General features: G+C 38.6%; 1 protein-coding gene and 1 long non-coding RNA gene across 3 annotated transcripts; one reads left to right on the top strand and one right to left on the bottom strand.

Annotated features, from left to right (window-relative positions):
* The first annotated feature begins 2,007 nt into the window (after nt 1–2,007).
* LOC105924840 (PDZ domain-containing RING finger protein 4) lies at nt 2,008–37,261 on the top strand. Its single transcript, XM_036147368.1, has 7 exons — nt 2,008–2,205; nt 7,054–7,157; nt 16,743–16,841; nt 21,917–21,979; nt 27,126–27,227; nt 27,992–28,120; nt 31,203–37,261. The coding sequence occupies exons 1-7, from the start codon at nt 2,088–2,090 to the stop codon at nt 32,679–32,681; spliced, it is 2,094 nt and encodes a 697-aa protein (XP_036003261.1). The 5' UTR covers nt 2,008–2,087; the 3' UTR covers nt 32,682–37,261.
* A 16,320-nt stretch (nt 37,262–53,581) lies between these two features.
* LOC118565054 lies at nt 53,582–61,767 on the bottom strand. Of its 2 annotated transcripts, none has more exons than XR_004932147.1 (3): nt 61,360–61,767; nt 53,708–53,818; nt 53,582–53,627 (listed from the first exon to the last, which is right to left on the bottom strand). It is a non-coding gene; the product is annotated as an uncharacterized LOC118565054 (long non-coding RNA). The 2 variants fall into 2 exon arrangements; XR_004932148.1 differs by lacking the exon at nt 61,360–61,767 and adding an exon at nt 59,847–59,967.
* Nucleotides 61,768–62,283: the final 516 nt, after the last annotated feature.

Here is a 62,283-nt window from a genome sequence, read left to right as displayed (position 1 = left end):
TACATTTCAATACATTAAGCCCATTGTGTAATTTTTCTGGGCCATTTTTAATTGCTATTGTTAACCAATCTGGACCTTCAGGCTTGAGCCACTTTCTTTTAATAAACCCTACCTGTGTGGGTTCTATACAGATGATCCCCAAACAGCTTCAGCTGTGAGAGACAGTTAGAGCCAAAGCTTCCCACTGTGAGGTGTCCATTTATAGAGACGGTGTAAAAAGTCCAGATCAAATTCTTTCAAAATAAGATTGAGTGGACCTTAGACAGATCAGATCTTTATAAATCTTTAACCTTCGATAAATGCATAAAAAGAAAATTGGTGATAAATTGTCAGTGGGTCATTGATCTATAATTTGACCAATAACAAGGATCAAGATACAAAGCAAACATGGTTGACTAAACAAGAAAAAAAAACTCAGAAAATCTGTAATCAACTTTTTCCATATGAGGTATGGTAAATATTTCAGAGCAGACTTTTTTTTCTTCAAAACAGCAATCATGTATGTAGTAAAAGTTTATGCTCAATCAAAACACCATCCATTGTTCATCCTAGCAGGGGCTATCTCCAGCGATCACTGGATGAGAGGTGTGGTTCTTCTGGCCAGGTTGGGAATCCATCACAGGACATTAAACCATTCACAAACATACAGAAGACACCTGGCTGGCATTCAAACACGGGACCTTATTGCTGAAAGCATCAGTGCTATTCCACCATACAGCTCCACATCAAAACTTCTTGTGAAATGTTATCATTTTTTTACAGCTCCCAATAAATCTAGTAAGACTGCATGTGGGCTTTTTAAATTTTGCTCAGTCAAAACATAATTCAACATCATTAATAAACATGAGGAAAAGTTAACTATCAGTGATAGCACTGAGAATTTAAGAAAAAACAGATTCCTAAACAGGCTATGGTAAAAGATAATCTACTTTAATAAAGTATGTGGAGTTGGCAGGCGTTTTGATTAACAGAAAACACCTGAAAACTGTTCCTGTTGAGCTGGGATCTAGAGCTCATATGCTGCGATGTTTTAACAAACACGCCTTTATTTCATACTGAGCCATTTCTCAATGGGTTTAAATCACTCAGATATGTGTGTGTGTTTTTTTTTTTTTTTGTGGTGTGTGACTGGTGTGAAAAAGGATTACTGGTGGAATTTCTCCACTGTAAAATACTCAGAGCTCCTCTGTCAGAGTTCCCCTCTGTTTATGTCCTTAACTGTCGGCTGCCTATGAATTTAGGTCATTTTGATATAGTGAGCGTAAGAAGATGTCTTTTTATTTCTGCTACAATTATGCGTTTCAAAGACTTTTGTTTTGAAACAGTTTCTTAGTTGTTTGTTTGTTTTTTTTTGCATTCTTCACCTCACTCGTAAGGACATTTTTCTGCTCTGAAGGCACATTTAAATCAACAAGTAATCTATAATTATGCTGCCTTTGGACTTACTTTTTTGGACATACTAAATCATAATCTCTGCTTCAGCAATTCTTCTAAAGAAAACTCTCCCGAGGTATTCCACAATCGTGGTTTCGCCTTCAGAGAAATTACTGGGCTAAATGAAGCTGTGATTTTCTTTATGTGAGCCAGCTGCAGCGCAAATGGTTTTCAAGCTGACTGAGAACCCTGTTCATTTTGTGGAGAGGAGGGTGAAGGTAGAATGAGTGAACAGAAGCCATTTGGGGTTTGTTTGTTTTTTTACGTGTGTCAGGTTGGTGAAGATTTCTCTTTGATTGTCCGTTGAGATAAAAATCAGAGAGACTAAGTATTTTATCTGAGAGCGTTCATGCACATTGCAAGGTTAAAGTTATAGTAAAGAAAACAGTTAAAGAGACGTTTCAATCCCACTTGGTAGGGTTCGAATCCAACCTCGTCGGTGGCATTTGAGTCAGAATGAAACAGCTTTTTATACTGTAGTTTAAACTGCGTGGGGTATTCTCTTCGCCATTTTCAGGTGAATGGGAAGGAGTTGTCCAAATCCAACCATGATGAGACTGTGGAGGCCTTTCGAGCTGCCAGAGACCCCGTCGTGGTGCAGGTCATCAGGCGTACCACCAGTGGCCGCCCTCACGGCCCCCCTCAGGAAATCCATGTGGTGGACGTGTGCACTCAGACCGACATCACCTTTGAACACATCATGGCGCTGGCAAAGCTCGAGCCTTCGACCCCTCCTGTGCCTGACGTCTGTCCCTTCCTGCTCTCCGATAGGTGTGTACAACCCTGACACAAAGCTGCTTATTTTAATGAACAGTGCCTTGCAAACGTATTAATAGACCTTTAAACTGTTCATTTTTTTCACCTTGATAGCACATATTTTATCAATTTGGAAATTGTACATGATAGGTCAACATAATGTGGGGTATAGTTGTGAAATGGGACCTAAGAAGACATGATTGTCCATCTAAACTGACAGACTGGTCGGGTAACATTAATCAGAGAAGCAGCTAGGAGGTCCAAGGCAGAGAAGCTTTAGAGATCCGCAGCTCAGGTGGGAGGTCTGTTGAAAAGGCTAAATTAGTCATGCTCTCAAGCAATAGGTTCGTTGGAAAATGTTGCCGGGAAAAATGCCCTTGGCAATACTAATCCATTGCAAGCCCTTTCAAGGGTTTGTTTTTTTTCTGTTCTGTAAAATAAGAAGAAGGAGCTTCAAACGGAATCAAAACTACATGTAAAATGATTTGTGTGTTGGAAAGTTGACACTGCAAATCACTCTCGAAACATAACCCTTCTTCAACCCAAGCTGTAACATGGCAATGGCAGCATGATGCTATGGTGAAGCTGGTCATCATTGACTGTTTGATAAATGGACCTAAATACAAGGCAGTCCTGAAGAAAAAGTGTTAGAGGCTGCAAAGAACTTGAGCTTGAGCTATTTTACATAGAAGAATGCTCAAAAAGTTTGTTGTCTAGATGAGAAAAAGCTGACAGAGTTGTAATGCAAAAGATTCTGCTGTAATTGCAGGGAAAAATGTTTACATAAAATTTTGAGCCAGGTTTGCTAAATATAAATTTATGGAAAGTTATTTTGTAAGTATCTGTAAAAAATAAATAAAAAAACATTTGTCCTTCATACATTTCACAGTTATGTGCCACTTTTTGTCGGCGTATAACATAAAATCCCAATACAAAACACTGAACTTTTTAGGTTTAACATGACAAAATGTGAACAAATTTAAGAGTTATGAATATTTTGCAAGATTATGGCTATGTTTCCATCTAATTGTCAGGTGAATTTTGAGCAATCTTTTAAAATGTCGCAAAAAAAAAAGAAAAGAAAAAAGAATTAGGGGTGTTTCCATCCATTGTTTTGGAGTGAATGAATCAGGCTATGCAAAGTATTATATAATCGGAAGTTGTTAGAAGTTGCAAACTAGCTAAGAGCACACATTAAAGAAAAAAAAAGCAGAGAGAGGCTTTCAGGTTTTGCGATCGAGCAAGTTGTAATTGATTCTTTGGGACCTTGAAGCTGTTACTTTAAAATGAATGGTTTTAGAGCTTTTACCCTGTTTTAAACTTTACCTGCTCTGATATTGTAGACTCGGCTGCTCCACTCCATTTCAGCTCTGGTTAAATGAAACTACTCACGTATTTCCACATCAGTGCAGTCAGTCTGATAGAAAGTGAAAAAAAAAGGGCTGTAAATACTTTTAGGACTGCTTTTCACAGTGCTTGGCCACAGACATCAGACCTCACAACTTGAGCTCTGTGGCTGTTTTTGGAGTTTTTTTCCTTTCCCAGATCAAATAAGTATGGCTAGTAACACAAACTGATTAAAATGTTCAGTGATTTCGTATTATTCTAACTTTTAATTACATTTCCTTTTTTTTTTAATTGCAGAAATTTTGGTTGACTGCCATACTGAGGAAAACAGTTTGTTGTTGCGTCCTTGTTTTGACTTTGGCTGTGACTGCCTATAATTAAGAAGGAAAGAAAATATGAAAACATGTTAGTAAGCCATGAAGGAGAAGCACCACTGTTTGCGTGACAAGCATTGCAAATACGAAGCAGTGAAACTATATGTAAAATCCAGCTCCCAATGGGATTGTTACAAATATAGATTTGTTTGATGAATACGTCTCTTAATGGCCTTCACATACAAGACATAAAAACTGAAGAATAAAATGAAAAGTGTTTAATTAGCTAATAGCTGTTCAGCAGGCTGTGCTGTCATGTGTTAACACGCACGGTAACCTCCAAAGCGTTCTCTCATCAACATGTACAAGATTTTTTTAAATAAAGCAGTTCCATTGCAACTCAGCAATATTTGGGTTAAAATGATTAATTATCCCTTTAAGCTCACATTAAATGTTTCTTATTATACAGCTTCTGTTCTGTATGATATTGCTATTCTGAGGAGAACATTAGCAGAACAAATGTTGGTTATGTTAGCGGAGATTATTTCAAAGTTTGACTCTCAGCTCTGCAGCATTCACCTTTTTGTAAATCCGTTGCTAATACTGACCGTTTTTAGAGCAACACATTTGAAAAGAAAAATGTTGGCCCTATAATCAGAAGTGCCCACTAGGAATTTACATATTGTAAAATAAATATGTTGTCTTTGCCAATTTATTTTGTTTGAGCTTTGTCTATTAGCTCCTGCATGTCAAGCATGGTCAATAGACATGTATCTGAATTTTAGACACCAATAAAATGTTTTTTTTAATACAGATTGGACCTTTATTTCAACAGAATAGGCTCACAACTCTACAATGAATGATACATCATTTTTTTGTAAAGCCAACATTTCTTCTAGTTTCTTTTCCCCACATTATCTCCTTCATCAAAATAGGCACCACCTTTCATCTTATAGATTTCTTTGTGTCCCCTTGCTGCAGCCTTTTGGGATCTTTGATAATGTGTACTAAATTCTTAAGCTGTAATGTAAATAAATATACATAACCATTGGGGAGTTTCCCCTTCAATTAATACCTCATTTAAATATTAGCAAATTCTTACAGCACAAAGCAGTTTACACATGCTGCCTGGAAAAAAAGTAAAAAACTTTTTCATACTCTGTTGCACTGCAACCACAAACTTCAATGTGTTTTAGCTGGTTTGTAGAATCCAATAAACACCTGGCTATGTCAGATTTTTGGCCTTTTTAAATGTCATACAGTCAATAATGTTTTAACTTGCCAGGGAATTTAAAAAAAAAAGTTTTTTCAGCCAATACAAAACGATTCACCAATAATGTAAACAAATGTATTAGGTAAATTTCCTTTGAAAAAGAAATTGCAACTGCTGTAATATTACATTAAGAGCACTGCATTTTTTTGGCTCATAAAACACTATCAAAATATCTCTATTATTGCAATATTCATCAAAAATACATATAACTGATGTCATTACTGTTATACTTTTCATCAAGTATACTAGGCAGCACTCTCTCTCTCCGTAGATCTTGTTATAAGTGACAATTTAGGAATTGGTCGTTGTAGAAAAATATTTTTCAGATTTTGAAATTCCTTTAATTTAATGTATTGAAAAATTATATTTTATTAATTACTTAAAAGTGCATTTGGCACTTTCATCAGTACTTAGTGGAATGTACTACAATAGCATTTTATCAGCTGTTTTGTGACCTTCCATTATTACACTATTGCTTACCATTTCTACCATTAAGTTCTTTCTTTTAGTATTTGTGAAATAAAACTTAAATAGAAAGGCATTTTAAGTATCAACAGGAGGTTTCTACACACACACAACAAAGGAATTGGTTCATTGTGCTTTCTTTATAATTTGAGTTTATTTTCGGTTAATCTCACTGGAGCAGTAAGCAGTGAAAAAGAACATTAAGCATAAAGAAATATCTGGGTTTCACCTCCAGGGAGCGTAACGATACAATAGCAGAGGAAGACTGGGAAATGGCAGTTTAATCTGCATCAAGCTTAGAGGATAATTAATTCCAAGCATAATAAAGTTTTTTTTTGTGCGTGTGTGTGTGTGTGTGTGTGTGTGTGGGGGGGGGGGGGGGGGTTATCATTTGTAATGTGGGTCTTTGTTAAGCATTCAGAAATAACAGCCCAGATGGATTCTCCATCTGTGTCAAAGATCAATAAAGTTTAGCAATATGATCAGTGCTGCACACTAGCTATAAACTTGTGTACATGACCCGATCAAAAACATTATGGATTTATGCACATATCGTAAAACCAGAATTCCCTAGAGGAGAATTCAGCCGTAATTGGAGCTGCTTAGTGGTTCAATTTGGACTCAGGTAAGGTTTACAGGGTGATTAAAGTAAATCGGCAATTAAAAAAAAGGCAACTAAAAGCAACAGCCAGAGGCTGAGTCCAAACTTAATCAATGTGTCCCATAAAGCAACATTTCCTTTCTCCTTTTCTGAGCTCAGGTGCATAATCCAATAAACAGCAGACTTTATAGTTTAGATTTATAGATAGATATAAATAGCTGGCATCATATGTTGCGGCCAGATTGTAAAATTGTAATTGTATTGTTTGCACCTTCTCCAACTGCCAAATAAGAACAATACTTAGCAGGAGAAATGTCGACATTTAGAAGTATTAACTTAATAAACAGGTTGGTACATGTGATAGGACACATCACTTGTCTTATTTAACAATTTACTTCTTTTTTTGTCATTATTTATCTACAGTGATTATCCTGTGTGGCGCTGAAGCTGCCACACATTCTGTTGGACCCCACAATAGAGTTTTGTTCAGTGACTGAAGGAGGGATAATAGAATTACACCATGCAGTCTGGGGTGGGTAGGGTGGGGGTGGGGGGCTGTCTGTCAAAGGCATGAAGCAAATTACAGAGTGTGGATATGCTGTTATTAACAGGAGGCTGTACTTTTATCACATACTACATCAGCAGGAAAAGCCTTTCAAAGAGCTTTTATTCTTTCATTCTACAGCTGAGACAAAAGCGCCAAAATGTTGTCACTTTGAGGTTTTGAGTTTGAGAAATGACTTGAAAGGAAATGATAACGCGAGTTTTCAAATCTTAACCTTTCACTGTCTTTTTCTTTTTCTGTCTCCCTGTCTGTCTTACCTCTCCTTTCTTTCTTTCTTTCTCTCTTTTTCTCCTGACAGCTGTCATTCCCTTCATACAATGGACCAGGATTACTATGAAGGTACTGACTACCTCTCCCCTGTCCCAGCTGATGGAGAGAGAACAGAGGAGTTTGAAGTATGAGGTAGGAACTAAAGTCTGATGTGACTGCCAAAAAGGTTTTTACGGGCACTAAAAAAACATTTGCAAACACTCATACCGCTTGAGCTTTTTCACAATTTTTTGTGTTATGTTGGCAAAATTTTATGTTTTTTTTTTTTTGTAACAGAACAGCACAAAGTAGTACAAAATAGAGAAGTGAAAGATTTTCTTTTTTTTCTTTTTGCCAACATTATTCTGAAAAGTCACTTTTTGTTGCAATTGCAGCCAAAGGTCTTTTAGGGTATGTTTCCAACAGCTTTGAGCTGAGACCGAAGTTTTAGAGAACGCACACTACACTTATTTTTTTTTTAAAGTTGAAAACCATGAATGGATTTCGTTCGGCTTGCAAATTATGTCCCACTTTTTGTTGGTCTGTCGAATAAAATTCCAATAAGCACACTGAAGTCTATTCCATTAAGAGAAAAAGAAAGTTTAGAAGTTCAAAGATGTCAATGCTTTTGGGTTATACTGTAGATAAGGAACCACTCAAGCAAAATAAAACTCAAGGTTTTCATCTCTATCATTCTAGCATTGCTTATTAGCAGCAAGAGAAGTAAAGAATTAAACAATCAGAATGAGCTTTATTTGCCAGGTATGTGTACACATATGCAGTATTTGACTATGGATTTTACATTTTTCACAATATTATGGAACACGCTTATACCATAATACAATAACACAGTAATGCAGCATTAAAAATCAAACAGTCTGCAGTATAGAGGACACATATGAACACACTATAAACAGGCAGACAAATTGACACAATAAGCGCAGAGCAAAGGATGCAGGAGTAAATAATATTTACACTGTTATTATTATTATGTACATGTCAGAGGACGAAGTGATGCACAGGTGCACATATACAAACATGCATGTCCACAGTGTGATGGGTGCAGAGGATGGGAATGCTAGAATAAATTATGTTTATGTACATTAGGTAGGTAGATTTGGTATACCGTATACAGAATATGAATATATGAACTGTAAAAATGAACTGCACCAAAATAAGGACTAATGAATAAATAACTGGTAAATGGTAAATAAAGGCGAGTTGCCTGGTTATTGCGTGGAAGTTTTTTTGTTTGTTTGTCAGCTGTTCATAATAGTGATGTCTTGTGGGAAGGAACTGTTCCTGGGTCTGTTGGTTTTGTCGTGCAGTGCTCGGTAGCGCTCACCAGAGGGGAGGAGCCAGAACATGTTGTGACCGGGTTGAGATGGATCTGCAGTGATGTTTCTTGCCCGTTTCCTGACTTTGGAGATGTGCGGAGTCCTGAATGGAGGGCAGGTTCGCACGACGATCTCTTCTGCGGTCCCGACTGTCCGTTGCAGTCTGGTCCTGTCCCTTTTGGTGTCAGATCCAAACCAAACAGTGATGGATGAGCAGAGACTGCAAGATGGCTGTGTGGAAGTAGACGAGCTGCTCCTAAAGAAGGTTGGGCTTAACTGAGCTGACGCGAAAAATGACATCCTTGGCTGGGCCTTCTTATCGATGAATACATTTTGACTTACACACATTTAACACCTAAAAATAGCCTAATGAATTTGCCTGTGAGTTTGAATCAATCTCTGACAGTCATAACTAGGTGCTGCATGTAGCTTTAAAAAAAGGACAAACAGTTACTTTGTGAAGTCTAGATTTGCATGTGTTTATTGAACAGATCCTCGGTTTTACATGACTTACGGTCTCTGACACTACATAGTTATATCCATATGCAATGATTCATCTATGACAGGAAGAGATCAAAGCGCCGTCTTCGCTTACCACTGTGATACAATATTCTTTATTTCTGGGCCGCTGGTGTGCAAGCAGACATGGCGCCTTGCCTCCAACTGCTCTGATGTATGATGATTGCTCAGCTCTCCCTCCATCCAAGCGTTTGTTTGAATTCGTTCAGAATGCTTCAAACCATCGAGCTTGAGCTGTCTCTTCAAATCCTAAACAGATTTGTGCATCCGCTCGGATCGCTGAGACCCCAATGTCAAATCCAAAATATATAACATATGGAAGCATGTGTTTATGCCTCATTGATATTAAGAATCCTTTTCCAATGTGTATGCTTAGCAGACTTCACAGTTTCATGCATGATCAGGGGGGTGGCATTAGCACCCCTAATGCAGCCCCACTTACTGTATGACAGCTAAGAATGCTTGGAGGGGGATGGAGGCGAAGCTGAAAAGCCTCTTTCTCAATGGAGTGGATTTCTGCTGAAGGAGAGATGCGAGAAGATTTAACTTTGCCGGGTGGAAGTGCTGTCGGTGAGAGCACTATGCCATCATGTAAGGGAGAAAATATCTAAATCTAATTCGCTTCCCCAATGGAGATGGATGTGAATAATGCTGAGACATTCTTGAGCTTTCTTCATATGGCAGTGTTACATATAATGTTAAAATATTTGTGCGTTCTCTTGGGATTTAAGCAACACCAGTATAAAACTAAGGAATGTGTGCATATGATCCACGTATTGTGCCTGTCTTTGGACTGTAGGTGTCGTGTATGCAAATATGTGTCGATTTCCACGGACGTGCTGTTTACACACTTTTACAGCTTCCGCGCTCAATACTTTTCTTTTAAAAGTCAATCAAGTGGCTGCAAATCATGTGAAGTGTGTTGCACTCAGTAATGAGCCCATTTAGAAAAGATCCCTGCATTAAGGCACTGTAAAAGGCAGCCTTAATGCGAGCAAGTCAAATGAAATATGAGGGAGACATGAAATGAGAGCCAAGACGGCTGGTTGAGTGAAGGGATTATCGCATGCTAGAAAGCTGAAGTGCTGTTTTAAAACCCGTCCAGAGTGGATTATACAGTTTGGGGAAATTAGGCATGGCTGCAGATGCTTGAATTCTTGTTGTATCAGAAAATAGATATAAACAGCGTCTTTCTTGTGAGGGTGGGGCATAACTCTGGAGAAGGAGATTACCAACCTAGGAAGTTGAGAAATAGAGGAATGGATTTGCAGCTCTTTGAGTGAAAAGTAATGACACTAATATATGGTGGATGAGAAATGGAGGATGTTTAAAAATACAGATTTTTTTTAAAAATTCTTGATGATAACTATTTGTATTTTCTAAAAATAAGTATTTTGTTCACTCTTTGGCTCTGACTGCAAGAGAATTCATCAAGGCTACCACACTGATCGACGTCTCACAGTCTCAACGAAGCTATTGGTCTTTGGTGTTATGAGGCCAATGGATAGTGCATAAGGACAAGGTGAAAATCTCCCCGTCATGTACATATATAAAAATCACCTCCTCAAAGTCCAATGCCTTGGTTCTTAACTGGAAGAAGTTGCACAGCATCTACCAGTGCCCGTATTCACAAAGATTCCTCTCCTATCTTAGCCTAACAATTCCTACCTTTTAGCTTAAGAGCGAGTCAAATAACTGCTGAAAGCGACTCTGAGTAAGGAGACGGCAGAAATGTTTTATCTTAGTGGGGAGATCTGGCTGACCCCGTTGCTAGGTGTGACACTGTCTTTTAGCAGCTGTGATTGGTTCATAGTAAAAGAAAAAAAGCACTCCCATTGATCAATTGAGAGAAATAAGTGTTTCACCATGATAAAAACTCGCAAGATTTATCGACTGTCACACAGCATCAAAATGTTTTGAATCACCTTACTGAGATCCTCATCTTGATTTGCTTATTTTTTTATTCGCTAATCAATTTACTACCTTTGTGGATTTGATATTAATGTGCACTCACCTGTCAGCAGTTTATTGAGATTGCCTGATTGTATAAAGCGGTTGTATTTGGCAAAATGACCAACATGAAATGGATAAAAAAAAGATTTGAAAAAATCTAACAGCAGCACATCTGTCCGGTCATCTCTGGGAGGAGGAGTGTTGAAAGGTAAATGGTCCCTGGATCACGGCACAAATACACAGACTTTGAATGGCGTTGCCGCAGATCAGTGCACCTTTTTCCTCTGTGCGTCTCGGTGCTTTACCCACCATTCTGGAAAGTTAAGCTCTCTGTGCAGCTACGTATCAAAAGCGAAGAGATGGTATCAGACAAGCGAACTTCTCGATGACCATTTAGGCTACTGACATTCTCATGCAATGCAGACAATACTCCCCCCCCCCTCTTTTATATATTGTTTGTAAATTTCTCCCCTTTTTGTTCATGATTATCTAACATTATCCTCAATAAAATGACATAGAGCCATCTTTATCCAATCTAACATTTTAGGAGCTAGCTTAAATCTTAGGACTCTGTAAATACGGGCACTGGTCTTCTCGTTTGTTCTGCTGGTATCTTTAGGTAATAGCCTTCAGCGAGCACTGAAATGCTTCATAGCCAAGTGTGAAGCAAGTGGGAAGCCAGTCCGCTCCTCCAATTCTGAGGCCAGTCAAAGGTGGGCTGCTTCCTCTGATTTCTTTTGTATTAAGGACCTTATGAATAGAGAGCAATGTCAAATATTTAAATAAAATTCAAGCCAAGGCATAGAGCCACTGTTCAGTCATTTCAGAATTCCTCTCAAACATCATGTGTTTGAAGTCTTGGTTTGTGGGATTATAGAAGAAAAAGAGGTTCAAATTGACAAGATTTTGAGTGTAATAAGTTTAATTTAATTATCCTGTTGTATCTCCCAACAGGAGTGTATAAGTCTTTGCTCTTCCGTCAGGTTCTTGGAGTTCATCAACCGTTACCTAGTCACAATTTCACAGCCTAACATCCTTCATTTCCAGGAAAGTTCCTTGATGTGTGTGCCGCCACTGAACCATGTTAGTAACCGTCCCCTTGATTAGTTTTGGTGAGTTCAGAGGGAGTGAAGCACTCTGAGCTTGGATACAGCCTTCCCTCTCTTTCTGCCAGCGGTAGCCATCAACGCATTTGGCAACTGCTTTTTCAATTACCAGTAATCAAAGTCGCGATTATCATGACAGCATCAGATGTGCTTTGATGGTGGGCAGCAATCTTCCTCTTAATCACCGCCATCACAGCCATTAATTTACTGTCAGCCCTCGTCCCTTGCCTCACCGCAATCTCCTGTCTGAGAAGCCCAGAGCTCAGCGAGGAGATGGAGGAAGGGAAAAAAAAAAATCAAGAAAGCAAGAGGCGAGACAGAGATCGGAGGAGGTGTTTTTGATGGTTCAGGATGCAGACACCTTTTTACAGAAGCATCTCAGCGAGTGGGTGTTATTTTTTTTTTCTTAAAGCGAAAAAGCTCAAAAGCGTCTGATGGAGAAGAAAGAGTCACATTGTTAAATACACACACACACGGTGCTTAATTCAGCGTGCAGCAGTGTGTTTCCCCTGATCATTTTGCCACAGGGCTCCTGCACTACATCCAGTCATTAATTAGTCAAGTAACTTTGGGCTTGTTTCGCAGACGCACCTGCTCACACCTCTTCTTTACCTTGCAACCAACAGCTCGTTTGTGCGGGTTTATTTTTAGAGACATCTCCAAGACATTACGACTGATTTCAGTATCTCATATCCCACAACTTCACACATCGTGTTAGCATGCAAGACGTGCACCGCGAGTATACCACAATTACATACACGACTGCCTTAATGCCTCTGGAGCTGCTTTAATAATTTCCCTATCAACCCCGGCATTTGAAAACATCTTTGATGAAGTTAATGACTCATTTTTTAGACTTAATTTGTGAAGCCAGAATGCATCATGCATACTGTAGTTGTCCTTACGTATGTCCTCATTCATCAGCTGGGGTTTAAAGTTGTCACCATGTCTATCAAATGTCCCCTTAATGTAGAGGCTGTTCAGAAATTATCAAATGACAAACGACAGCCAGATGTCAAATGTCCCCTTAAGCATTTTGTTCCGTTTCCAAACATGCATGCTCTTTGGCGTGTGCTTAAACTCAGGGTTTGTGTTTATGCGCGGCTTTGGCTTTGATGTTAAGTATCTGCAGAGGAGCGCACAGCTGCTGGAACTTAAGCCCAAAAAAAAAAGCCTAAATGATTTATTTGAGCGTTTGTGTGAAAATAAACAGGTCCGTCTCCACAAATTAGACACATTGAAACGTTTATTTGTTTCAATCATTTGCTTGAAAAAAAAGTGTATCTCCCATTTATTATACCTGCTTTTATTTCAGATAATTGTTGACGATTATAACTAATAAAATCCCAATATCCAGTTTCGCTAAAATTATTTGGGGGTTTTAAGAATTAGTAATCTAATTTTTACAAAAAGGAAACTACACATTTATGGCTTACACATGTGAAGACACTGACTTGACAGTTGTCCAACAGACAGCCCCAGACACTCTCCAAGGAGATTAAGCCACAAAAGGCCATTGCTAGAGAAGCTAGGTATTTACAGAATGCTGTATCCAAATGTATCAATGGAAAGTTTGGTGGAAAGAAAAAGTGCAGCAGAGAAAAAAAAGCAACCTTAAAAGGATTGTGAAGAAAAATGGTTGTTTAGAGTTTTGGTAGGGATTTACAAGGCATAAGGCCACCACACACATACAATACACACTGTATCAAGAACATTGGCTACAACTGCTGCATTTCTTATACTAAGATACACTTGAACTATAGACAGCCTCAAAAGCATCTCATCGCGTCTAAGGAGAAAAAGGACTGGACTGGTGCTCAGGTGAAATTGATTTTGCTTATCATTTCGAAACGATGGTCTCAGAGACTAGAAGAACAGAGGACTTCTAGCCATATAAACCAAGGTGCTTAAGGTGCCGTGTGAAGTTTCCACAGTAGCAATTTGGGATGCCATGTCATCTGCTGCATCTTCACTGTGCTTCAACAAGTCCAAAGTGAGCACAGCCATCTCCCAGTAAACTTTAGAGGATTTACTGTCTCCTTCCACAGGCAATCTATAAGGAAATGATTAATTTTCCAGCAGCATTGTGCACCTTACCCAAACTACCAAAGGTTTACCATCATTTAATTGTAAAAATGGCCTGAGATGCCTGTGCATATTCTCAGTCATTCAGGTCATGGGAACTACAGTAGTCTTAAATTGAAGGCAACAAGACTTTCGTTTAGCTTTTGTGACTATCTTTTGACACCTATCCAAGAGTCTTTGTCCATGTCTGAAGGCTCGCAGTTGAGCAACCAGGAGTTTGTGAGCTGTTGTTCTAAGAACATGGGGGAACCATCCTCATAGGTGCATTCCAGGTCAGAGGCAAATCAGCAACCTGCCTGTCCCTGCTTTGGGTCTGTTATTTGCTCTGAGTTGTTTACTTGTTTACCTGAATCCTGATGAGACTGCTTGTGTAATTTGTTTGAAATGAGTTTCAGTGGTGGGTTATAGATGCTGTAAACTTATAGATGCTGAAACTGCAACCCTCCCCTTCAGTTCAGTGTTGGTTTCTCTCTGTTGACAAAGATGGCTTCCTCTTTCTAACCAACTGTCCTGTTAGTCTAAAATCTTAACATGAGTGTCATCTAATGTGTGTCCTTTGATCTGGAGGTGCAAGTGGACTGTTGAATATTACCCCAAGCTGCTGGCCCTCCTGTGCGGCGTCATACGTTTAGACAGCTGTTGTTTGGTTTCTCTAATGTAGAAGTCATAGTAATCTTCGATGGACTGGGCAGCATACATTACGCCACTCATCGTTGAGTGTTCTGTCCTCGAGAGAAACCAGTCTTTGTCACAACACTCACAGAGAGAAACTGGAAGGCTTAAATGAGCTTCCAAACTCCAGGTTGCTCAACTGCGAGCATCCAGAATTGAATGGGCGTCAAAGTCTCTTTGCAAAAACTGAGCGAAAGTCCAGTAGCCTTCGATTTAAGCCCGTTGTAAACTGGCCTGACCTAAACCCCACGGAGAATTTATTGAGCGTTGACAAGAGGAGCATGACGAGCAGAAGGCTGCTATTACAACAACCTGGGATTGCTTAACACACTGGCAGATCCGCAGACTGATTCTCCTCCAAGCCAATGTGCAGATGTACAGCAATTCATGGAAACAGAGGCCTCACAAGGCACTATATTTGAGTGAATTTACTGTACACATTTTGCAATAGGCCATATTTCTCTATGGTTTTTTTTATTTATTTGGTCTCATTTTTTTCTCTAAGAAACTGAATTTGGGATTTCATTAAAATCATGTGTGAATGAGTGAAAATATATCACGCTTTGTCTAATGAATGTACAGTCATATTCACAAAATTGGAATACTATTGAAAAGATCATTTGTTTATTTAAGCGACTCAATGTTCTAAGTGAGACACATGATATAGATCAATTACACTGATGTTTTCAAGCCTTAATTTCTGTTAAATATCATGATTTTCTGCTTGCATTTAATGAAAATCAACATTTAAGATTAGAAGATTGCATCACTAGACCACTAGACCAATACTTTTACTACAGTATGTTTAATACCTTCTCAAAGCTTATTTTCAAAAGGTACTTTTAATCTGACAAACAAGCCTCATCAGACCGCACATTCTGATTTATTGAATACAACTATACTTTTAAACTGAGTTACTGAAATAAATTAACTCCTTTATGCTATTCTTAATGAGATTCACCTATAAAGGATAGACATGTTGGAAGGATGTGAAAGGATACAGGAGAACCTAACACAACCTAAATGTTGTGTTTCTAGGAAGCCAGGAGTCATAAACCACATAAAATACAGAAGCTAACACAGGGTTTGCCTTTTTCTATTTCTCCCCTTCATCTCATCCCCCCCCCCTCACATACCTAAAGCCATGCCATATCTAACACACGTGGCCAGCGAACCTGCACTTGTCACAGACAAAATGGATCTCTTTCTTTCTTTCTGTACGAGACCCCTGTGAGTCCTGCCAGAGTCCTTGCAGCCACCTCATTTCTCTCTGCCCCGCTCCATCCTCTTCTCCACTCAACCACTTCGCTCCTGCTGCTGAGAGACGTTGTGTTTCTGCTCTAATGAAGACCTTGGGAGGGAAAGCATTTCACACTTGATTCCCTCAAACACCCTTGATATGTTTCAGAGGTCTGGAAATGGGGTAGGGGCTAGTGCTGTTTGGTGTTTGGCTGCGTCCCCTGTTGTAGTAGAAGTGAAAGTGGAGAGTTGGACGGAGGTGGCTTAATGACAGAAGCTTTGGGAGAAAAATAAAAAGATAGAGATGAGAATCTGAAAATAATTTCCATAACTAATGCAAACTGTGGTAGACTGGCAACCTGTCCAGGGTACACCCTGCTTCATTTTTCATGTAGTAATTGTAAAACTACATGAAAAAAAATGCATCTCACCCACAAAATGCATTACATGTATTCTATCATACAACTTGTATTATGAAGAAAATAAAAGCTGAGGTATTTGGTCACTTAAGAAACCCTCTGCAGAGAAACTCGGCAAGCTTCCAATATCTTTCATGATCAAACACGTTACCACTCAAAAAGCTATCAGAGCTATTTAAAGTTCTAGACCCAGATTTAAAGTTTTTTTTTTTTTTTTTTGCATTAGAACAAATTTAAACTTTTGTGGGATCATGAAGGGAACTCTACTTGTTAATGTTTTGTTTGTCAGCATTGTTACTGTGCTTCAACATTAGTCAGCAGCCTTTTTGAATGTTTCTGTCCTAACACTCATCCCAGCAGGTGGCTTGTTGCTTCACAGTCCTGTGTTCTTACCTTTTTTCTACTTAGGAAGTGGAACTTTGTCGTCTAAGCAGTCAAGAAAAACTAGGTCTCACCCTGTGCTACAGGACAGATGAAGAAGAGGACGTGGCCATTTATGTCAGTGAGGTGAGTACACGACTTGCAGGCATTTAAAGGTTATCATTAGTGCAAATGTAAAACAGAATTTTTTATAGTAGCTGTGTTTGAATTTTTGTAGAATTGCTGAAATGATCATGCATGAATTGTACCTATCTTACATTTCTAAGTGCTGTTCGCAATGAAATACTGTACACACACATGCACACGAATATGTGCACTGCCTGAATTGATTACAAGGAAACCCAAGACACATGGATATTGGAAATGCCTGAAGCTGTACAAGGTCAACAACATGCTGAAAGCCTTCGTTGCAAACTACACAAGGCTGTGCAAAACCACCCTTGAGACCAACGTTGAGCCAATTGTGCAAGTCTGATTCAGATGGGGTTTATACCAAGGGAGTTGTTTGTCCTCACTGCTGTTCTGCATAGGCCTGAGCCACCCTCAGTGACCTAATCAAACAGATTGGCTATGGAACCCAGAAATGGGGCCGCCTCTACATGGATGGCATCATGCTGTATGCTGAGTGTGGGGGAGACATCGACTCACTGATCCACACCACCAGGATCTACAGCAGGGAAATTGAGATGTCATTTGGGCTGGAGAGATATCTGGATGGTGTCAAAGAGGGGGAAAGTAGGCTAATTCAGATGAAAGGAGATGCACTCCCAGAAGGGAAGCCACAAAGTAAGCAGTAACATTTAAAACAACTGCAATACATAAGGCAAGTTCTGGGAAGTCATCTTAAAGACAAGAACGAGGTCCAGGCAATCAATCACCTTGTCAGTGGTAAGATACCCTGCTGGGATAATACGTTTTGCAAAGGGGGAAATTCAGAGCACAGATGTTAAAGCACAAAAGCTTCTATCCCTGTATGGTGGATTGCATCCAAAATCCTGTATCATCAAGCTACACACTGAACACATGTATATAAGGAGGGAGAGTACAAGAGCACATCAGAGCCAGTATCTAAAATTAAACATCTAAGCTCCAAAACTACATCAGGAAGACTACCCCAAATGATGACAACATTCAGAGAATGTCTAAGAAAATGTCAAAAGGAGCCGGAGGAACCGGTATGGGACTGGTGTCAAAGCCCAGTCTTCTAAGGCCATGTCCAGCAACTTTTACACTTGTCTCTGTGTCAACAATCCAAAATGGCATGAATAGGTTATCAGCAAGATGTAAGTGCATGATGAGGTGTATAAGTCTTGGGTACACCCCAGAAATTGTCCAACATCTCACACCAAGATGTAACATACTGGCAGAAGAGGAACACACGGAATGCCATAACCAAGTAGCCAGTATAGTGTACAGAAACATCTCTATGGAATACAAGGTGGGAATCACAGACTAAGGTAGTGAAAAATAACCAAGCTAAGATTATATGGGACTTCCAGATACAAACCGATAAAATGGTAATGGGCAACAAACTGGACATGGTGATCATTGATAATTAATAGAGGACAATGACTAATGTCATCCCTAGCAAAGGAAACATCAGGAAAAAGGAACATGAGAAAGTTGGAAAATACAGAGGACCTGGCAGGTGATGGCAACAGTATTTCCTGTCCTCGTTTGAGCACTTGGGGCAGTGACCCCCTATACTGGATAAAGGGGCTCCCACATATGTCTGGAGAAACATTAGAGATCTGAGTCCAGAAGAGTGTAGACCTAAACAAAGTAAAAATATCATGTAGGACTTTCAAGCTTGAGGCCTCCAAGGCAAATATTCCATCAAATCATTATCATTGCAGACAGAGCATCTGCATAGCATAGTATGAGAATAATCCATATTTGCATAGCACTTAAGTAAATTCTAGGAGTGGTATCCACAGTAGCCACCGTGGCTACTGTGGATACCACTCCTGTCTGCTAGGACTGAATCAGACTGTATCAGGTTTAATATATATATATAGTATAGTATGGATAGTAATGGAATGGACAGGATGAATCTGTAATGAATTTAGACCAGTTTGAAAACAAATCATTTGAGCTGTTGGTTTTGTTGTGAAATGGCGCTACATAAATATACTGAATCTAATCCGTCCATCTATTCAGCCACCTTGCTCGGTTGTGAGGGGAATGGTGCCTGTCTCCAGGCGTGAACAGGCGAGAGGTGGCGATAGACTCTAGACAGGTCACCAATCCATCACAGGCCAATATATAGAGAGTTTCCTCTATAATAGCAATATTGAATAGATACAGAACAGAAATTTTAAACCCAAAGTAAGTTTTCTCCACCTCAAAAACATGGGGGAAAGAACTCTCCCTCTCCCTGTTGCTGTTTTTCTCACAAATACCAAAGTTATGATTGCTTGCTGTTTGGAGAAATTCAAATATTAAACCTCTTAGGGCAACAACTCTTTGCATATTCTACGAACATCCCGTTTCTTTGAAGTCTCACATTTACATATTAAACTCTGTTGTAGAAACCAACAATCATATATCCAGATCAGAGAACCCTGGTGTAATGTTGTGCTTCTCAGCCTGAATCAGATGTGACATTTAATATTCATCCACCAATTTCTGATTTACTTTAGTATTCATGTGAGCAAAGCAGGTCTCTTTATTGCTTGTGGTACTTCAAAATTGAACTCTCATCAGACACAAATTACATTACCAAACAGATGATCTAACTGCACGGTTCTGCTGTCAACAGCTGAGATGAGATGACCATCAAGCAATGAAAGGGGGAAAAAAATAAACCAAGGTTGTTTTTTTTGTTGTCATGTGGTGGGATATTCAGCTACTGTAACCTCAGAGGAGCTGAAAACAAGACGGCTCTGACACACAGGCTCTGTTTTTTTTTTTTTCAAATGCTGTTGAAGACCATGTGAGGTGTAGGCTTTGAGAGATGGGCTTAATATAAACCTTAACACGCTTAGGTTTTTGACAGCAATATATGCTTTTTCGTTTAAAAGAAGTAAGAGAGCGCTGTATTCAGAGGAGCTGACTGAATGTTTAGAGGATGTTAGAGAGAGTCTTACACAATCCGGTCTTTTATAGTAAGTAAATGAACCAGTATAAAAATGTGTTTCTTACATAACAGAGCTTTAAAACGTAGGTTTTCCATTGCTCAGTTAGCAGATAATGAAACCCAATGTTTTGTTGTATTCCTCATTTCCAAAGACGACTGCTCAAAAGTATCTTAACTACATGCCAGTTACCACAAGTTACAGTGCCTTACAAAAGTGTTCATATGCCTTGATCCTTTCCACAATGTTTACTTAACTACCAGAAAATGTAATTTACACTTTTCACAATTTTGTGACAGATGAATATTTATAAAATCGAAAAAAAGCGATTTGACTAACCTGGCTAGCCAGATTGATAATGTGTAGCACTCTCCGTTCTGCACGTTATCAAGCTGTGACTGCTCCTGTCAAATCCGTTCAGGGAAAGGAGGGACATTCAGCAAAACTCTCTAAGTTGATAGGGCGAAGCGACACCTAGTGACCACCTATCAAAGTTTGGTTTTAGCCAATCACGGTATCACAATTCTTTACAAGAAAAAAAGAAAATCTGAGAAGTGTAGCATGCTTTGCATTCAGCACCTCAAGTTTATACCTTGTGGAATATATAGTTTGATCTACGGTCACGTTCAGTATTTAATTTGTCAATAGTATCACCACCATGTTTCACAGTAGGAATGGCGTGGTCAGGATGATGTGTAGCGTTTATTTTGATGCCACACACAAAAAATTTGCTTTTTGCATTTTGAAAGCTAAAAGTTACATTTTTGTTGTATCTGACCAAAGATGCTTTTTCTATATATTTGGTGTGTCCCCTACATAGCTTGTCTTAAACTATTAAGGGAACTTTTGGTGTCTTTCTTCCAACAATTATTTTCTTTTTGGCACTCTTTCGGAAAATTATTGAAAATTGTTCTTCAAACATTTTCCTACCTGAGCTGTGTATCCCTGCAGCTCATCCATACCATGGACCGCTTGACTCTCTGATTAACGCTTTCCTTGGCTAGTCTGTTAGGTTAGGATGATGACCATGGTTTCATGGTAGCAGAGACTACGGTGAATGATTATTTTTAAAACAGAAGAAAGTGCACTAGCATACGAACGCTCCGTAGCGTTGGCTGTGGGATTCTCGGCCGCTGCACGTCACTCAACATATAAAGCTCGCCCACGCCTGTGATTGGTCAGTATCAGGAAAGAGGGCTCTATGGGAGCAGTTCCAGACTCAGTTTGCTGTATAGCAAAGCGAAAGCAAAACTTAGTCTGACTGGCCATGCTATTGTTTGACAACCTACCTCTGCCTAATACTTTTTCACTACCCTCTCCCTGACCTTTCTGCTGTATTCATTGAACTTCATGTTGCTGTTTGTTCACCAATGTTCTGTAACAGATTTCAGAGGATTTGCAGGGGTGCACTGTATTCACTGATTATTGGATTATTGGATTGAGAGGAAGTTGGATGCAGTGAATTTAATAGTGGTATCACATTAAAGTGGGCTGAAAACGAACACATGTCAGACTGTGTCTCTGTCTCAAAAGTTCTAAATTAAAACATCTGCATTTGAAAAAAAAAATCATATGAAATTATGTCCTTGCAAGGCACTTTCACCCTTTTCTGTTCCAGTCTTCCAAAGATTCCTTTCTTGAACTTCACTTAATGAGTGTTCCTCAGAGTGGGAGTGAACTATCATGAAGATGGAGTATCTTAGTACCACAGCCTCCTCAGAGTTGTGGTCTGATTGGAGAAAGTGAAACAAATTGCCTCAGATACCAGTTTATTGGGAGATGGAAGACTGGCCTTGTTGGCAAGTATTATTTAAAAAAAAGAGAGTGCATCGTGTGCTGTACTAAGATGATCTTTGCAGAAGCTCCTGGAAACAGAAAAAGTGAAATAGTTGCAGCTAACAGCTGCAATGGTGAACATTGAACTTATAGTGCATTTTGAATAGCTTTAAAACATGACTGAAATAGAATGAAAAGCTGATCCACGACCTGTGTTTAACCCTGACAGCTTCCGTAAACACAAAAAGAAACAAATGTTTAACTAGAAACGCAAAATTCCACAATTTGAACGTATCCTCTCCGGTTCTACTGAACATTAAGGGTAAAAGCATTTTGTTTGTTGTACAGGTCAGTCCGAACAGCATTGCTGCCAGAGACGGCAGGATCCGAGAAGGGGATCGTATCTTACAGGTGCAGTATTCCTCACTCTTGCCCTTACTAGCCCTCCTTTGGCTTAATAAAAATACTTTTCTGCTGTCTTGTTTCACTGAACCAGTGTCTTCCAGCAAGAGAACACATTTATTTTTAATGGCAGCACATTATAGTAGGAACTTCCCCCCACTGTGACTGTTAAGGGGGAAGAAATGCCCCCCTGGCTGTTTTAGTTACCGACTCAGCACCAACAGGGTTTTTTTAAGGGTTCTAGTTCATGACGAAGCTGCGTTTCAGCTCGTTGCCTTCTGTGTGATGGCTCAGAGGCTGTGACTGCTATTAGCCTCTAACTTCATCTTCAGTCTTGAGAGCAGAAAGCAGCATTTGTCAGGCCTTATGGTAGAAGGCGGCTTTTTGCAGCGATTAGAGAAGAATGGGGGTTGTTTTGTTGAGAAAGAGACTGGTTGAATTGGATTTTATTGTTAATGATTCATTAATGAGTTTAGTTTTACTTTTCCCACTTCTGTCATAAAAAGGAACTCAAAAATTAGAAACTCTTTTACTTGTGTGTAACATTGCTCTTTAATTATTGTTTTTCATTCCCTCTGATTTTCACATCTGGCTATGCATATATTCTTCTGCCTTAATGAATGCATCTAAGCTCTGCACTGCCCACACAACTTGCTAAACATTCAGTTTATAGCAGCACATTAAATCTATTCTGGCTTTGTGCTCTGATGCATCTTCAGGGTGACTTGCAGTTCAGTTGTATTTGATGCACTTAATGTTGTCTTCAAATTACTTCACTTTCCACCTCTGTGTGTTCAGTGGAAATAGCGTGAAGGAGGGGGGCATAACTGCTTTTTCACAATGATGCAAACTCTCTTTAAAAGAGTTTAAATAATTCCAACTACACATGACTAATCAATTGCAAAATACATGAACCATGTCCGCTGATGTAATTTAAAGATTTAAATAACAACAAGGACTGATATTGATTAGAATAATTATTGTTGAAATAAAATCAATTCCAGATACATCATTAAAATCAGGTCAGCTTTGGGGATGAAAACAGCGTTTTAAACAACAGTTGTTTCCCACATGAAGGGATAGCGATGTTTTGAGGTTTGGTTATGTGGTGTAATCAGAATGAGCTAGATAGTCTGCAAAAAAGTAAACATCTTCACAGCAGGGAGGACTACCAGCATGACAGCTATTCATCTGTCTTAGCTGACTTACAAAAAATTAAAATAGCTTAAACTGAAATATATTCATATCCAAACAAAGAACTATGTACTAACAAACAGTATTTTTTTACGTTTTTTGCCGTTTCTGCCAACTGATCTGCCATTATTTCTGCACAACTGCCCGACTACCCATAGTGTGGTATGAGATTCTCACTGTGAGTTAACATTTTGTCATGGTTTGTAGTTGTTAAAGACCCCAATTCAGCCATAACAAAACACAATGTGCTGATTAAGGATTTTAAAAATAAATAAATAAATAAATAAAACACAAGAAATGATATTTATGGCACGAAGGGAACAGATTATCAAACTGTACTGAGTGTAATGAAGGAATTCACCAAGGAGCAATGGAAACCAGGGAGGTAAATAAGTGAGGAAGAGTGGAGAGGGATAATGACACTAGGTGAGTCTAATCAGAGGAATGCTGAACAGCTGAGGGAGAGCACAGAGCAGGGGCCATAGGGAAGATGGCTAATTAACACAGAGAATACAGAGGAAGCTGAAACAAAACTCAAAAGGAACCACAAACTACAGAGAGAGCAGAACGCAATAAATAACAAAGAAGCTCAACACACAAAATTCTAGTGGATCATTACACCTTGTTTACAAATACCACGGACGTGGGGTATATACACAGAAAAATCCTTCAGTGACCATTTTTACTTTTTTTCTATTCTGTCCAGGTGGGATTCATTTGGTTCTGCTTGAATCTCTTCCTGTTAAAGGGGAGTTTTCCTCTCCACTGTCGCTACATGCATGCTCAGTATGAGAGATTGCTACAAAGGCAACGACACATTGCAAGCAACTGTCAACTGTTGCTACATGCTCATCGAGGAGGTGTAAATGCTGCAAGTCAATGACTCGATGCAATCTGCTGGGTTTCCTGTTTAACTAATCTGTATGGGTTGATTGAATTGACTTTTTCAAATGTCTTGAGATGACATATTGTGGATTGGTGCTATATAAATAAAATTGAGTTGAAAATTAAATTCATAGTTTAATTAAAATGTCCAGTTTTCATATTTTTTCATGGGACCAGTAGGTATGTACTTAAATTGACTGGTGAAATGTAGAAAATGTGACAGCCTTTCTGTCGTGTGATGTCATCCCTAAGCTACTGTCTTGTAAATGGTCTCAGAAGGCTTGACCACATAAAAGTATAAAAAAGTCTGTGCAAGTTGATGGGGAAACAAGGAGGATGAAAAAAAATTATAATGAATAACGAAATAAAGGCTGGGGTATATGCTTTTTGCCACATTATTATTAGATTAGAGAAAAAAAGAATATAACTAGCATTTTATCAGAATAATATTTTTGTTGATTTTTTTTTCCAGAAAAGTGAGCTATTATTGTTACAGGTTAATTTTCAAACATATTTCTATCATTTAGGTCATTTTTGTACTCGCTGACTCATGAAACCCATTCTGAAGTTTATATAACTATTTTTCACTTCCACACAGAGAAAGCCTACCTTTAATATGTTAAAATCCTAAGTGTTCTTTAAGTAACCAGAGTATGCTTTAAGTGTTTTGTGACTGGAGCCTAATGTCCTTTTTGCTAATCAAAATGCGGTCACCCTAGCCTAGCAAGAGTCGTACAGCTGATTTAATCCAGAATGAGGCATGTGCACATGTTTGCAAAGCAGACCAGTATCCTGGCCCCATTATCCACCACTGACAGGACCATTATTCTTGAGGCAAAAAGATATAAGCCACCTGTCATTGCCCAGCTAATTATACAGCTGGATGCCTGTACTCTGTGGAAAACTTCGGTGGACACTACGACGCTGCCGTCTCATCCATGATAACAGCTTGGATGTTGGTTAATATTTTAGAGCAAACAGCAAATGTTCACTCTCTCCTCAAGAAGATACAGTATCCCACAAAACTGAAGATACGACACTTTCATACAATATAAAGTATTCAGTGCACAGCTTGTATAACAGTGTAATTTGCTGTTCCCTCAAGATAACTCATCACCCAGCCAATTAATGTCTAAACCGCTAACAACAAAAGTGAGCACAGCCCTGAGTGAAATTCTCCAAATTTTACCCAAAGTGTCAGTATTTTGTGAGCCCTCCATTATTGTCCAGCAATGCCTTAGCTGTGCTGGTCATGGAGTTTAGTAGTAAAGGATGCCACTGGAATCCTCTTCCACTCCTCCATAACAATGTCAAAGAGCTGGTGATTGTTAGAGACCTTGCGCCTCTCCACTTTCCATCTGAGAGTGCCTCACAGATGCTCAAAAGGGTTTACGTTTGGGGTCATGCTTGGCCAGTCCTTAACCTTTACCCTCAGCTTCTTTAGCAAAGGCAGTGGTCATCTTGGGGAGGTATATTACATTAAAATACTGCCCTGTGGTACAGTTTCTGAAGGGGTGGGGATTATGGTCTAATTCAGTATGTGACAGTACATGTTGGTATTCATTTTACCCTCAATGAGCTGCAGCTTCACATAGCTAGCAGCACTCTTGTAGCCCCATACCATGACACTCCCACCACCATGCTTGACTGTAGGCACACTAGTCTTTCTACACTTTACATGGTTACTGCCACACATGCTTGTCACCACTGGAACCAAATAGGTTTATCTTGGTCTGAACAGACTTCGTGAGATGGTTCCAGTGATGCATGTGCACAGGCTTTCTTCTTGTGCATCCTCCTTAGCAGTGTAGTACTCGAGTCCGAGACTCGAACTCGAGTCCGAGTCAGTAGCTAAATTTAGAGACTCGTGACTTGACTTGGACTTGAGCACTGATGACTCGAACTTGGACTCGGACTCCTACATTGAGATCATTCTGACTCGGAAATTAAGAAAAAGACAACTTTTTTTATATCATTAGGCTATAATTTTAATATGTCAGAATATTATTTGGTGTATGATTTTAATATCTAAATTATTAGTGCAATGTGGTGGAGTGTGGATTTTTTTTGTTTAAAAACATGTAGGCTATGCTTACTTTAGTGCGGAACTTGGACTCGACTTGATCAATAGTGACTCGACTCGGACTTGACTCGGATGAGTAGTGGACTTGACTCGGACTCGACTCGGATTTTTTTTAATGACTTGGACTTGACTCAGACTTGAACACTGGAGACTCGAACCTGGACTCGGACTCGAGGCATAGTGACTTGACTACAACACTGCTCCTTAGAATAAGCATCCATCAGATACAGCAGCCATGCAGACTAGTGTGATGTAGTGTGCACTATATGGTCTGATGACTGACAAGCTGACCCCAAACTCTTTGAACCTCTGCAGAAATCCTGGCAGCGCTCTTATGTCTATTTTTAAAAGACAACTTCTGGATGTGACGAGGAGCACATGCACTCATCTTCTTTGGTTGACCATGGCGAGGCCCGTTCTGAGAGGAACCTGTCCTGATAAACTCCTGTACGTTCTTGGCCACCGTGCTGCAGCTCAGTTGCAGGGTGTTAGTGATCTTCTCTTAGCCTCGGCCATCTTTATCTAGACCAACAATTCTTTTGTCAGAACCTTAGAAGCTCTTTGCCATGAAGTGTCATGTTAAACTTCCCCGTCGCCAGTATGAGAAAGTGTGAGAGCGATAACACCAGCTTTAACACACCTGCTCCTCATTCAAAGCTGCGACCTTTTCACAAAGGGATGTGCTAACACTTGTTGCCAGTGGTTTAAACATTGATGGCTGTGTGTTGAGTTATTTTGAGGGGACATCAAATTTTCAATGTTAAACAAGTTGTATAGCCATACAAGCTCGACTCCTTTTCTACTACTCCTATATCTTCAGTGTTGAAAAGATAAACGAAATATTTTAAAAGGTATGTACTAATGTTTGTGAGATACTGCATGTCCTCTTTGACCAGTGTATTGTTAAGGTCTTGTGTGTTTCCAGGTGTTGTTTGTTGTTTGTGTTTAATATTATTGTGAGTGAAGTAATCAGAGTTTTTTTTTCAACTGCAGATTAACGGCCAGGATGTACAAGACAGAGAAGAAGCAATGGCTGCTCTCTCCAGTGATGACTTCAGGAACATCATACTGCTGGTCGCCAGACCTGAGCTGCAGGTCAGAATCAGTGTGCTTGTGATTCTGACACAAGCGACAGCTGACTTAAAGGCAAACAATTTATAAAATACAACGAGGAGGGTTTGCCATTAACATTATTTGCTCAGAGCAAGCTTCCCCATTCCCGGGTGGCCAAACTCTCCCCTCCCACCAAGCCCATGACTTCTGGTGGAAGCCACCGCTGGGACACCTCATCATGTTTTATTTTTATGTAGCACCACTGTAATTGACTTCCAATGGTAAGCCATAAAAGCTAATGGCATGCTAATGTGGAGTGAGTTCAGGCCCGGGGCCAGGGACAAGTAAGTAGAAGGACTCTGCCGCAGTGCAGATGAGCAGGAAAAGCAGCAGTAGGCTCTTTGTAATTAAGTGTCTTTTTTAATAATAAATGTGAAGTCACCAGATACGGAAAGCATTTGATTCAGATCAAACAGCCTGATGGATGATACAAAGGTTAAAGGTCAAAAGTGGTGGTTTTATGGCCATCAAACTGGATTGGCCCAAATTAAAGATCAGCAGTTTTGTTGGTAACAAAGCTCAATATGTAACACAGCTGCGGTTTCCAATTTTAAACCCGTACAGGGGCATTTTTCAGGAAATCCCATTTGTGCACCCATTTGGAAAATCCAACTATTTGTTTTGAGGCACTGCATTGTCAAGGCTCTGGGCCGTGAAAAATCACGGTTTTCCTTTTTTTTTTCCCCCTATCCCCATCATCCCCCATTTTCCTCTCTCATGTGTTTTCCTTCTGCTTTCACCCCCAGCTGGAAGAAGCCTGGCTGGATGATGAGCATAGCGAGTTCCTGGAGCAGCTGAAGATGGAAATGTTGGAGGAGCAACAGAGAGAGGAGATGGAATTAACTGCCTTACAAGAAGAGCAGGAAACACAGCAGGTCAGAGGCAACAATGGTGATGAAAACACTTTGCTCTGTTTTCCCATATCAGTTTGATAAACAAAAGGGGTTTACCCAATTTTATGTAATAAAACATCCAGTAAAGGAGACAAAAGCATGGTAGTATATAGAGATCCAGAATTTGTTGAAAATGGCAATGAACTCTGATATGACTTTCTTCGCATGGCTGGGGGAAAACTGGCTTTGTCCCCTTGAACGAAGGAAGAAAAACGTTTAAATGAATATTTATGAAGTGGGACTGCTGAACTATTTAAATTCCAAACATTAATAATCATAACCTAAAATTCTGTTTTGGTTAGATGAGAGCATTTGTTGAAAATCCATACAAGTGAAACTTCAAAGACATGGCAGAAACAAGACAATCCCTGTGGTATGAGAGCAGTAAAACAATCATTGCCACGCGCACACACACACACACGCACGCACACACACACACACACACACACACACACACACACACACACACACACACACACACACACACACACACACACACACACACAGTGTGTATCCTTTGGGACAGTGCAAAATAGGTTTGCCTTCACTGAGACCGAAGGAAGCAGGACGAGTTTTATGTTGCCTTGTGTTCCTTTGTCTTTAAATCTTTGAAAAAATCCTGCAGGTAAAAATGGGGAAGTTGATGGTAATAAGAAACTAAGGGCCAATAACCAAAGTTGTTTTTTTTTTTCTCTTTTTTTCAAACATTGGTAAAATCTCTAAGGGCAGTGGTTAGTTGGATAGAACCTATGGAGAATTGTCAGGTCATCAATGCCCACTTCTTATATTCTTGAATCAGTAATTGTGCTTCATTTTGCATGACACCATTGTAAATTAAAGAAGAAGATTCATTTTATCTAACCACAGTTTTCTTGACCCCACAAATGCCCCTTATGTCCTCATTCTGTATGTGCTATCCAGCCTTTCTTATAACTAATTTAGGTGTTTAAAGGACTATTAGTTAATACATTATTTTTGTCTCAACTGATAAATAATAATAGATTATGCTCAGCTATAGAGTTATATGGCTGATTAATTATTTGCATTATTCCTTTAGTTATTTCATAAGAATTCCCTGGATTCATAAGCAGGAAAGGTTAAAATAATTATTGTACTTATTATTTTTACCAGCCTGCTTCTGCCCAGTTGTTGTTTTACAATTACATGATTAATTTAGAATAACTACTAAACACTGAATACAACTATTATTTTTTTATTTTAGTATAATAATAATCACGAAAACATGGATATCTACAGCACACAAAATGTCATTAGTGAAAAATGCATTTATTAGGAAAAAACAGATAAACAATCTGCAGGTATAAGGATAGATACCATGACTGTCTAATTCTAAGCAAATATTTATATGAAGAAGAATATGAGTAGACAGTGGAGTAGACAGGCAGTGGAGACAGTGGCATATGCAGGCAGGAAAGGAAAGGATCCCTGGGAACTTTTGGCAACCTGTATCCAAACATCTCCTGTCCTGCAGAGCTGTCAGCATAAAACCATAAAAAATGAAAATTATTAAGCGTTAACACTCCACAACGTTAGCTGCTTACGGGCGGCTAACAGCTTGGTTGAAATCCCAGAGTGCCTGGCCGACTAATTGCTACAGTAACTGGGATCCCCCCCCCCCCCCCCCCCCCTCTACAGTTACCATGGAGGAGACCAGCCTGTAAATGGAGCTCTGCTGCTCCAAAAACTCCAAAAGCAGATTCAAAATAGGCTCATCTTCTTGATGAACTGGCTGCACAGGTGTACATTCTCACTGAAAAACACCTTAAAACACTGTTTTGTGACAAATTAAGGGAGAAAAAATCAATTAACTTGTACATACACCTTCTTACTGCAACTCCACCTCTTCAACAAATCCCAGGCCTTGTTGAAAAGTCCTACCTCAGACCAGGACATTTTAACCGTGAAACTAAAGCCCCAGGAAAATGGAAAAGCACCAATAACTTTTTTCTTGAAATTCCATCAGAATTTCAAGCAAAAGCACCCCTATTAGTAATAGGCCACCACAGCATGTCTCAAGTTTGACAGACAGAACCAGTCCACGCCCGTTTTTTGGTCCCAAAAGCCAATATTTCAACTTTACTATGGCAAAAATTAACATCAAGAGTCTATGTATCAGAAAAAAATTAGATTTAAGGAATAACGGTGAACAGTGCAAAAGCCAATGTCAGTGGTTGTTCTATTCATTAGTTTATATTAGTGAAGGCTATGATCTGTTATCCTGAGAACAGTTTGGTTCAGTCGGCTACAGTTCAACAGACAGGAGCTTCTAGTAGTTATGAGCTACTTTCCTAAATAAACAAATGAAAAGCAACAGTAACATATAAACATTAACAGGTCAGAATTTATATATTCTACCTAATAGTCTTGTAAAACACCACCAAAACCTCAAGATATTTTAATGCAAGCTTTAGCAGGCCTACCCTCACATTGATTTTAGGATGGCCTGCCTGCAGGTCTCTCTTTCAGCCTGCTGTATTTTTGTTAGTCATTGTCGCTCAACAATACAATACATACATCTTTGTCACTGGAAGTGAAATGATTGCATGTTTCAGTATTTGTCTTATTTCTCAGTGTGACCCTTTTCTCACAATGATAAACTTTTTTTTTCACTTTTACCATTCAAAAACAAGAAGTCTCAATGGATATAATCCCAACTACATTTTCCTAGCAACAAAGTCAGTCATTTTTGTTGTTAATGTGCATGAACTATAATGCAGTTTTTCAGGCCATGCATACAAAAAGTCACGTTTGTTAATAACTCCCGGTCATCCACATGCAGCTAAAGGTGCAGGTACCATATTCACAGCCAACATTGTAAAAACAACAGGTACCAGGAGTTTACAGACTCCACTACTGATCGTTTAAAAATGTTGTGATTGGCATATCAGTATCCCAACTAATACCCGAGAATGAATTTACTAAAGAAATTTTATTGTTTTTGAAATCTGCAAAATCTAAATGCAAATTATTATAAATATTAATTTGCAATTTTGAAAGTATCATGCCCTCATTGCTTTCTGTTATTTTGTATTTCTAATTTCAGAGATCAGAAGATGACAAGCCTTCTTGTTCAACGTTTTCTTACTCAAAGGACAGTCTGCAAAGTCGCAAAGAGAGAAAGGAAAACTCAGACCATAATGTCTTAGCCCAAATCCAGAGACGCCTGTCCCGGTGCCTACGAGACAGCCAGGACTCGCATTGTTCAACTGGTCTTAAACATCTGGAGGACAAAGACGATGAGGACAACGATGAGACAGAGGGAGATCGTTTCCAGCAACTCTTGCAGCTAAAGTGTCAGATACGCAACAGCGGCGAATATGACCTGTTCTACAGCCGCTGTAGCACTATCGAGTGCACCATGGCAGAGCAGAGTGACATGCAACATGAGCTGCGTATGCTCAATGAGGAGCTGCGCAGCATCGAACTTGAATGTCAGAACATCATGCAGGCCCATAAGCTACGTAGAAGTCAGCAGTCTCCCTTAATGGGACGTTCTGCAGCCTCCATCCTAAATCAAAGCCCCAGCCGTGGAGAGTCCGTTAAGGGTAAGCTGGGTGACATTAACGAGAGGATGGAAAAGTCGGACAAGGATAGCTCCAGTGCCTACAACACTGCAGAGAGTTCTCGGAGCACTCCTTTAGCAATGGACCGCTCCCCAGAGCACTCTCTCCAGAGAATGGTTAGTCTCACCAACCAGAGGAACCTCTGTGGGGGGCTTGCTAGTGGTCACTCCCCTAGCTCAAGCCCGAGTCCGATCCCAACCTGTAGAACGCCCATTCTGGGCAAGAGCAGCAGCCCTGACCACAGTAACCCTTCAGAGTCAGATCAAACACCTCAGGCTGAGGAGGAGAACAAAAGGAAGTTAAAACAATGCACTCCTCGGATTCCTTACTTCTCTCCTTCTCATAGCTCCCAGCAGAGGCAGGCCAACATTCCAGCCCATGCCCGCCACTACCAGAGCTACATGCAGCTGATCCAGCAGCGTTCAGCTGTGGAGTATGCCCAGAGTCAGCTCAGTCTGCTCAGTGTCTGCAAAGAGCCTCAGAGACCCATTAACGAGCCCAAGATGGAGTGGAAGGTCAAAATCCGCAGCGACGGCACCCGCTACATTACCAAGAGGCCCGTGAGAGACAAGATCCTGAGGGAGCGGGCCTTAAAGATTAAAGAAGAGCGCAGTGGGGGAATGACCACAGATGACGACGCAATGAGTGAGATGAAGATGGGAAGGTACTGGAGCAAAGAAGAAAGGAAGCAACACCTGGTCAGGGCAAAAGAACAGAGAAGAAGACGAGAATTCATGCAACGCAGTCGGCTGGAAAGCTTGAGGGAGAACCCTCAAAGCAGCAGTGAGGGGCGCAAGGAAGTCAGTATTATAGAGCTCAGCCACAAGAAGATGCTGAAGAAACGCAATAAGAAGATTTTGGACAACTGGATGACCATCCAGGAGCTGATGACTCATGGCACTAAAGCCCCTGAGGGAGCAAAGGTGCACAACGCCTTCCTCTCAGTCACTACTGTATAGGACAAAGACAGCCTACATTCTACCCCATGTGGTAAAACATACTTGCCTCGTTAAATGTGGCTTTTGTAAGTGGACAGTCGGAGGAGTACTTTTCACTCTTTATATCCAAAAAAAAGCATTTTTAAAGAGTTTATCAGTGGCGTCATGACATTTTAGTGATGTTTTTCCAAATTGTTTTTCACATGACTTGGTAATGATTACATTTTCTAAGAAACTATGACAATTATTTTAATACTTCACTCTAAACATGTTTATCTTTTCAATTCTATTTTCATATTTATGTTAAACTCTATATTTCAATATGGCTGTTTGACAAAGCTCTCAATGATCAGTTGGTAACTTTTCTTTTGTTTATGATTTCAAGGCTTTTTTTGTAGTCAACAGATTTGATGTGCCTGTGATCTGGAGCTGAAGACGATCGGGTTCCTCTGTGTGGTTAACATGTGGCTGAAAAGATGTTTCTTGCCGAGTAAAGAACAATCCAGAAAGTCAAACATTTAACTGAGCTACATAAATCTTTACAGTTTGATTGATAAAAAGCTTTTAAATTTGATTACAAAACAGTTCCTAAGATATTAAACTTATGATCCAGAATGTATATTGATGAAGTTAGGAGTTCCTGAATTGAAGACATTCTGAAGAAATGGTCTTCTTCTGATGCTGTTTCACAAAAGATTTTACTAAATTTGAGTATATTTAAATTTTGCTTGGTCAATTCCAACAACAATTGACTCTGTCTCTATAACAAGCGAGTGATGTATATATAGCAACAATTGTATTTCATATGCACTGTTCTCTCCACAATTATCAGCACCCCTGGTAAAACAGTACTAAATATTAAATGTTTATAATAAGTGTTGGGCACAGTCCGGAATCCTTTTATTTTTAAATTTGACAGTACATCTTTAATTTACAGCTATCTTAGTTAACAGTGACCCCTCAAATAAGGAACAAGCAGGAAACCCGTTCTTGTTGTCCATAATATAAAACCAAAAACAGACAACTGTGGTGCTAACTTATTGTTTATCACATTATCGTTGACACTAAGTTTAGAAACTGTTATGGGAAGATGCCGACAGCTGATTAGTCATGTGAGCTAAACATCCGTTACATCAGAACCTATTTGGCAAATGCATTTCCATCTCCAATTATGCATATTACCTATTTTTCCGCAAAATCCAAAAACCACCTCAAGCATGCAAAAAAACCTTTTTGTAAAACAGAAGATGTTATTTCAAATTTTGCCGTCCTCATCAACCTTTTCTCATGCGATATTTCAAAATGCACATTAAAAAACAATGATGGAAACACAGATACTGGCTTCCCATGTGTTTTCTAAAATACAGCTGACTGCTCACTGAGGGATAGAATATTCTTATGAAATGCTAACACTGCTATGCAAAAGTTAAAATTTAAAGGTCATTTATGCTAAAAAAAAGCATGCATCCCTGCGCACGTCATGTGCCATGTGAGTGACGGCCATTAGTTATTGGTTAGCGGCTAGCCTTTGCTTCCTCATTTTTCCTTATTTATATTCGGTTTAATAGTACTGCAGCTAATATTTTCACTATGAGTTTGTGAAGCTAACTTTTTGGTTAGCTGTGCCCATCACTGTTTATAATAAATTTGGGCCGAGAGTCTGAAGTCCAAACAAACTAGACTTCTCCTAAAGAGACGACGCTAAAATGTTTTAGTTTAAGCAGCAAAAACCTTTGCAAACTGAACAACTTTTGGGGAGTAACTTAAAAAAAAACCTCATTTCACAGCCAAACTCTGTTCTGTTTTTTTTATTTTATTCTTGCATTTAATCTGTCAGCAGTGCAGGACCTGTACTCTCTTGAACAGGCAGCCATTACATCCAAGGGAAAAGAGTACCAAATCACTACGTAGAATAATCTAGTTACTAGGACATTCATGTCTTTAAACTATTGGAGAAAACCAAAGCAGCCTAAGAAATTATCCATCAAAAAATGTTGCACTTTTCCCATCTAAGCTTTTGGCTTTCCTTTTTTGGTTTGTATTAACTGTTAATTTTAATTATGACAATAATAATAATAATAATAATAATAATAATAATAATAATAATAATAATAATAATAATTAATAAATACATTTAGATTTTTTTCTTCTCTGTTTTCAAGATTTTGATCAATTAATGCGAATAAAATGAATCAAAACATTTAAAATGCCTTTTTACCAATCTGATAGTTATTCAGCTCATTTAGATTTTTCACAGCAACAGTTTATGTACTACCTCAAATCAGAAAACAAAGAAGTGATTGAAACTCTATTTCATAAAAGCATACAGCCCTTACCATGAGATAAAACAACATGCCCGTTACATTTCAATCAGTGGGGAATTCTTAGTCTTTCTTTCTGTTTACTTTGCCAAGCTGATGGATTCTCGGGAAATATTTCAACCCCTACAGGAAAAACTTCAGCTTTGATCAGGAAAGCACATCAAATGCCACCTGAGCAGAACAGGTGAGATTTCTAAATGGTATTAAATAATTCTTCAGACCAGATTCAGTTTCCAGTGTGGTTTCTTGTTTGTCTTTTAGAAAAGCATAAAACTTCAGAAACTGTGATTAGATAGACATTAAAATACCATTATGTTATTTTTTTAAATCTTTGAAACATGTCTTTTTTCAATACATATTCAAGAGCCGATAAACATGCCTGTACCTTTAACATGCTGGGATTTTTTATACATCAATTTCAAACTCCTTTTCCTCATCATAGCCTTAAAAAGTCTAACCTCAATGATGCATTAGTGGGTCGATCTTATCTCACAAGAATTGCTTATCTTATATCTTGCAGCCAAGAGGTTTTGTTCTGTCTTATTTACAATATATCATATTTATTTGGAGTATTTGGATATCTGAAATGTTAAAAGATTTTGTAAAGATGTTTGTGAATTATGTTTGCAGTTACATTTAAAGGGCATATATCATTATTTTATCAACTTTAAATACATTCAGGTTTACAGTTAATGAAATATTTTTTTTTTTAAAGTACAAAAGGAAGATACTGAAGCAGAAGGCAGCCAAGCAAAATAATTGCTTAAAAGTGATGAGGTTATGATTGGAACATTGAATGTGGTCATTAATGCAGCATTACACAATGGTCACCAAAAAAGAGGGTGATAGTGCTGCCTCCAGGTGGGAGTGAAATTCATAAGGTAAAGATTTATATGGTCATTTGTCAAGTTAGGAGGAGACAGTCAGGAGAATCCTTGTCTGGGTGGTAGTATCTTGGAGAAGCTCTTTGTGCCAAGACCAGTCTGTCTGTAATTTGCCACAGTGGTGAATGACTCTTTAACAAAATAAGAAGAAAATAACACTGAGACTCTGGCAGTCTGGCAAATTTGACAGATGTTGAAGTTTCTGCCCTGGATCAGACCAGCATTGTTACTCTGACGTGTACAAGCGTCAGCACTGCCTTTTCTAAAAACCACTGTGACATTTGAGCAATTTCTTTTATCATCGTACCATGCAGTGGTTGTGAGAAACAAAGAGGCAATGAGTAAAAGTAGCTGAAGTTTTTTTTTTTTTTTTTTTTAAACAATCAGAATATTTCACTTATTTCAAAGACGTCGTCCATCACATCACTTTAACTCTGTAAGATAATTTAGCCTCACCAACATGTCCTTTAGCCCTAAAACGTCACCCAAACAAATACCACATTTGGTGGATGGGAGAGAACATAAAACAATGATTCTTATTCTGGAATACATTCTTTTTTCCTGGGAAACATTCTTGCAAACAGCGCCTGCAGTCGCCTTGGTGGTTTGGCTGCCAACTCACTGCTAGAGCTATTTGACGTGGCAGTGGTAATAATCGTGTCGATAAACAGCCTTGGGTTGTTTTTACAATTGAAGCTAAGTTTCCAATTGTTTGCCAAAAAAGAGGAAACACTGTTTAAAGCGGTTGAGGAAAAGTTGGAATCTTTGAATAAAGTAAGAGCGCTAACAATATTAATTTTCTCCATCTATTTAACATGTCACTGCTGACATGATTTGTTTTTGTCAAATTTGATCCGTTTTTTATTTACAACAATGGTCTTAGTCTTATTCTAGACAATATGGGATCATCCATATATGGAAGTGCCTTTCCATTTGAAAGAAGCATGGTTGCTAAGGCTCTTCTTACATCAGCAAAAGTGGGTTTTAAAATCATTTATCCAGTATCAAAAACATTAGACAGGCTGATTCGGCATTTATTTTTTGTTCCACTCTTTAACGATGTTTAGGTCTTCTGTCTCTGAAATTGAATGATATTTGCCCTTTAAACTAGTGTTGGGATGATTGCCACTGAGCAGGACTCAGAACACTTAAGAACTGGGGAAACGAAAGCTTTTTTTTAATCAAATGACGTCTTTCTAGGTCCGTATTGCATACAGTGCTCATTGAAATGCCGAATTTTTAACTGAAGTATTGTAAATTTGAAATATAAACCTGTACGTTTTTGGTTAATGTCTGATGGAGTAATGCATATGTGACACATTTGTAGCAAGGTGTGTGATAATGATGATCTTTGCAAAAGAAATGATAATAAATTATTGTTTTTGGTAATACATTGCACCAAGGTGTTTTATTAAGTTTTATTTTTATTTTTTCCATTTAGGCACCCATAATGGAATAAAAAATGCACTGCCGCTTTTGTTTTCAAGTAAGTTACAAATTCTTGGGCGACTTAAAAAACAATAACAGTATTTTTTAAAAAAACACCTTTGCAAGAATAACACTGTTGAAAGAGAAGTTATTTTGACTTAATGCCCCAGTGTGTAAGATATTTAGATGGTGCGCTAAATTAATTACAATCGACCTCACCGTTAAGCGCGCAATAACTACTACAGAAAAAATTTGACAATGTCAGCATGTCCTCCATGTATTAGCTACTGCTAACAGCTACGGTCATCATGTGAAATGGTTTTCGGCACTGTTGCCAAGTCCGCTAGTCTAAAAGTCGCTTGTGAATTCCATGAGTCACAGTTTTTGGGTTTCTGAATGTGCAGTCGCTTGTTTGGGCTCTAAAAAATCGACTACAAACACAAGAGACCCAGTCTTGGTGCTGCACTACAGACAGTGAACAAATGTGATATCCCTCCTCCTCCCTCCTACATGCTCTCTAAGAGGGAGAGGGAGAGAGTGGTTGCTGGACTACACTGACATGTTTCTGACATAACGGCAAGAATAAACTTCACTGAATTAACTTACCTGCTGTCCAGCAGAAAGCCTGCAACCTCCGCATCAGTTTAGAGTCCGCGCTCCCTCGTGAATTGTCTCCGCCTGCTAATAATAACTGCGCCGATATAGGCTTACCTTTTCTCCCGGTTATTATTTATTTTTCTTTTCTAGGTTACTTTCCCTTCCCTCTCGCTGGGCAAAGATTATGGATGGTCCTCCATTTCAACAGAAAACGCCAAACAGAATGATCTAAATTCATATTCGCTTGTTTTCTACTCCTCTAACAACAACACGTCCTCCCATAGAAGATAGGAAAAAAGTGTATGACGAATTTGCCCCCTTTCAGCTTCTGAAATCAGAATTAGTAGTTTATAAATACATAGGTGTCAGTGCATCCACTGGGAAGTGCCTTGTTGCGTCGATATTTCTAAGTTATGAGAACGCTTTCATTTTTAATATGATGTTATTAGATGTTGCCAGAATATGTATTTATAAAAGCAATACTTGATTTTTGCAAATTAAAAGCCAAATTAGTTACACACTGACCCTTTAAAAGATCTTGGATCTTGACTCCTGTGAAATGTTTGCCGTTAAGTAGGTGAAAGTGAGCCAACAGAGCTTTCTATTCTCATTGGTGTCTGTTAAAAGACTGCAGGAGGGTGAAAAAAAGGAGAGGGGTGAGTTGCGCTCAGAAAACAATGTGATTTCACCTGAAGTAAATTGTGCAAAGTAAAATAAGCATGCCTCTAAAGAGTTAAAGACCAGTGTGGATAAATGAAACAGAGTTCCCTTTTTTATTGCTGAATACACATTCAGTTAAAATATCTCTTGAAGAGTGTCTCACTCGGAATATGTTAAGTTATTAAACAGAAGGAGATTTCAATTAAAATGTCCTTCCACTTGGATGGCTTTGTGTTCATTAAATTATACCAGCCACTTAATCACCAGTATTGCCTTGTCATATGCAGGGGAGAGCTAGTGGGACTCCGGTCTCGGTTTTATCTATAGTTGTCAGGGGGCTTGAATTGAAATTGAATTGTCATGAATACCGTACAGCCTCAAGATTGCTCTCTACTATTTTTCCTATTTAAGCGAGAACTTGTTGTAATGAAGGACACTGATAAAATTTGAAAGGCCACAAAAAGCATTCATCAATTCTTTTTCACCTTAAATATTTAGAAATGCTAAAAAAAAAAAAATGTAATTTATGATTCCGTACCACTTCATCACAATGAGAAATATCAGTAAAGTTGATGATAATTACTGGCTCTGACATATTTTTAGATTTCTCGCTATTCTACTCTGATCTTAATTGATATTGGATTTAGGAAAGGCATAAGTGTACATTTATATATATTAAACAGAATTCAACAGAAAATACTAGTTTATTTTCTCAAGTAGGAAAATTGTACATATTCATGCAGGGTCGGAATAGAGAAAAGTATAGAATACAATTATTTACAGTTGTGCACATACGGATGTGACTCTGTGTCGTTACAAACGTAACAGCAGATACATGTTTGTTTCTTTATTTCTTTATTTTTCTTCAGTATTTCATTGTGGTTTCATTTCATGCTGGTCTTCTGCCTGCTCAACAGCTCATAGTAGGGAACTTTTGCTTATTGCTCCTTTAAGGTTACCTGACAAGCCAAATTGGAAAATAAAACTTGCCAAATCCGGTCGGGAGAAGGGCGAAAACATTGTTTCCCTGTACAAAAGCCTTCAGAGCCGTTCTCTGATGTTCTTTTAATAAAACAATATTAGGTAGATTGGACAACACGGAAGAAATATTAGCATCAATTTTAACGCTTGCTTCCTCGATGCGAGCCGCCATTGTTTTTTTTTCACGGTCGCTTCTCCACTATGTCACACCTATGAAACCCCAGCCCTGCGTCCTGATTGGCTAGACAATAAAATTGGTTGGAGAAATCACTCTCTATGGGAGAGGTCCCAGATGAATGTAAGTGGAGCTAGGCGGAGCGAAATCCATATGGCTAGAGTCAGGTTAAAACGGATGACCCCAAAACAGAAAGACCGAATTTCAGAGATGCTATTTTAAAGCAGAGGAAGAAATTCAAAAAGCCTTCTTCTTTCCTCTTTCCACACCATTGATCATTCAGTCTTAGATGGTGCTCAGCATTTTTGTGGAGGAAGCGTCCTAATTTTTCCTCCGTTTTCAAGAATGCGCATAAGGAACACTTCGGGAACTTATTTGCTTTTGACACAGGAGCCATTCTCAAACTCACACGCCTTAACTCCTTTTGGCCAACCAGGAAGGACAGCACAGAGTACCCGTTCCAGCTTATTTTTTATCTGTCAGACACCAGAACTTATCTTGTTCATATGTAGCTTGTTTTGGTGTTTTTCACAGTAGATTTAATGAGTACTTAAGCCGAACAGGTTGGTTCGTCACCTTAATGTTACGCTTGTGGGAGCCATTTAAACAGCATACCCAATCTCAGTCACTTTTGAACTATTTTATGAAGAGTTCCTGGACTTTAAACAAAAGCCAATCTAACATGCTCTTTTTGAGGATGTCACTTTTATAAGAATATTTTCCCCTACATTCAATAAAGAAACTTCAAACCTACTTCTCCTAGACTATATCTTCAGAAGGGGGTGCTAGGCCTCTGTCTTTCACCGTTATGGTCGCATATCACTCTCATCTACACGTTTGCAAACAATTATTCGGAACCATTTTTCTGCATCCAAAGATACAAAACAGTTTGCACAGGATATTACAATACAGCTGTGTGTGGCTGCAGGATGTGATGTCCATATGTGGCCCCTAGCCAAAAGTGACATTTTGCTTCTGGGTCGCAGCAGAACCACCAATTTGTTCAAGCTAGCACACCCTGTCGGCGGTCAGATGCCTCTGCGTCCTTTCTGGGTCCTTTTATCCAGAAGCGATCACGCTTAAAATAAAACTATGAAAATAAAAAAAAGGAACAACTCTCAAACAGAAACTATTCTTTAACACTTTTAACCAGATAAATGGTTACAGAGGTCAGCGTTAAGGATCTTGGCAGGTATTGATGTGGGAGAAAGAGATGAAGAAGAGCCTGGAATGATGGTTGGTTACATTAACTTTTTATAGATCACTAGGCACACACCCCTACAAAGGCTGTACACTCCTCATGTGTTGTCAGGAGAAAATGTGTCATTATAGGTGTTATCTGAGAGATTGTGTAATAGCATGGTGTCCAAGAGTGTCTAAGTGTGCATGCTACCCTGAGATAACTGACCATTCCCGTTATCAATCTCAACCTACTAAGGATATCTGTGTCAGACATAGTGTTCAGCTATGTCTAATATATCCCTGCAAATCATATGTATGAGAGAGGTCGCTTCCTCTCTTTGGTTTGCTAAATACTGTGTTTTCATTTCCACGGTAAGTGAACCTGCAAGCGGACGAAGCTGCCCACACTAAGCTTAGAGGAATATGCAGGGAAACAAACTCTGGTCTCTTTAAAGCAGATCAAGCAGCTGTGGTGTGAAACTGTCCCAGGTTGCAACACTAATGCTGGGAAATATGTATTAGCCTGGTTAAGACCCTATGTACTCCAGTAGATGTGGAGGAAAGTGAAGATCCACTGTGTTTTGTTTGTTGTGTCTTCCTGTGTTGTTTAAATGCAAATCAGATAGGTTTCATTAGGGTATTGTTTTCTCTAGAAACAAAACTTGATTGAGATTAAAATAAAATAAAATAGGAAGAATTGAAAATCAGGTTGCAGTGACCATTACGTCATGTGAAGTTCAGGAAGCAACAGATTATCTGTCTGACAACAAAGCTACTGGCTCTGATGAAATCATGGCAGAACATCTGAAATATGCATGTCCAAAAGCTGCTGTACTGCTGGCAATATATTTCACTGGGTTCTTGACCCACGTATTTCTTCCTGACTTGTTACTATCTGTCACTTTAGTGCCTATCGTCAAGGACAAGACTAGAAAAGTTGGGATCCTGGATAACTACAGGCCGATAGCTTTAGTTAGTGTTATAGCTAAAGTCCTTGAGAAAATACTGATGAGTCGCCTGTGCCACTACATAAATACAACTGATAATCAGTTTTGGATTTAAATAAAAGTTAGAAACTTGTATACTGTGTATACTGTATACAGTTTAGAGGAGACAACACAAGAGTATGTCAGACAAAATTCCTCTGTGTTGTTATGGTTTATTGATGCATCTAAGGCGTCTGAGTGAACCACTGCAAGCTTTTTCTGAAATAAAAACAAAGAAATGTGTCTGATAGTATAATAAGAATCGTGGCCTACTTGTACTGAAGTCAGAGGATGCAGGTTAAGTGGGGGACCACCATCTCGTGTTGAAAAAGGTGTCTGTCAGGTGGCTGTGGTCCTCAATTTTATTCAACCTATATACAGGTGAGTTGTCTCAGCCATCCTGATGTTGGGGTTCACCTCCCGGGTCTGGGGGCTGGATACCCCTCTGGGGTGGCGGTGCCTGGGTCTCTAGGCCCATGGCTAGATCCGCTCCGGCGTAGCTGGCTGCTGGCGGAGCTTCCGTGGACCTCTGCATTGTGGCTGCTGGGGGTTTCCTGGGGCTCCTGTCTGCTTTTCCCTGGGATAGGGGATGTAACTATCGCTGTGTTGGCCTCTTGGGGACCTTTGCTTTGGGGGTCCTGTTGGGCATCTGGGGTTCTGGTTTCCCCGGTGTCTGCCTCAGCGCTCTGAGGGGTGAGTCTTTGGCTCCTCACAACCACTATTAAGCATTTTTTCTTAGGCAAGGTGCTTACAGATTCACTTCTATACAGAAAACCCCTGTTAATAGCTTTAGCTGTCACTTTATACGTTTGCATATTAAATAATACTGTGTATTCTTCAGTGATGTTATCAAGGCGTGGATTGTTTGTACCTCTAATACTTTATCGGTTGGTTTTGCTGTTCTTTTTATATCTCTCTTTTCAGGTGTAGAAGCAGACTCATGGGATGTTATATTGTTTTCTCCCTTTCCTCACCTCTTTCTCTTTCACCTTTTTTCCCTTTTAGCATTTTGTCCCATCTTTTTCTCTTCGTCTGTTTTTTTTTTCTCTTCTACCTTCCCATTTCTGTGTCCGCTGAATGTAAAATCTAATACAGCTTTTGCATATATAAATGAAGTGGACCACTATGGCGAAAGCAGTAAAGCTCCACTTGTGAAAGCAAAATCTGTTGGGCTCTCTTTGGCAATTCTTAATGCTACGCTGCCAGACAGGACATGTTAAAAGAAAAAGAAAAAAAAACAGCTGCCTGCTGTTCAGTCAGGCTCATGTGAACTTGTTCCCTGCGCTCATTTGAAATTTGTTGCACAGGTTTGTGTGCCATCTAAATGTCTGTAAGAACACTCTTATCAAGACTCTGGTGAGCTCCTGTGTAAGTGCTGTGCATTACCTGTCAGCTCTATGGAAGCACTGGTACAATTGTCTTTTACAGTTTTTATTATTGTGTATGTCATATTGTATTGTGTGTTGGGGTCTGTTTTTTTAGGACTACGAGTCTGATAAATCAATCAGTCACCAGCTTTTATAATGACAAAGCAACACATACTGTAATTGTACTGAACACAGTGGCCCATACTTTTCTTTTCTAATACCTCGAAAGAAGTGCTGTTCATGGGCCAGTGAGAGAGCAACACTGCACTGTGTATTTGAGACTTGACTTTTCCTGTCCCTCATGTCTGGTTTTCCCCCCTTGTTTGTTAATTCTTTGAGTTTGCATACACCAAGACCGTTAAAATGGCAGTGAATAAATAAAAACACAAAAGAACCTGCATATATGCTACCATCTTGCACCAGAATTATCCCGATTGCCTGTGAGCTAATTAACTTCATCCATGAGCTCCTGAAAGACCTAGTCAGGTGTAATTAAAATAGAACCTGTGACAGCGGTGGTATTTATCAAAGCTACCCAGCAGTTCAAATACCATTGCTGACAGAAATGTCAAGCAGATAGCAGTGGCTTGTCTCTTCTTCAGTGCTCCACTGGTCAAAACACACACATTTACACACAGCTATCGCAGCTATGAATGTTTGGTTATGACCTTTAGGATTCCCAGAACATGAAAAAATACAAATTCTTTCTTGTAATTTGTAGAGGGTGGGCACAATTTATTGACATTTAGATCCACTTGACACATCACATGATGGAGCATGTACTTTTCAGTACTCTCCTCTGCTAATCTCAGAGGCAAATAAACTAGTAATTTGCATCGTAGAGTATGTCTCTCGAAGCCACTTTAGAAATCGACTGCAACTTTGAGCTTTGATACCATAAGATCTGTAGTGTGGTAACTGGCCTTATCAAGCAAGATGTAGCAGTGTGTAATGTACGCAGACACTACTGAGAAAATGTTAGTGCTGAGTGAGCTAGTTTATCAGGCAGAAAACAGCAGTGAAGAATGGTTAGCATTACTGCGAAAGGACACATCTTTGTTCTCTAATATACTTTGATTTAGAGGAGAAAAACACTTGCCAACATTAAAAGATGTCCCAATAAAACTGTGAAGAACTAAAACCCATAAAATACTATAATGGAACACCAATGAAAATGGTTACAATGAAAAGTACCCTAGAAAATATGAAAAAACCCTTTAATAAAACATAATAATTATAATAATAATTTATTTCCATTGATTTTGATGATCATAGTTCACATTAGATCAAAAATTTTGATTCAAAATTGAGGAATATAACCAAACAATTTAAACGGGAGACATTATGCAAAATGTACCCAAAAAATATTTTTGGTGAGAAATAAATTAGGGTAATCTCACATTTATCTTGAAATAAAATGAATAAAACAGCTATAACACATCAGGTGCATCATGAAAAGAATATTAATACCCAGCATTTTGAACAATGTCTCCATTGTTAAAACCTAACACATTTAGTTTCGCATGCTCCTGAATGTTGAAGTAAGAGTGAATATTGTGGTGGAATTGAAGCTTGCAATTGCTGATATGAAAGTTCAGGCCTTTATAATTACAAAGAGTACTCACAGAGAGGTACACAAAGAGGAAATCATTGTTCTCTTTAAAAAACATAAAGGCCATAGTAAAGTTTTCCAGTCTGGGATAATGAGTTCAATGTGACCTGACCTAATTCAATCTATATTCTCCAGGAGGTTTAGGACAGGATGCAGTTCATGCTTTGTGAATCACTTTTCTCTAGCAACATTTTTCATTCATTAGGAATGACTGTGTGGCTTATCAGTGGCAATCAATGAAGTCAAATGTTTTTGCAATGATTGTATAGGTCAGGGCATGGTCATAACGTAACATTTCAGAGTTTAAAATGCTTTGAAATTAGTCCTTTGTAATCTAATTTGGGCTGAATCTGTGCAATTATTTTATACATTACATTCTTACATCATTTAGACTTCAAAAACATTATTTAGACTTTTCTCCCTATTTACGTTTCTCTTCTAGATGAAGCCAGTAATGGAGCTACTACTATTGTTCTTTTTGTGTGTCTACTCTGTCTTGTCAAACCTTCACTTGGTCGTGGCAGAAGGCCATTTACACTGAGCCTGGTTCTGATGAAGGTTTCTTCCTGTTAAAGGGGAGTTTTCCTCTCCACTGTTGCTACATGCATGTTCGGTATGAGGGATTGCTGTAAAGTCGATGACACAATGCAGGTGACTGTCCACTACATGATCATCTAGGAAGAGTGAATGCTGCAAGTCAATAACTCAATGTAATCTGCTGGGTTTTCTCAGATACAAAACCTTTTAACTAATCTGTCTTTATGATTCGATAGAATCGACTTTGTAAAGGGCCTTGAGGTGACAGGTGTTGTGAATTGGCACTAAATTAATAAACTGAATTGTATTGGAATAAATTAACATATTTGTGATTTTCTATATTACTGTGATATACCTGTAATATAGGCCATATTACAGCATATTGTTCATATTATGCATCATTTACAATTGTGAAATCTTCAAAGAGTGTTGTCTAAATACAAACAACTTTTTAAAAGGAGATGTGTTGGTTTAATACACACAAACTCCACAGTCAGATAAGTACATCATGCTTACAGTAGGAATCTGAGTACATGACAGACAATGAATAGCAATAAATCACACTTACCCCAGCACCAATGGCAGGAAAAACTGCTGCCCTTTTCAATAAATGTTCATTTATTTACCCAGCACTCTTGGATACCAGTCAGCTTTATACAGAGACCAATGCAATTTATCCAAATCAGAGGCTCATTCAGTTTAATGGAAACTAGGTTGGACAGTGGTTAGTCATCTATTGTAGCATGCTATAAAGAGTCATTTTAGTGTTTTCATCCACACTTCAGATTATACAGGTGGCTGGTTTGTTAAAACGGGACTGCTGGTGATGTCACAGAAATGCATATGATCCTATATTGAATTTGAATAGACTCCTTTATAAGTCATGTGATCACAAAAAGCAGTATACCTAAAACCTTTTATTCACGCTGTCTGCTTTAATGTTTGCACTCTTTCTGGTCTTATTAAGAGAAATATGTATATTGCGGTTAACTAGTATTCCAGGAACCTTCACTTTAGACAGACAATAGAAGCTGCTTAGCGTGAAAGTCACATACCTATTTACAACTCAACAATCACAAATGTGTTTCAGCTGTTAAACCATGAGTCAAAAGGAGATCTGTATTAAAGGCAGCAGAATGTATCACAATTCTGCACACAGTGGAGCCCACCACCACAAAACAGTCATTAAACCATCCTGTTGCAAGACTGATTATTGGGAATCATGAGATGAATATTTTAGGCTTCAAAATATTTAAAATTTATAATAGGCGATATATATAAATGAGGATTACATATAAAAAATGTATATAAGGATTACCAAAATACCGGAAAAAAAACTGTGTGGTGGCTAAATTTAGCTTCAAATGAATTTAATGTTATTACAAATATACACAGGCTTCAACAGCTGTTTTTCTCATTTCCAATACGTTTAATGTGGTGTTCAACAGCAAACACTAGCTAGGAATTACTGAAATCTGTTTGAAAACACTAGAGTGTAAGAAATGTGACCCCAGTTCTAATATTACGTAAATACACCTTGTACATTTGTCAACCTGTTTTGAGATAATTAAACCCATAGACTGCTACTTTGGCTTAGATCCTGGGTTTGGCTCTGCCATTATGGGCATAATTTGTCCCACATAATTAGGATATAATTTTAGCCAGCTTAATGTGTTACCAATCATCCATTTTCTGGTAGCAGATCTAGAAGGGAAACCCAGACTTGTTTTTCCTCTGTGACACTCTCCAGCTCACTTTGGGGGATCCTAAAGCATTCAATGACCAGAAGGGCTAGATATACACCCTTCAGCATCTTCAGGCTCTGCCTGGGGTCTCCTTCCTGTCGGATATCTTCAGTAATCCTCAAACAGAGACACCCTGTTTACAAAAAACATGACAAACATGACCAAAATTAAACATAGAGGCCATACATTTCCAGATATATGAGGGCGTTTAAAAGCATTTTAAATTTTACATCCATCCATATATCCATCCACTTTCCAAACCACTTAGTCCCTCATGGGGTCACGGGGGGTGCTGGTGCCTATCTCCAGCGTTCACTGGGTGAGAGGTGGGGTACACCCTGGACAGGTCTCCAGTCTGTCGCAGGGCAACACAGAGACAAACAGGACAAACAGCCATTCATGCACACACTCACACCTAAGGAGAATTTAGAGAAGCCAATTAACCTAACAGTCATGTTTTTGGACTGTGGGAGGAAGCCGGACAACCTAGAGAGAACCCACGCACGCACAAGGATAATAGAATAATTTTAAAAAGAGAAAATCTGAAAAAAAGTAGTGTCATGAAAGCACAAATTCATTATACAGAATCTGTATTGCAGTACTTGTTGTGGTATATTCATAATAAATAGCATTTTGGTGTTTAACTACCTTATTTTAAGAACCCTTTTGTCCAAAAATTACATTTTGTTCTTTAGATTCACGTTTCCCAACCCCAAACACCTTAATTTTATTAAAAAAAATAACCCCATTCATAGGGACAAACCCAAATGAAACCTATCTAGCTGCCTCACAGGCTTTATTTTTAATCTATTGAAAAATTACATTACCTCCTGAGAATCCTAGCAATGTCGTGAGCTATTACTCTATAATGCTGTTATTTTACACCAACAGAAAATGGAGTTTTATTTATAAAATCACTAATAAAAACTATGCCTTGTGACAGTTTCATAAACTTCCCTGAGACTGCTTTGGCTCGTAGCCACAGACTTGAGCTTTGTGATGCTTGCTATGGCCTCTTAGGCAGAAAATATACTTGCTTTTAATTACACGGTTGCATGCATATTATGGCTGCATCTCTTATCCTGTATTAGTTTGAGTGCCAGTCGTGCACATCCTGACACCAGTGCAACTTAGAGGTGACCAGCGGAGGCAGTGTACGGATACATGACCAAACCCTAAACCTTAAGCACTCTGTGAGTAGAATGTAAACTAACTAAATTAATCAATAAAAACTGTGCTGATTGCAGTGTGATATATGATAGTTATCACTTAATACAGGTAATACCTATTTTTCTCAGAAATGTTAGGTGCTTCTTGGAAAGGCTCCTGTGAGGTTTGCACCTCTGAAATGCAGTGCCAAGCAGAGATGACTTTGATACTGTTTGCTTTTTAAATGAAACTCTGTTGTATTTGAATGAGTTTGCATGAGTTCAGGTGCAGGTTCTAGAACTTGAAAAGCCTTACACTAATATTAAAAGAGTAAAAGTGAAACTCTCAATCCAGCTCAGTGAGACTCAAAGTCTTGAAATCTAGTTAATTATTTTATACTACAGAAAAAAAAGCTGCATGGCATCGTAGTATGAAAATATTCACAGATGCAAAAAGTCGTTGATATAGCAGAAAAACTACAACCCTCAGAGGGAAATAAATCCAACTTTAATGAATAATGAAAAACTTACTAAAGGCATTTCATATTTAATTCATTTACTATTAAACAGAGACTCAGTTTACAGCCAGCTGCGAACCTATTATTTATGCATGTGAATAGTTTTAAGGATTAGCTGAGAAGTCTAATCCTTTGTTGTCTCAATCTTGCCGTTATCTTGGCTCTGTGTATTCAAACCCTTTGCAGGATGTGTTTGTGTGTCATAATTGGCAGAAATCCTTTTATTGTTTCTAAGAAACATTTCGTACCTTGTAAATATTTTAAAGCATAGCTAGAGGAAAAATTTGAAATTTCAATAAACATTCTACAGGTTCCTTGTGTATCTATTTTGCTTTTTGATATACTGTGATACAAGAGGCCGAAATGAGTTTTCTCCATAGTGTGTCTGGGTTCTCCCTTAGAGATAGGGTGAGGATACCCAGGCCTTGGGATTCCCCCGGAGGAGCTGGCCCAAGTGGCTGGGGAGAGGGACGTCTGGGCCTCCCTACTGAAGCTGCTACCCCCGCGACCCGACCCCGGGTAAACGGAAGATGATTGGTGAAAATTATAGCAAAGTAAGCACCACCCATGCACGGAGGCCTTAGTCCTTGATGCCGCTGACCCAGGTTTATTGAACCCAGGGTCCAGACCAGGAAGCAGTGCCGTAGTTTAACACACCTCTCCGCAGCATCTGTACTGTTACCCACCCATTTCCCCCATTGAGACGGTGTCTTTCCCACGGCCAAAACTGAACAGATTAAAAACGTATCTAAAAGGAGCAAATCTTAAATGTCTCATAAAAATCAATACGACTCAACTTGAACCAAAACATAAAATATTTAAATATGGTTTATTAAAAATAAGGTCTCTCCCTCCAAATACTTTGTAGTTAATGAATTGATTTCTGATAATCAGATTGATTAATTTTGTCGCACAGAAACCAGACTACAAGAGGACTACGTTAGTATAAATGAGTTACTCTCTCTAATTATTTAAATTTCCCCATTCTCAGAACTACAGGACAAGGAGGAGCAGCAACCATTTTTCAGTCTGATTTCTTAATTAGTCCCAGGAAAATTAACAACTACAATTCTTTTGAACATTTAACCATTAGTTATATAGATATATAAATAAAATGTAATTGAATAGAATTCTGCCCTGAAGTCCTTTACCACATGTCTTCCTTCCTCTCTTAAACCCCCTATACTGGCAGCCTACTTTGAAAAAATTAATCTCTAGTGCCACAAAAACCCTAAAAAAAACAATCTCTGATGAAAACGCTTGTGTTCTCAAAACTGAAAAAGACATACAATTATGGAAAACTAAGCCAAACTTTTTGTTGTATGCAAATGTCCTACTTTTTAACCTTCATTCATTTGTTTCTTTGAATCCAATTAGAATTCCTGTAATGTTTTGCTTTTCCTTATTCATAAGTCACGGTTAGGGTCTGTGTCTGAAATAACTTATTATAATGCAGTCTGCTTCCACTTTCAACAACAGAATAATAAATATAGCGAGATGGCTGTGACTCAGTGGGTAGAGTAGTTGTCTGTGCAAACGGAAGGTTGTGGGTTTGCTTCCAGTTTCAATTATTTCCTCCGTTTCCATTCAATGAATGTGTGGGTGTTAGTGAGTGATATTGAGTGACTGTGGCTCTAGGGTAAAGCGGTCAGTATGACAAGCACAGTGCCATATAAATTCAATCAATTTACCATTTATATAAAAGTCTGTGCTTTGACTGGTATTTCCCATTGTTACCAAATTTCAATAATACATTATTCTCTGTCTTACACAAATTTGTATTTCTCCTAATGGCTGTGCATTATTTCTTTATTTTTTTACCAACTAACTAAAATAGAGGATTTAAATTGTATTTAAACAATTTTAAAATAGTTGACAAGGCATGGGATTAAGCATTTTGTTCAGGTTTATTCTGGGTTACTGATAACAGGGCATTTGTGCCAAATAATGAGTATCCTGTCACAAGGCCTTGCTCCTCAGAGTTCAGCCCTTTTTCTGCCCCCAGGCTCTGCTACAGGAGGGTGAGGATGGAAGTGAAGCTGAGGATATCATAGAGTAATGATTTCGGCGTAATGCACACTGTGCTGCGTTCTAACCCAACCACATACTGTAGAATCAGACTGACCCCAACCGAATGATTTCAATGTTAAAAGAAAGGCATAAAAAAGTATATTATGTCCCCTATAAAGTCAGTGTTCGTGTCTCAACAATAAGGAAGATGCTGGGCTAATACTACACCAATGGTAAAGTTCCAAGAAAAAAACCACTGTTGACCAAGAATAGGCCCGTCCCTCAAACAGCATTTGATGATCCACCAAACTTTTGGAGGAATATTTTGCAGGCAAAAGTGGAATTTGTTTGGTAGGCGCACAAACTGTTATATTGGATGTAAAGCTAACACAGCTTTTCATAAAAAATTAAAAAATAAACATGATATCGCCAGTCAAACATAATGGCGAAACAGTGATGATCTGGGCCTGCTTCTTTGCTTCAGGGCCAGGAGGATTTGACCTAAATGAACAAACCAGACAATGTCTGGCTACTAATTTGTGACCGTAAGTTCAAGTGCACATTGGCTTTTTTGCAGGATGATGATACAAACGTTTGTCATGGAATGACAAAATGAAATCTTGTGCCTGAATTAAAGCAGTTCTTCAAATAGTGTGGGCCAAACCTCAACAGCAATGTAGGACACTGATGAGCAGTTATTGTAAACACCTGATGGCCAACAAGATGTCACAAACAGTTATTATGGGGTAATTACTTTTAACATATGATCCGAATGATCTTTATAGTTTTTTTTTTTCTTAATTAATAAAATCAGCTTATAAAAATGTGTTTATTATTTGATGGCCTAATTCTGGTTTTATAATGTGCTTGGCAATGTCAAACATATGGGGAGAGGGAGCAAAAACAGAATAAATCTATAATGGGGAAGAAGTTTTTATGGCATTGTTCAATGAAGTTTGAAGCTGTGATGAAGAAAAAGGTAAAAAAAAAAAAAGTTCAAAGGATATGTATAAATAGTTTTGCTTCATAAATTCAGTTATTCTGCAACAATCTCTTTTTCCCAAATGCCCCTCTCTCATTTTTTTTCTGTGTGGATACTGAAATAGACCCATATTATAATGTGCTGTGCTTGAAAACGGATGGAAAGGTGCACACATCAAAGCCTAAAAATGCAGATTCTGAATTCATCATTTCAATCAGTTGTCCTCCTCAGAACATGGCCTCTATTTTAGCCATTAATGTGTTTATCTTTTACTGCCATTATGGTGTGCGTTTGGTGTTTTAGAACTCTAGATCTTTTGAAGTTTCGATAGTAGCTTTACAAAAAATGTGTATTTCAACTCCAAAATGTGGCCCTCTACTGTCACAAAAACAGGAGAAAATGTGTGTGGTGAACGGATTATGCACAAAGTGAATATAAAAGCAGAGCTAAAAATGCAATCACCTGCTCAGCACAGTCTTTTTATAGTGACTGACCTTGACGAGGGACCTCAACCTCAAACTTTGTGACAGTAGGTTGCAAATGATTGTGCAGGCTTTATTATTCGTGGATACTGATTTAAGAGTGCTCCGCAGAGCGTTTGACAACACTGATCCTAACATCATCCTGATAATGAAAATATACCACAGCCAAAGAAAGGCTATAGGCTCTCATAGCAACTGCGGTGTTTTTGATCTAAGTATGCCTATAATCTACAGCAATTCAAAAAGGTAAGGTCAAAAAGGTCAAAAATGTTTTTTTTTTTTAACATGTCAGTCAACAACTTGAGCACAATCAACAATGTAGGTTCAAAGTTGCTTTCAGGAAGCCAGACTTTCTTCTAATCTTTCAAAAAGGTCATGGTTAGTATTTCTTAAGGCTTTCTGAAATGTTTTATTTGCACTTTTAATCGCTCATGTCTCATTTTGACTGAGTTATTAACCCATGTAGTTTTGTCTGTTAATCACTTAAAGCTGCATTAAAACACCCAATTCCTAATCAATAAACCAACATTGTTATTCAATTTAAATATACAATGGACATTTTTGAAAGAAAGAGCCTTTTATTTTTTTCCAAAAAGGTGATTGCCAAATAGCTTTTAGGTAAAAACTTGATATACACATTGATAATGTGTAGTACACATTATCAATCTGGTTTGCCAGGTTAGCATTTTCCCCATACCCGCCCCCGGGTTTGCAAATTCCTATTTATACCTCACAGACATACATGAACATATTTATATGCTTGCAGCATATCTTTTTAAGTCTGTGTAATCAAAGCCCTCCATTCAGCAAATATGAAAATCTTATCGGAGTAGTTGACATGGGTTGTCAACTGCCTACAGAGCAAGAAGAAGAAATGAATAAAAAAAGAAAACATTTAACTTCCACAGCTTGTTACTAAGATATTTTTATCAAAAGGAGGAAAAAGTAAATCAGCTCACACTGTATGTCTTAAAAACATTTGTCATTTTCTTCAACTTCTAAACTGACTTGCAGTTTGTTGTATCTGCTGTGTATTTCATGCCATGTTGGTGCACAAAGTTAGGACAGTCAAAACAATCAGTATCTGGGGGCAGGTGTCATTTTCTGCCCTTATCCTCTCAGTCTATTTTTTGTTCATAACTTAATTGAATTTGCTGTAATGTACTCCATCTTAAACCTAACTGAAACCTTGATTCCCAACTGTAACCCAGTTATGTTGGGCGGGAGGATTCTGGCCCAAATGAAGAATCGCACACGAAAACCAAAGTGAACTGAAAGATTTATTTACAATATGCACAAGGGTACGTAAATAAGGCAATAGTTCTCTCTCCGGGTTCTGGTCCAGGGTTCGTCTGGAAGAGGAGAGACACGTTAGAAGCGCAACCAAGAGAGATCGAATGTTGAAAGTGGCTAGTAGGAGTAAAGGGCTTACAGCTTTGTGGAGAATTCTCAAATTCGGAGGGAAGCAAGTAGATGTGTGTAATCATCCATCCTCCCAGGTTGATGACCCAAACTAGCTCCATGTGTGAGGCTTCACTCCAAACTGCTCCCAGCAGGGAGCCAATCAGGAGAGACATAGACACACAATTAAATCCTGGAAAAACCCCATTCTCATAAGGCTAACCTTAAAACTACAGCAGTTGGGTAACGTGGGGCATTGGGTTGGGAATTAGGATTGGAGTTGGAATTTGCAGCTACAGCAAGAAAATCTGAGCTGGATGTCAAGTCCTTACTTAGAGAACATTCTCATTTATGGCTGAATCAGAATCTTTTAAAGCCATGACGGTGCACAATCAAGGACATTGACTTTGGTTACAGAGCTCACAGCTTACAAACATTTGGTATGCAGTATATGTGTTGTTGTTTTTTGACATGTAAAAAGGAAAAGGTTGTGAGTTGTGAAAATGCTCTGCTGCTGTTAAGCATAACTGTGACATTAACACTTTAAAGAAATCTGCATGAACAAATCATTTTAAATATAAATTAAATAAAAAGAATGTTTGTATAATTAGCATATATGCAAGAATGTCTTGAATATTTTTTTAAAGATAAAATAATCCACAGAGATAAATATCTGGATCACAGAGCAGCCAGAACTAATAAATAATGGAACTAGTAAATAATGACTATTTATGGCTGAATCTGAGAATGTAGAGGGCAGAACATAAGGTGGAACCTGGTGTGCAAATGTTCAGGTACAGCGTTGTGCTTGTGTGCAGGTGCATTTATATAAATCTGAATTAAAAAAGAATTTGGGTCAATCATTGCCCCGGTTTCTTTATTGGAGAGGGATTAGTTCTCCAAACAATGAAAAATTAGAAAGAAGGTTAAGATTAACAATATTTATTCCATAATATGCCAAAAATAATAGCAACAAAAACGTGAATAATACAGGGAATCCATTTACCCCCAGCACTAGATCACAGCTATGCCTTATCTTTAAGAGATATGACAGAACTGTGGCACAAAACAACAGACTCCACCTCTTTTTATGCTCTAAGCTTCATCCTGTCAGGAGGTTTCCCTTTGTGGGTGTCAGCTTTATCTATATGTAACCCGGACACAGCTTAGCATCTGGTTTTCAACTGGTTTCCTCAAAGGAAATGGACTGCAACTAAGTGCATACAAAGCAAAAACAGAAACTCATTCCAAATAAGGGAACGGCAATCCTTCCTACGTCCTAAAGAAATACAGAATATATATTCATGTCTCTTCACATAAGTACATAGTAGAGGCTAACATTATCAATATCCATCTATGACAGGTTTCCTCCGTTTTATTTGTCTTGCCGTACGTACCGTTTTAGTACGGATTTCACGCAATGTTTTATAAATGAGACCCCTGGATGTTACAGGTCTAGTGACTAAAAGTTACATGGTGCTGCTTTAAAAGCCGATTCCAACTATTCCCTTTTTTTTTTATAAAGAACAGTCCAGGATGCGTTCTCCGAGCCAGTTTTGGTGAAGCAGAGGTCAGCAGTCTAAGTTTCTTGGGCTGAGGAGAAGCTTGTCTGTTTTGTTCACTAGGGAGTAGACATTTGCCATGTGGATAGATGGAAGCGGAGTGTGCAGTCCCCGCTGTCAGATGTTGACATGGGCTTGTGAGTTTCCCCCTTTTTTCTTAGAGAGCTCAAAGTAAGATGTCAGAAAAACTATATGGATCAATGAAAACGGTAGGAAAGCAGCCCAGTGAAGACCGTAAGATGCTTACGAGTTGCTCTCCAGTTAAATGTCTTTTGAGTTTGGAGCATTAAATTGCAAAAACTAAAAAGATACTGAATATATACTGAAGCATTAAGGATTCTTATCATCGGCACCAAGGAGACCAGCCCAACTTCTGAAAAAAGCCCCACAGCACAATTCTCTCTATATTAAGTTTTATACTTCAATTAATCAGACAGACTTTATCTGCAAAACACTTTTCAGCACTTTGAATCGCCTTGCTACTGAGAAGTGCTACGTAAATAAACTTGCCTTGCCATTTCATACAATAAAAGATGCCCATAGTGCTTGATACAGTGTACAAGTGTCGTTCCCCTCACAACTGCCAAACTAGAAACAGAGTCATGATCCATAACTCCAGAAAACACGACGGCAGTTCTCCAGAACCCAAGACTGGTGTGCTTTACATCACTGCATCCAACAGTTTGCATTGCATTGATAATGCAAGGCTTGGCTGCAGCTATTTGTCCTTTAAAACCCACCCATAAAGCTCTCTATACACTTTTCTTAAGTCAAACTGAAGACCGTATGAAGTTTGGTTGTCTGTAGCCATTGCTTCCTATTCTTTCACACATTTTTTCCAAAATTTGTGGAAGCAAACTTTGAAAGGCCTGAATGGCTCGGTGTTTGATTTTATACAAGTGTGCCAATTAAAGTAATTGGGACTTCTAAATCCAACGATTTGCTCAGGGGTATCATTACCATTATCTGTTAACAGCAGCAAATAGTTTGCACTTATATTAATTACAGGAAAAGTGACAGCCGTCTAAATAGAAATAATTTTATTACCTGATAAATTTATTTATAAACTGCAATTTCCTTGGTAGTCTGGCTTGTGTCACCCTGCTTCAGGTTTGGATGATTTAAATACCGGATTCCAATTTTTTAATTAATCCTGGAGCAAAACGTTTTTCGGACATAGAGATGGTTCTGCCAAGAATTCTCTCCTCTTCACCTGTTACCTTCCATGAAGCTTGCCCACCTTTCCTGGATAGCTGAACTTTTTCAGGAAAACTGTTACATCCTTTATTCAAGTTCCCAATAGGTAGGCATGCGTCCATTTAAGGTTCCAAATGTGTTTCTTAACCATCATGAAAGGGGTCCATACGCTGCAAAACCAGATGGCATGTCATAATCCATATATGATCCTTACTTCCTGTTGTAAAGAAAGATAGTGCCAAAGTTGTTTTTTTTTTTTTTTTTCACATCAAAAGCTATTAGAATTACATATTTGAAATAAAACACAATGGGAATGGTGAAAACAATGTGTTCATAGGATTTATGGCTCTTAAAAGGTGGTGATCCCCCTTATGCTATGTAAAAGACCCTAACAAATTTACAGAAATATTTAGAAAAAAAAATGCATTTTCTAAAGGTAATTAGGAAGTCTGGGTTTTTGGAAGCAAAAGATTACAAAATGAACAGTAGCACCGTGTATTCAGTGTGTTGAAACATGATCAGGCACTAACCTGATAACCTGAAACAAATTGTCCTTGGGCATTTGAATTATCCACACAGAGACATAAAAATGGGTCAGATCACTACAACCCATCATGCTGCGCAACTCACTCCACCTTTTGCACTGATTACTTTGTTTCTCCAAAGGGTGACTATTCCACGGCCCAGAAAGTGTCACTTTGACTAAAATTGAAGCTACATACAAATCACACAGGGGCTGCTGCTAAATACTGCTATTAGTTTTAATTTCTATCCTACAAGTCTTGCTGATTGTAAAAATCAGGAAATGGAGCAGTGAAATACTCTGGGGAAAGACATATAGCAGGAAAATGCAGATTTTACTAATAGTGAATACGCCATGCATCACTGTCATCCTCATCGTTATTTTTGAGTGTCCTATCTGCATTCTGTAGAACACTGGCTGCAGAAATTTGTCTCCTGTGGATTGATTTGGGATTTTTATGCAGCAGCAGTGTGCCCAGACAGTTAGTTTCTGCTTGCTGCTTAGGATGATGATAATGTTATAATGGTATGCATTTTAATCTATGGAAACAGCTTTTTATTTTCAGAATATTTGGTGTGAATCAATTATGTTGTTCTGACTTTGAATGATCATCAGTGTGTGCCTCTTCTGCTTAAATAGCAGCTTAATGGTTCCCGTAAGCATGGCATTCCTTAGGTGTATCTGGCCACAGCTGTTTTTAATGAAGTATGTAAAAGGTATGAACATCTGCTACTGTACTATAATGGAATACATTAAAATTTCTTCTGCAGTGCCACATCCAGAATGTTTTGGGTGATTTGTGAAGAAGCGATTACAGAGTAGATTTATTTTAATTACATTGAGTACATGATACCTTTTGGTGTGAGCACTTTTAGTGCTTTAACAACTTTCAGAACAATCAGTCCTCGTGATTATCCTAAAGCATGTCATGCTGCTGCTAGGCAGACATGGTATGAATATTATGCTAATAATCAGAGCTACAAAGCAAACGATTAGTTGAGGTAACTTTAAGTACTTCCCATGTTATGCACAAGCCGGGAGTTTTGTCTTTATTTCATCATTATTACATCACTGGAATTCACATCAACTTTATTTTGATTTTTTGAGACAACTGAGATTGCAAAATATTACAGACTCTTTATGTGGCAATACTCTATGATCTGTTTCAAATAAAGTTGTCGCATTGTACAGAAATTACAGGGTACAATTTAATTACCTTTAAGCCTTTTATTCCTAAATGTCTATCAACCACATGTTTAACTTCTATTGCAAGTAGCCTCCGAAAGAACATTTTACAAGTAGAGAAAAGAATGTTGTAAATAATATAGTATCTGCAAATATTGGAAGACTTTCGTTTTCACTGATTTGATCCTTTAATGCAGCATAAGATGATGTTTGAGTGCATAAGTTTGATGAGTAGCTGCCTTCAGCCCTACCCTGGGCTACCATAAAATATTATAAAAATAGGAGAGATAACAGCCTTGTGTTAAAAAAAAAGCATTCACATTTTTACAGGCAGAGCCAATTTGTTTCTCTGTACTTTTGTTTTTGCAATGTGTCTGCATAATAGACTTTTGCATTGCATATTCAGCTTGGCTGAAATACTGTAGAACTTCAAATTCTTTAGTCTTTAAAATATGCGTAGGGTCCTCATTTTCCATCTCCAGATTTAACGTTAGAGGTCTGCTAATGAATAGAGGAACCGGCTCCCTGAAAAAATAAATTCTATATTTGGGACCTGCCATTGCAATGCAGCAGTCTGGCTCTCTCGCTGAAAACACATTTTTAACTTGCCCTTATGGCCACAGTTTTTGCTCTCGGATCACCATTTCCGATCAGTTTGGTGATTCACCTTTCTGCTTTAAAACAAATACTTTTATAATTGCTGTAGCTCTTACAGTTTTTACCCAAGCCCCTGCTGATTGCACAACACAAAAAGACCAGAATGGTGTACCTATTGCCTTTTCAAATTCACACACAGTATTAGCCATATTTGTGAGGACTTTCTACATAATTCCATAGCTACATAGTTCTGTCTTTGGATGACACAGACAAGCATGCACATGCATAAACACCAACTCACACATATGCACGCACACACCCTCACGCAGTATTAACTATATTTGTGAGGACTTAATATAGACTTCCATAGATATATGAGGCCGTCTAATATCTGTACACACACACACACACACACACACCCCTAAGTTCTACTTTTAAGAAGACTTTACATGGATTTCTGTAGTTGTATGTGTCTGAGTTACTGTTCCGTGCATCTCTCTCGCTCTCTCTCAGAGACACGTGTTCTACTGCCTTTATGAGGACTTTGCACTGATTTCTTGCACCACCAACCTGTGGGTAATAGCACTACACCACGTTATGGTCAAATGTGGAGTTTTGGGCCCCGTTTCAATGTGGCTGTGTTGCTGAAGGAGGCCGATCTGGAAGATGATCTTTGGTGACCTTGAATATTTTCCCCCTATTTTTACACACACTTCACTGTGGAGTATTTTGACCATCTCCCTGTGATATTGAACACAACGCTTTTATCGGTTAACAGCTAGCATGTTGCTAATCGGAAGCAGCCCTAGGAAAGTCCTACAAAGTTCTGCTTTTCCAGGCTTGTACACCCTTTAAAGAGAAAGCGCCATAATGACTTTGGACCAGCTCCGACAAAGCATCTCAGAATGATAAGGTGTTAAATATAATTATATATAAATACATATTTTTGCCCCTTCTTCCCCCTACCACGCACTGCAGAAAGGCTTCACAGACACCAAAGTCACAGAAACTACTCAGTACTACCCAACCACCCATGATTATAAAACTTAACCAAAAGTCTCTGCCACACACAAGTAGGTTTTACCCTCAACCTCACCCTGACTCACCCACATAAGCTTTGGCTCTGGTCCAGAACTCCACGTGCAGACCCCTTCTAAAATTTCTTCAGAAATGTTCTAGTTTTTTTCTATAGTTCTATACATAATTTAGCTGTTAGAATGAATAAATCAGGGAGAAAGAGCAAATGTTTGATGTAGGGTGGGTTATTGTTTCTGATTTATTTCTGCTGACTGCAGCAGCAGAAGAAGAAGAAGAAATATTTCAAAGATGGAGGAAGAAGTAGATTACATTAAATTGCAGACGCAAACATCAGAACTTCACACTACAGTAGACAAAATGAGACTGGGCTACATTTACCTGGCTGAGGCAGGTATATGTAGCCCAGAACAGGTGAGCAGAGTTGAATGTAATTACTGGCAGCAGGTGGAGTTGATGCGGGCTAATTGACTGGTGGCTGAGCTGATTGGATAGTGGCTGGTGGCTGAGGGTCTGATCCAAAGCAAAACAAACAAAATCCTAAATCATGACATTCTACTAGAAACAAAACCAAGTGAAGGTTATAAAAACATCTGCTAACAAAAATGAATGATACACAGTGTTAAGAAAACAATTTCCAAACTGTTATATCAGATATTTTAAGGTTATGTTGGAGCACTCGGAGTCAACATGACAGCATGAACATGGAGCCCCAGTGTGCTGCTCATGTTAGGTAGTGTAAGGTGGTTGCATTCAGTTAATTTGAACCTGGGGTAATAGGGTTTTTAATGATGGGGATGCCTTTAATCAAAGTGACTGGCAGCCATTTAGGAAACTGGCCAGGAGGTCAAATATACATTGTTTTGATTTATGACTGTGGTTTGAGTTTATTTCCAGGATAGGAAATCTATTCTTTATGTGCAGTGTGGGAATGATTTCCCCCACACTTGTGTCATGGTTTCACGTCTTAAAGACAACCTCATTCGTTTTGCTATTTTTTTTAATTAATGGAACTGCACGTTCTTGAAATTGCTTCATACTAAAATATTATCTTATTCCAATGCAACACATACAAAACATTAGTTCTATGTTGTGTTCCTACAGGTAAAATTAGGTTGTTGTTTGATGTCTACATGTATATGTTTTGCAAAAGTATTCCTAATAAGTGATGTTTTTATATTCTGTCACTCTACACCCACAGCAGAAAAAAACAACACACTAGTTCAGAAACATATTTAATGTATTTACGTAATTTTTATGAGCAGCAGTTTACTAAAGTTTGGAGCATTTTTTGTATTGCTTTCTTATTTTATTCCTATGATTCTTTATGTCTATAACATGTTTGTTGCCCTACTGACCCACAGGCCTCTGGGTTTCCAAGGCTTTTGACTTTTATTAATCTAACACGGTCATCAAATGGACCAATGCATCACCCCAGGCATACTGTGGACCTTGTTACAGACCATGGACTCTCCATTTCATACTGTGTAATTTCTGAGGCTGCCATCTTAGTCATAAATTTTCTATTCTCTTTCTATTAGCAGCTTTCTATCCACTGGCCATAGATTGTCATCACATACTCACCTCAACCACTGCTGAACAGTTTACTGCTGATTTCATGGACTCAGTTTCACTCATCAGTAGGTCAATTTTCTCTCCTCCTTTTACAAGGCTTGACCTGAGATCCTGGACTGTGTTGCCCCTGTTAAATTCAAACGTTTCCAACCCAGAGCTGAGCGTTGGCTGAACAGCAGGACAACATAGGAAGTCTGGTGTCAACGCAGAAAGGCGGAATTGCTTATTCTGCTGTAATTGAGCAGTTTGAACCAGAGTCTTACTCTCTTCTGAACAAAATAGTTAATTCTATGAAACCTACAGACTGCCCCTTTGATCTTCCTCCTACTAAACTGATGAAAGTGTAATTATTCGCATTTTCTCATGCCATGTTTTTGCTTTTGTGCAGCCACAGCTCTCCTGCCTTCTCTCTACTCTAATCAGTCTCATATAGTCCACCTGTGCCATGCCTAATTGCCTCCCTGCTTCACCTGTGCACTGCACTACTTAATTGACAAAAAAACTGAGATTCCTAACAAGTATGGACCACACATTTAAAAAAAAAAAAATAGTTTGAGAGGTTTTCAGGAATGTGTTGATATCGGGCAAAGTGCAATACCATATTTTTCTCACTTTTGTTCATAGTTTGACTGATCCTGTGACTTATAGCCATGTGTGACTTATATATAAATTTTAAATAGTAAGTCATATTGATCGACATGAACCAAGAAGTAAACATTACCATCCATATCTGCAAGGGAGATCTCTAGGCTTGTGAAAACTATATGCTGCTCTTGTACCACTTAATTGAAACATTAACTTATAGACAAAAAAGACTGAACACATGTTTTTTTTATGTTGTTTTGCTGTTTCAGTGTGCGTTCACCCAGCGAAGCATTGCGTGGACAGAACCCCGTTATTGAGCTGTCCGTGAAGCTGATAACAGCTGGCAGA

Source organism: Fundulus heteroclitus, chromosome 2 (genome assembly GCF_011125445.2).
Source record: "Fundulus heteroclitus isolate FHET01 chromosome 2, MU-UCD_Fhet_4.1, whole genome shotgun sequence".
NCBI lineage: Eukaryota > Metazoa > Chordata > Actinopteri > Cyprinodontiformes > Fundulidae > Fundulus > Fundulus heteroclitus.
Note: the sequence above shows the minus strand (reverse complement) of the source record. Positions and strands in the feature narration are given on the sequence as shown.

Coding starts and splice junctions, on each gene's coding strand:
- LOC105924840 (XM_036147368.1), top strand. CDS start 2,088: ATGTGGTGGACGTGTGCACTCAGACCGACATCACCTTTGAACACATCA. Junction 21,980..27,125: donor AAGGGGATCGTATCTTACAG/GTGCAGTATTCC, acceptor TTTCAACTGCAG/ATTAACGGCCAGGATGTACA. Junction 28,121..31,202: donor AAGAGCAGGAAACACAGCAG/GTCAGAGGCAAC, acceptor TTCTAATTTCAG/AGATCAGAAGATGACAAGCC.